Source organism: Pinus tabuliformis, chromosome X (genome assembly GCF_031772625.1).
Source record: "Pinus tabuliformis cultivar Carrire ecotype Pingquan chromosome X, CPIR1, whole genome shotgun sequence".
NCBI classification, from domain to species: domain Eukaryota; kingdom Viridiplantae; phylum Streptophyta; class Pinopsida; order Pinales; family Pinaceae; genus Pinus; species Pinus tabuliformis.
Window position 1 is genome coordinate 645515345 of NC_142308.1, and position 72089 is coordinate 645587433.

The window sequence follows — 72089 nt, forward strand, 5'->3', positions numbered from 1 at the left end:
GGATTTGCGAGGCTGGTCTTGCAAAGGTTTGACTAGTTCAAGCCCTAACTCGTTATATACCGACCTCATTGGGGACATGCAAAGAAAAATAGAGAAAAAGCAGACCGCTCTGATACCACTGATCCGGATTTAAACTGGAATGCAACAAATTACAGAGATAACCATAAACACAAAGATGCAGCAGAAATAATACTTCATTTCATTAATGTAAAATACTGAAATATGCTTACAAACAGAATTGGAAATAAACCAGCTAGGGCGATGGTAGCTTATCTCTGAGAAGAGATGTGGTGCTACATGCCTCTGAAATGTCTTACAATGAGGATGGATGGCCTATTTATTGTTGAGAAATAATGGAAAACCCTTAACATCCCAAAACCTAACCCTAGAAGATGAAACGCCAAATTGTGGGCCCCATTTTGGGTAAGTTGGTACATCAACTTCCCACGGTCGTAACTTTGGCACCTGATCTTCGTTTGACACATTCAATAGCTCATTAGAAAGATCTATTTGAGCACTACAACTTTGGGAAGAGCAAAATCAGTCCATGGACCCATGTTTCTCCCAGATTTCCCAAAAAACGTCATTTAGGGCCTCAAAATGGCTCCAGAAGTGTAGGACCGAAAAACTGCTAAAAATAGTAAATTGTGCTACAATTATGGAAACTAAAAAATTGAAAGAGATAGTTTTGGGGATCCAAATGGGATAGGTGGGTGGCCACCAACATCCACCTGGATCAACTTTCTTCCTTCACCTTTGCTCCAATACCATGTTGAAATTCAGATAGAGAATAGAATTTGTTATGATGGTAATTACTTGTGACTGATATGAAGTTTTTTCTTATTATCTACTTGTTTAGTTATGTCATCAAGAAATTATACATTAGCAAAATATAGGGAACATAATGCACAAGAGACAAGAGACACCAAAATTTAGGTTCCAAGCTAAGGAAAAACCCCATAAGGGGGGAAAATCAACAATCCTTTCGTTATATCATCTTCATCAACGGGATAAGTCCATGTTAGAATAATCATTGATCCAAGTTCCAAGTCATCCCTCCACCAAAACAACAATACACATGAAGTTTTCTATAAGTCTTTCCACTAGATGCCATGATTCTATCCACTAGAGAGTCCACAATAATGTTAAAAAAAAAAATCCAGAACAAAAGCTTGAATTATTTCCTTTATTTTGGCCTATTAACCACAAAGATCATGCCACCGAGCCTTTTTTTGAATATTGCCTCATAATCTTTCTCATATGCCACAAAAATCTTGTTCATGTGCCTCACGAATATTGGATGTATGTTCCTTTGAACTTGAAATATGTGTGCCTTAGAAATTCATACATATGTGCCTAAAAAATTGGACTATGTTACCATAGAAAACCATCAAATTATTTCCAATATATAGTTGTTTCCACGTGTGAGGGGTCACGTCTTTTGGGAAGGCTAACATGAAATCTAGGAAGACCGACTTGGTAACATGGAGGAGAAAATGATGCTTACAAAAAGATCAAATTTTATTCTTTTATAGGGCCATGAAGGACATGCCCTTTGACTTTTTCTTTTGATCGAAACTAAAGCATGAAAAACATGCTTGATAATAAATAATAATAATAAAAATATTTTTTATTTTTACAAGAATTGCATATTGATACAAGTACAATAATTATGAAGACAAAAACTAGTTATAATTTCAACATCAGCTTAGTCAATGGCACCAATAACCGTGAAAATTTACCGAAGGTGGAGAAGGAGAAATAAAATGTATTTGTAGTAGGAAAAGGGAAGCTTAAGAAGGGTTCCAGTAAGGGACAAGGATCAAAGGGAGACAAGAAGAAGAAAGAGCTGAGTAATTTCAAGTGTTTTGGTTGTAGTCAACATGGACACTATGTCAGCCAATGTCGTAATTGAAAGAAGGAAAAGAAGGGGAAGTAGATATCAACTTCATTGGACGTTGAGGATTTGTATTCGAAGCTGGAAGATGAATTCACTCTCATATTTTGCCTCTCTAGCTCCACAATTGTCTAGTACATAGGCAATGGAGCATTAACACATATAATGGGGGTTAGAGACTATTTCTCCAGTTACAAGGAAGAGGTGATAGACTTCTAGATATAGATGGGCGACAAGACAAAGTGTAATCCAGTAAGGAGGGGTACCATCAACACTCAAAGGGAGTCAAGCAAGAGCAATAGTGTTATAGATGTGTTGCATGTGCTAGGTTTGGGTATGAACTTGATTTTAATTTCTACATTATAAGGTAATGGGTATAATGTCTAATTCATGGGGAAGAAAGTGCTCATCAAGCATAAAATTTGGAAGAAGGTTAAACAAATTGGGGTTTGAAGCAACAAGTTGTACAAGTTGCAGTTCAATTCTCTAAGGGCACTAATTCTTAAGAGAAGTACCTATGGGAGAGACAAGGGAGAGCTATGGCATAGGAGGATTGGACACTTGCATCATGCAACACTCAAGCTACTAAGGGAGATTGTGATCAGTGTTCTAGAATTGAGCACAAAACTTGATGACATGTGCAAAGGCTGCATACTTAGGAAATTTGCAAAGAAAACATTCACAAGGACTGATAGTAGATTTAACGGTGTGCTTCAGTTGATACACTCAGATATTTGTGGCCCATTATCTACCATATCTCTTAGGGGTTAATAATATTCTGTAACCTTCATCGATGTCTACTCTAGGAAAACCTGGATCTATTTTTTGAATATGAAGGATGAGTATTCAATCACTTCCAAGAGTTCAAGGCTCATTTGGAGAACATGATAGATAAAAAGATCAAGGTTCTTTGTACAAATAATGGAGGCGATTACATATACAATTCCTTCACAAGATCCTGTGTTGTTAGGTGGACTAATCCTTCTTGCGGACAAGACAGATCTCCCTAAATCTCAAATGAAGTCTAGTAACAAACAAGAAAGAACTGCTACCTTTCCTTAGATTAGGATCAATCGAAACAAATAATATGAGAGAGATCACTTACCATTTTATCAAAATGCTTGTTGAAGTCCTTTTCATTGCTTTCGACAGTTAACTTCCCCTTGATGCTTTAGAGACCATTCCAATGCTTCCCACAACTTCTCCATGATGTCTCGAAGGAGATCTACATAGACAAAAACACATAAAGGATCAAAGCATCTAATATGTATATATATATGAAAGATAAATGAATTACTTAACTAAGCATATATCATATATTGAATCAATAATAAATCATAACCTATGTGGGTGATCAAGAAATCCCACAAATTATATCAAGGAAGACATGATTAGGAAAGAATAGTTACTTTTTATTAAGTAAAATGGATAACAAACTTACAACCTCAAAGCCTTGAGTTACAAGCCTCTTATCACAATCTCCAACCCTCTACTTGGATCAAAAGCCTCTCTAGCCTTATTTCTGCAGCATAAGCCTACCTTCGATGGTCGTCTCTAATCCTCAGACCCGTGTTTCCTTTATGGGCCAAAAGGAGGAATTTTTAGATCCATTTCCTAAGGGATGAGATCCACAAATCACTAGTACAAAATGGCTAATTAGTTACTAAAACAACAACTAAAATTTGCATATAAATTACTATCTTTCAATTGGTGACCAGTGGTAGCTAATTTACAGTATCTTATAACACGACAAACTTTTAGTTGTTTTTAGCTTAGTCATTAATTGATTATCTCAATTTTATCATGTAGCAGTATATTTAGTCATTAATTTGGTCATTAATTTAGTTTTTGATTTAGTCATTAATTGCCACAATTAATGACCAAATATACAACAAAATATATTACTATATGATCATCTCAGAAAACCAATTAATGACCAAAGAAATATGACCAAAATGTTGGTCGTGTTATAAGATACTGTAAAGTAGCTATTAATAGTCATATATATGCAAATTTTATTCATCATTTGAAACCAATTAATGACCAAATAAATATGACTAAATTTTTTTCGTGTTATAAGATACTATAGATTAGCTACTAATAGTTGTATATATGCAAAATTTAGCTGTCATTTGTAATGAAAAATTAATCATTGTACTAGTCATTTATATTTTTTTGGTAGCTTCATATTCATTATATAAACGACTAATTTAGTAGTTTATATTCATTTCATTTATTTTCATTAATAATCATTATAAACGACTAATTTAGTCGTATATTCATTTTATTTGTGTTCATCATTAATCAATATAAACTACTAATTTAGTAGTTTTAGATTGATTTTATGTGTTCATTATTAATCAACATAGATTAATTAGTATGATTTTGTGACTAAATTAAAAAAACATCATACAATGTGAATTGGTTCATCTAATATGAAAATTCAAAATTACATATGTTAGTTAAAATACTAAACAATATCAAGTGCAACTATAAATAATTTCAACCACAGAAATTATATTATATGAAATATTGAGTATTACAATATGAGTTTCCAACTTAACATTGGTTGGACTACAATTTACACATGAAATGTTGTTTCATCACTATAAAACATTATCATTGTGATGTCAAATCATTGCAAGTGAGTTCACCAACTATGAAGACTTGAACATCAGTCTCTATGTGTGTGTCTTATGCGGGATATTGGCTTTAAGGGTACCACTAGACCAGTTCTCTTCTCTCTCTTTTTGCATTTGTCACTCCAGTGTTAGTGTTCTCCTCTTTCTTCAAATCTTGCTTCTTACCATCAATACTAAGTTCCTTTTCTGAAAACAAAATAACCTAGAATGCAGAGTGTAAGACATGAAAGACGATGAACACTAGAATATAAATGAAAGTAGACTATAAAGGATTTGTATTACATATACCTCAACATCAACAATGTTAAAGCGATTCTTCCCCATAAGAGAAAGAAACTCGAACACGTTTTCTTTAGTTGAGTGATAGTGGCCACTATGTGGCCAGATGACCTATATAAACAAATTAAAGTCACCATATAAAATAACACCTTAGTAACTTAGTATTCAACCTTCAGGGAAATCTTAGGCACAATCATGCCAACTAAGTTACATGCTAAAAAGCTCAAGCTATAAATAACTTGTTAAAACAAATAATCTAAGGTGTGATGTCTAATCCTTGTCATTTTATTCACAAAAACAATTTTTTGTCTAATGCATGAACTTGGTCAAGTATATAAAGAACATGTTCTCAAATAACAACATGAAAGTAAACTTTTCTAATAATCATTAAGATTTGGATAATATCTATTGATGCATCCCCTGATGATGGAATCACTTGGTAGTTCGAAAAGTTGGGTTCACAAAACTCTATAACAGGTCATTACTCCTATATCTAAAAACTATCCTCACCTGTATGGATTCATTATTTAACATCATGAAAATATTTCAATACAAAATAGTTAAAAGAATTTCAATCAATATCGTGTAATATTAATTTCATCTTCAAGCTTTGGTTGTTGTTTAAATAGACATAATACCAAGTACTTTCAAATTCATAGTTAAAATACAAAGAAAAATCGAAATAAACGTTCAAAATACAATCAAACAATAAAGAGAGGATATAATGGAATGGACATTGCAATTATAAAAAATTGTTTACCTGCCCATCGATATCTTATCATGCATTCCTAAAATATTTGCTTGCCCAAAATAACCGTGAGGTGAAAGAATCACAATATTAAAAACCATAGGAATACTTACTAGAAACATTTCCAAAGTCGATGGTTGAAGTGAAAAATTAATCATATCCAAGACATGATCTTTATATTGTCTCCCCCCATCCTTTTTCCAATCACATTTCATGTAACCTGCCCACACCAGAGTCAAGTAACAACCAAATGAAGGAATTGACATTTGTTTTTATCTTTTATATGTATAAACTTTGAATATAATTTGTTTTGGTAACGTATTAATTCGTATTTAAATCCTTCTTGTCATGAGAATGTATCAATCAAGTAGAACATCAGAAAAATTGACCTCAAGGAGGTTATCTAACAATTTCTACAATACCAATATTTGTCTTGTTGTGATATCTTGGATAGAAGAAAGAACATATCTGAAAATAAAAAAGCCATATATTACTTATGTTCAAACAATGTATATGGTGTATTCTTAGGTAACTTTTTAAGATGTCCCTCTACCTTTACCAAAGCGGATTGTAGCTTGGTTAAACTCTTTATCCTTCCATTCAACATCATTTTCTGCAAGATAAATGTCACACATTATTCTTTCCCATTTCTCAACGTGCTAGATATGATAAATTGAAAGTCACATAGAAGCAAGAGAAACCCACTTTCTAACCAAAACATATAAACAAACAATGCCTCTAATAAAACTTCACACCTCAGAAATTACTCTACCACGTGCTCAGGCTAAAGGTGATATTCTTTGAATCATATTTAGGTCATATTTAATGGGATATTTGTATTTTTACCATGATTTCAATTTGGTGCTAAAAGAAATATATAAATCCAGGTTATTATCAGTGAACTTCAAGTATAATTCAAAAAAATAATGTCATTATAAGGTATGGAGAGAGAAACATCTTCATAACTAGGATTCTCCGTTTTAGTTTGGTTTGAGTTGAGTTGGTATTTGAATATATAGTTTTCTCTAAAGAAGTGAAATAGAAAGATGAGAATCAAAATAACCCTGTGAATTTTTAATTAATTCATATTATATATCTCTAAAACAGCTAGGTCATCCTTCTCTGCTATTTGATAGATATTTATTGGCATAGAATAATAATGAATTAAATATCAAACACAATGATGCAATATATTAACCAAGGAAAGAAAAATGACATGGATTTGGTATTTTTGTGCTCAAAGGAAATCCAACAATGGTTATGTTCTTTCTTTATCAAGAAATAGTATTGAAGACAAATCTTGGTTTAGAAACTGAACTCTGTTACCAATAGGAGATGGTCATGTTGGGTAAGGAAAGGATGAATTGAAGGGCTCAAGGTCTAGCTCCAATACATAGTTATCCTTGTCACTACAAAATACAAAGTTGTCATCATTTTCTTATCCAGGTAGAAAGAAAAGTGAGTTTGTATTTATGCACTTCTGATAGTATATGAAAAAGAGAGCACTAGTGGAAATAAAAGTGTGTTGTCCCATCATTCAACCTAATAGAAAACTTATATATTCAGTTGTACAGTGGAAATCAAATGTAAAACCCACTCAACTTGATCTTTACATGACATATCCGTAATGAAGTAGTACAATAGAAGCATGCTAACTCATAAACAAGAGATGATAAAAAAGAATATTGGAACATTATTTCCTGCCACATAATTGACATGAATAAAATTTCCATAGAATTCATCCAAAAAATGAGAACTTATGGAAAAAGAACATATCATTAGTGTTTTGTACCCTCTTTAACACATGTAGCCTAGGGAAGTAGACGAGGCCAAATGTGGTAGGATTCCAATTGTGTGGGGTATTAATGCAGAAATGTGGAAAAACACACCTACCAATTCAATAAATCTCACTATAAATAATAGAACATGTTGAGGATAGTAATGATGAAAATAGATCATGTATTAAGATCAAGCCCCTTATTGGTCATCAATTAGCAAGGCAGCTGGTAATTTTTACTTGTAAAAAAAGATATCATAATTAGTGTAATGATTGTGCAGATCTTTTTGTGAATTTTTTTACATTTATATTATGGCATCCTTGCAGGAGAGACTGATGAAAGTTCTCTAGGTTTGGTCAGACTGGTTTCTCCTTTCATATGCTTATGTGAATGGACAGAGAGCTACCTTTCTTTGGTTTGGAAATTCAGGTGTCCCTCCCTTTCATTCAATATGTGGAGATGCCCCACCATTGAAGGACCTTGATAGTTCTGAATCCAATCTTACAGACATAACATATGGATCTGGTCCAAATCAATATGTTTCTATGGTGATTGGAGAGGGAGAAACAACTCGAGAATTGTTTAGTATTCCTCTTGTGGAGCTTGAAAGATGGTGTAGGAAAAATGGTTTATCTATTTGTGGTGGTAGGGACGTAATGTTTTTCTGGTTTCTTAGCTTAGAAGAAGAAGAGAATCATAAGAACCAAGATCAAGATGAGGATTTCAGGTATGGGTATAAATTTGCAATTGGAGGGAAGTTGTTAGGGTCCCACCCTAACCCCCTTATTTATATCATGGGATCACGTCATAGTCAAGAGTCAATAAAGCCCATATTAATATTTGTAAGTGGTTAACCCGCAATTAATGACGGGACCACAGTTAGTTGCAAATGGGCCGTAGTATTAGATAGATGGTATTAATAAAACCCACGGTATTGGCCCGTGGTATTGCATGTATGAGTCACATATAAAGGATAGAGACTCCCTGCGAGGAGCATCGTGTCTTATTTTGTAATCGAGCTCTGCTCTATTGGAGGTTGCCCCCTCGAAGAGGCATGTGAACATTGCTCTTTGAATAATAAAATCATTGCTATTCTGTGTTCTGGGTATCTTTTCCTCGCATATCCTGTGTCCTGGGTATCTCTTATTTGCATATTCTGTATCTGGGTATTATTTTGCGGGTTAAGAGCATAACAAGTGGTATCAGAGCACTTTCCAGGGCTCGGTGGGATCTCCAATTTTTAGCAAAAAAAAAAATTTGGCTAGAGACGTGTTCCGACGTCTTTAAACCACGGGATCTGTCGTTGAGCGCATAAACCTGCGGATTTGGGGAGGCATGCACGCAGGAAATACAAGAGGTGGTCACGTCTGTTGGACTCCCTTGTAACCCCTGTGGGTACCCCTTCGAGTAGTAGAGCATTAGACAGAACCGCGCACGGACTGTCTTCCACGTACCCTCTGGGTATATAGGAAGCCCCCTAGCTCCCTTGAAACCTCGCCATAGATAAACCTTCGGCCGTCTTGTGGCTACAGTACACCGAGAACAGCACTCGAAGAGATTACTCACCCGTACGATAGGGTAGTCGGGTTGTACAGCTAAGGGTACAGTCGATCCTCCTTAGTTAGAGCCCTGAAACATTGGGCCGAGTACTACTGTCAGACCCTTATGTATATTGTGATCTGTAGCACCTGACACTCCTCTAGACCATAGTTCCTTTTTCTATCGGGGATCACACATCAGATCCGTGTGTGCAAAGACGTGTTGCAGCAGCAGACATCAGTCCCGCAGCTCCATCAGATCCGCAGCAGCAGTTGTTCCACCATTCAGATCTCTCAGATCCACCAGATCAGAGTTGTTGTGAAGGGTTCCTGTACCGGGGTATACTTTTCGCAGGACGTTTGGCAGCATTGACATTTTGAGGATTTGGCGACTGCAGTATTGATCAAGAAGGAGTAAAACTCAAGTTGGTGTATGGTAGAAACTAGAGCTCAAGCGATGGCCAATGAAAGGCTAGACAAAATTGAAGAAGATCTGAACAACCTCAACCATCTGATTGGCGGACTAAGTATCCAGGTACAGAAAGTACTCGAGAAGGGCAAGGAGCCAGCCCAAGTGGAGGAGTCTAATGGCCATGAATACCATGAGGGTGAATCTAGCCAATCTCCTCATGTCTGGTACACCCATCCACCACCCAGTTAGCGACCTCCCAAGTTGGATATGCATAAATTTGACGGTTCTCACACATCCGCATGGCTAGCACAAATGGAGCAGTATTTCAAATTGAATCGTGTCCTAGATGATGGGACTAAGCTTATGGTGGGAACCATGTATTTGGACAATGAACGATGGCAATGGGGGAATGGCATCAACGTTGCAATGGACCTTTTCAGCATTGGGCCCAATTTACCAAAGCTCTTCGTGATTGCTTTGAACAGGAAGACTCTTTTTTGGGGCGTCTCACTAAGCTCTGACAGACGGGTATAGTGGATGAATATATTACCGCTTTTGAAGCCTTAGCCTTCCGCACTAAGGGTCTCACAGATGAGTTCTACACGGAATGTTTTATCAGCGGTCTTAAAGAAGCCATCAAAGCTCAAGTTCTACTCCACCACCCTCCCACGTGGACGGAGGCTTTCCAGGTAGCTCGTAAGGTGGAACGTGCAATAGCAGCCCAATACAGCCGCCCCAATTTCCCCGCTAAAGGTCGTTCCCCACAAGCTCACAACACGACTCAGACACTTAAGATCCAAAAGGTGTCACCTGCGGAAATGGCCGAAAGAAGGAAGCAAGGACTATGTTACTAATACGATGAAAAATATTCCCTGGGTCATAAATGCAAGGAGCCCAAGTTTTTTCAAATAGATGCCACTGACTACAGCTCCACTGAGGAAGATCCACCACTTGAGGAACCGAAGGTGATCGAAGAAGACAACCAAAAGGAGATTGTATCTGACGAACCAGTTATTTCGCTAAATGCGTTGGCAGGAATTTCTTCCCCTCAAACTCTCAAAATCAGGGGTTTTCTCAAACATCGCCCAGTAGTAGTCTTGATTGATAGTGGAAGTACCCATAATTTCATCCATCGAAAAATCGCCGAAGCAGCGCATTGTTTTGTACGGGCAGTTTCTAACTTCCAAGTCCAAATTGCAGATGGGGGCACAACGAAATGTGAAGGCCGCTGTGAAAATGTCAAACTTCAAATGGGGGATTATCAGTTGAAAACCCACATGTTTGCCATCCACATGCGGGGTTGCAACATTGTCCTAGGCGCTGAATGGCTCCGCACCCTTGGGCCAATCACAATGGATTTCCAGGAGTTATATATGAGTTTTAAGCAAAACAACTCCACACATACCCTTCGTGGACTCCAGGCGGGAGTCCCCTCTATCATCAGCTTGCATAGGATGGAAAAATTGTTAAAAAAGGGCCATCATGGAGTGGTAGCTCAATTTAATGCCATCCAGGTAGTCGAAACCATGTCTTTGCCAATTCATCTTGAGATGCAGTAGATTTTAAATAACCATCGGACGGTCTTTGGCAAGCCTCATGAGCTTCCACCCTCGCGAGGGGAACATGATCATAGCATCACCTTGGTTCCAGGGGCCCAACCCCCAAATGTGCGGCCATACAGATATCCATTCACCCAAAATAATGAAATAGAAAAAATCATCAAGGAATTATTGGAAGCAGGTGTCATTTGTCCCAGCATTAGTCCTTATTCATCCCCAGTGGTCATGGTCCTCAAGAAAGATGGGGAGTGGCGGATGTGTCTCGACTTCAGGGCCCTCAACAAGTTGACAGTCAAAGATAAATTTCCCATCCCGGTGGTTGACGATTTGCTGGACGAACTCAATGGGGCTCAATTCTTCACTAAGTTGGATCTTCGCTCCGGCTACCACCAAATTCGCATGAAGGAAGTTGACATTCCCAAGACGGCTTTCAGAACTCATGAAGGCCATTGAGTTCCTGGTCATGCCATTTGGTCTCTGTAATGCCCCTTCTACTTTTCAGAGTCTTATGAATCACATCCTCAAACCATATCTCAGAAAATTTGTCCTTGTCTTCTTCGATGACATTCTCATCTATAGTGGCACTTGGGCGGCACATCTTCAGCATGTAGATCTACTCTTACAACTGCTCCGCAAGCATAAATTATTTGTCAAGATGTCTAAGTTTTCGTTTGGCATGGAAGAAGTTGAGTATTTGGGCCACATTGTGGGGCGTGAAGGTGTCAAGGTGGACCCCAAAAAGATCCAGGCAATGCAAGAATGGCCTCAACCTAAGACCTTGAACAGCTTGAGAGGATTTTTGGGTCTCACAGGCTATTATCGTAAATTTTTCTGCAACTATGGCTGCATAGCGAAGCCCCTCACTCAACTCCTAAAGAAAAATTCCTTCTTCTGGAACGAGGAAGCACAATAGGCATTTACCGCTCTCAAAAACGCCATGTGTTCCACTCCAGTCTTAGCACTACCTGACTTCACCAAATCCTTTGTCATTGAATGTGATGCTTCGGGTACAGGTATTGGGGCGGTCTTAATGTAGGAAGGGTGACCATTGGCTTTCACAAGCCAACAACTCAGTGGGAGGAATCTGGGCCAATCTACCTACGAGAAGGAAATGATGGCCATCTTACATGCAGTCGAGACCTAGCGACCTTACTTATTGGGGCGACGTTTCCAAATCCGCACAGATCATCACAGTCTTAAATATTTTTTGGAGCAACGCCTATCATCCCCACAAAAACATAAATGGTTAGCCAAAATGCTGGGATATGATTATGAGATCATTTACAAGAAAGGGAAAGACAATAGTGTAGCAGATGCATTATCGCACCAATTTGAGGAGGAAAGTACTCTGCTCGCAATTTCCCTTCCCATTCCAGACTGGATTGAAGAGGCTCGCAGGGAATGGTTTTCACACCCAGGGCTCTCCCAACTCATTTCTCAATTGCAGGTAGATCCTAATTCCAGCAAGGGCTACTCGTGGCAGAATGATATTCTTCGCTACAAGGACAGAGTCTTAATGTCACCAACATCCACCCTCAAAAGTCGCATTTTGGCAGAATTGCACTCATCTCCCATTGCAGGACATTCGGGCTTTCAAAAGACATATGCTCGCACCAGAAGATCATTCTTTTGGACAGGCATGAAAAAGGACATCCTTACTTTCGTAGCAGAATGTGATGTCTGTCAACGCCACAAAGGGGAAACTGTGAACACACCAGGCACATTACAACCATTGCCCATTCCGGCATCAATTTGGACGGAGGTTTCTATGGATTTCATAACAGGTCTTCCAAAGTCAGGGAACAAGTCAGTCATCATGGTGGTTGTGGACCGACTGTCGAAGTATGCTCATTTCTGTGCCCTACCCCACCCGTTTACACCAACTTTGGTTGCTCAATCTTTCATGGATTAGATCTTCAAATTACATGGCATGCCCACTTCTATAGTGTCCGACCGCGACCCGATCTTCACCAGCAATTTTTGGCAGGAACTCTTCAAAATACAAGGCACTCAACTCAAACTCAGTACTTCATATCATCCGCAAACAGATGGTCAAATCGAAGCTGTCAACAAATGTCTAGAAACTTACCTTAGGTGTTTCACTTCAGAAAAGCAACACCTTTGGGCACCATGGTTACCTCTAGCTGAATGGTGGTATAACACCAACTATCATGCCACCACCAAAATGACTCCCTATGAAGCAGTCTATGGTCAACTTCAGCCTTCCCCTACTTCTTATCTCAAGGGGTGCTCCAAAGTACAAGCAGTGGATCAACTCCTACAACACCGCGTAACCATGCTCGCCCATCTTTGCGAGAATCTTCATCAAACTCAGAACCGCATGAAGCAACAGGCCGACCAACATCGCTCAGAGCGCCAATTTCAAGAAGGGGATCAGGTCTTTTTGAGGCTGCAACCATATAAGCAAACATCACTCAAAGACAAGGGTTGTCAAAAGCTCTCTCCAAAATTCTACGGACCATACCAAGTACTTCAGCGCATTGGAGAAGTGGCTTACAAGTTGGCTTTGCCACCTACGGCAAAAAACCATCCAGTTTTCCATGTATCGTGCCTCAAGAAAGTGATTGGGAACAATTGCCGAGTTCAAACCAGTCTACTTGAATTGGACGAAGAAGGGTCAATCTGGCTTCAACCCGAACAGGTTCTAGACACACGAGACAAGCACCTGCACGGCCACATGATTAAGGAAGTCCTTGTCAAATGGAAAGACACCTCTCCGGAAGATGCAACTTGGGAACCAGCCATTATTCTTCAGCAGTTTCCGCAGCTTCAGCCTTGAGGACAAGGCTAGTCTTAAGGGGGAGGGCATGTTAGGGTCCCACCCTAACCCCCTTATTTATATCATGGGATCACGTCATAGTCAAGAGTCAATAAAGCCCATATTAATATTTGTAAGTGGTTAACCCGCAATTAATGACGGGACCACAGTTAGTTGCAAATGGGCCGTAGTATTAGATAGATGGTATTAATAAAACCCACGGTATTGGCCCGTGGTATTGCATGTATGAGTCATATATAAAGGATAGAGACTCCCTGCGAGGAGCATCGTGTCTTATTTTGTAATCGAGCTCTGCTCCATTGGAGGTTGCCCCCTCGAAGAGGCATGTGAACATTGCTCTTTGAATAATAAAATCATTGCTATTCTGTGTTCTGGGTATCTTTTCTTCGCATATTCTGTGTTCTGGGTATCTCTTCTTCGCATATTCTATATCTGGGTATTATTTTGTGGGTTAAGAGCATAACAGAAGCATGCAAGAGAAACTGATGCTTATATACAATTGGGAGGGTGAAGGTGGAGCATAGGTGAAGAAAGAAAATCCATACTTTATGATGATAAGGACTGTATATCATTATCATCATCTAGGAAAAATGTTCAGGAAGAATCATCTTTACGGTCACGGGATGAGGAACGTGAATTAGTGGATGCCTCTTGCAATGGAACTTTACCAAAAAATGTTTCATGATGGTAGTGTCATATGATGTGCCCCCAAAAGTTCAAAATATTCTAGGCAATGTCAAGAAAACTTTCTTTCTTTAGTCCTTAACTCATATTTTGCCCCATCCACGTTTTGATAGACCAATTATCAAGATCATAGAATGATCTTTTCTTTAATGAAGGAGTCCAAGGGCTAACAATTTAAGGATATGATCAATTTTTTAAAAAAATGGACAGTCTTGTCTGACTTACAAGGACTTGGGTGTCAAACTTGCTACCAAGCCAATGTTATTAACATGTCAAAATTTTGAGTATGACTTGGGGTTGAGTTTGAATGAGATGATTTTACTTAATACTGTTTAGTCAAGGAAAAGAACCAAATTTAGAGTCCATTTGAATTATGATTCATGAAGCATAGTAACATAGTTGGTGAGCTTAATAGGGCTCATCCTTGTCGTGATGTGTTACATTCGAATGGCATGAATGTGTGAATTTAAAAAGGCTGAAATATGATATAAATCTTGGGAAATTTTGACCAAATAAATAACCCAAATGTGACACTTTAGATATGATATAAATCTTGGGAAATTTCAACCAAATACATAACCCAAACCTTAAACCTAGTAGTGTGAAATCCATTTTTTGAAGTATGGCTACTGAAGACAAATTTCTTAAATACTTTTAAAATTAACATACAAATAATTTATAAAAGCATGGAATTTAGTTGTCCATCAAATTTCAAACTCGATAACAATTAAAGCGATAACCCGCAATGACAATCCATAATCCACAAGGCATATTGGACAAATGTTCAAAACTCATTGGGAACATCCTAATCCTACAGGTTTCTCATCTAAAGCAACTGAAAATGTTACCTTTCCTGGGAAACATGGAATGTTAATGATATAAATGACAAAAAGATAAATAATTAAAACTGACTATTAGAACTAGCGCAAACAACAAATGATAAAAAAAATGAAAATGGGGCAAAATGTCGCATACCCAATCCATGAGACTGCCATCCGCTTCCATACTCGATGTTGCCCAAGACTAAGCAGGCCATTCCACTAGTGTCCACATCCTCATATCCATAGTATAATTCATCCTCATATCCACATATAACCTGCATTGGTCATACCCTTCCATAAAGAAAAAAATAAAAGAAAATGAATCCTGAAAGCCTTTTTACTGGTCAACGGTTTAAATATTTTGAAGCGTGTATTTAAAAAGAAGATTCTCATACCAATATCCTTGCTTGCTTTGAAACTCTATTCAAATACATCACTTCCTCCAAAAACTTTACATATCATGGATCGTCATAATTCAAGTCATCAATTAAATGAAGTTCTATCATCTCTAGAGCAGGGGTGCTATGAAGAAAGCAACCTAATACACTGATTTCCCTATCATGAAATTCAGTTATGTCTACATAAACCTGTATATACAGAGATGAGAGAGTGGGGATCTGAGACATCAAGGTATGGGATATTTTTAAAGTTCTTGAATTGCATTTCAAAACCAGAATAAGCCAAATCTTCACTCATTTAGAAGGTACAATACATAAATATTCATTATGAACATCATGGAAAAAAACCATGGAAGAATTTTATGGTCTTTTCACATCTTATAGCAAGTTAACTTTTTTAATTTAGGTAGTGTAGATTTTCATTAAGGAATAGATATGAAACAAATTCCTTACTTGGTTTCGTTTCATATCTATTGGATAGATTGAATCTACAAATAGGACATAATAATGAACTAAAACATAATAGTCAACCTAAGCTACATCAATATATGCATTGTATAATTTTTTTGTATGCTATACTTGACAACTAAGTAGAAAATGCAAACATTTTTAAACATTGAAACATGTCGTTCATTTCACATGTAAAATAAAAGAAGAAATTTTGTTTTTACCAAGATAAAGTTGTTAGCCATTAACAAACATTCGAGATTAGGAAGCCTCTTGAACAAAAAATTGAGAAGACACATATTTCTTTAAGAAAAGGCACAACACATATGACCATCTCCTTTAATGATTTAAAGCTCCCCATCATCCCAATCAACATGTCCACAAAGAAATTGTATGCATTATTGGGTTATGAGTACATTTACAGTACAGTCAAATTACTTCCACATTGCATATTGAGTCTCAAGATAGAGCATGAAAGCTCTTGAAATAGTATCCCATTCACTCTAAAATATTTTATCATGTATGCCCCTAAATACACATACAAGACAACCTGCATTTACAGTGGTTTATATTTTATCCGCATACAACCTGCATTTACATTGGTTTCATTGTAAAGCATTGAAATTAATAGTAAAATCCATACTTACATGGTAGTAGTTTGAAGCAATGCGATTGAAGAGGTTTTGTTCATATCTAGTGGCTACTTGACGAAAATTCAGTGATTCCTCTACTGAGGGCCACAAACGTAGGGAGTGCACATAAGGTCGAATATTGATGATCAAATATTCTTTATGGTTTGGCTAGTCGAGTGGGGCGTCTGATCAAATTGGATGAGCATACTGCTAAGATTCAAAATGGATCATATGCAAGTGATTTTAAATGATATCCCTTTGAAGCTTCAACATAGTACTCAGTATCATCATACAAAAGACGACCTACAAACACACCATATGATCCTGTAGAATTTTGAAGAAGAAAGTCACCCTTTTTCAGAAGACCATTACTACTGTCATTTTGAGCAATTATTTTAATGTCAACACTAGGGATTTCTAGCAGCACTGACCCTGAGTGTACTTTCGTAGGCACCCCACAAAAGAAGGAATAGCAGGTTGGCACCCGTTAGTTTTAACAACAACGTGTCGACTTCTTGGATAAAACAAGACCTTTTCAAAACTATTTTTCTCACTAGCATTCCTTTTATTTCTCAGAAAAAAGACCATTTCATCTTCAAGATTGGCTCAGTGAGTGTACTGATATACAACAATGTTTCTTGGCCTATTAGCACTTGAAACAAGTTTGAAATTATTGATCATATCTATAAATTCACCCTCCTTTTTCCATATGTCTACACTAATGCTTCAAGACAACTCGTTTGCTTTGGGATACGAACTTGAATCAACATGTATTTCACCACTCAGTAGATATTTTTCACCATTCAGATATATAGGCTTATGGTTAAATACATTGAGTTCTGATGAAGACATTCCAAAGAAAATGCACGAGTTCAAGAAATGAAGCATGTGCACACGAGAAGCTTCTAAGTAGATTTGCTACCATCCTTTTTGAATCAAAAAATTCATTGGTTCTTTGTTTGGTTGTACGATGTAAGAAGCCACAAGATGAGTAGACATAATATGCAACTAATAGCATTTTTGGATAAACACTATCTCTGAATGATAAAAAACACCAACATTGACATGAATAACCTTTCTCTCCCAACACCAGTCATCATCCTAATCTAACAAATCAGATGAAGGTCCATGTTTTACCTCAAGACGCAATGCACCAGGTAGGACTTTCTCAAATATCAAGTCACTGCTCTCATTTTTTAAACTTAAACAGTTAAGCATCTCTAAACCTAGAGTTCAACAACCATAGAAGTAAGTGATATAGAAACTGAGGAGTCACATCCTTCCTTACATATCACCAATCCATGGATATCAACAAGGGCCTTTATAAATTCAATGCCAAACATTGGTCTAGTTACTATCACATCAGTATGTGATGGTGAAACCTGAAGACCAAAATCACATTCAGTTGTTGTGGTCAGTGGGGATATTTGATATTAACATGGTTGAGCCTTGAAGCAGAAGTTTCCCCTATCATCAATCCTATTTAGTTGAGGCTTAACATTATCTGGCCCATGTGTCAAGCCAACTTGACGCTTGCCATAATAGCCATTTGTCACTAATTTTAGGGAACCACAAATATTATAATGTGTTGCTTCTATCTTTGGGATTTAAGCCATGTTTCGCACAACCATGAAATTCTCCAAATTGTTAAACTCGATGTGATCCTTCTCAGCCTTGATTTTGTAGCGTGTTTATATTACATGATCAAATTTGTAATATCCATGGACATATGTTGTATCTCTTTCTCATCCATCAACTAATGTCTTAACACCTTCAAGACAGACTCCTTTAGAAGTCACCACAAGTCCTCCAACTGAGAAACCTGTGACCTGAAATGACTGAGATATATTAACATGATTGTGTTCAACAATAACCTCTATAGATGGAATTGAAACATCAAATATTTTATTCTCACCCTTGTAGACTGGAAACAACCTTTATTTTCCACATGGAATAAAATTAAAAGCAAATTTCCCATATGCATCAGATATTGCATGATAAAGCGCTTGATTTGGCCAAGGAGCTTCTTTGAGGGCACTTCACCTCATGGAAATCATCTGAATAAAGGTATATATGAAGACCTAAAATAGGGTTACCCTGAGAAACAACTAAACCTCAATCATTGTACCTCATGTGTAGCGCCATCCTAGCTAGGATCGACATTAGGCATGACCTTGTATCTTCTTCCTCTGTTTAACAATTGGCTCACAGAGCCCGCTCTTTCCACTTCTTCACATTTGATTTCATGGAGGGATACTGTGTCCTCTGGACACTCATCCTTAAGGAATCTCCAAAATTATTCTGCATATCAAACAAAGGCAAAGAGAGAAAAAAATCATGGCCTTTCCTTTTTGAAAAAAAATGTAGTGGGATTTGATATGACTTGATATTTGTATACTGCTCGAGGATTGATGAAGTTTATGTATTCATGATGGGAAGAAAATAGCCTATATTTCCTTTGAGTAATATTTGTAAATGTGTAACTGCCTCCCTACGACATAAACACATCATTAATGAGATCATTGCTGGTGGAAATGAGTTCAATGTTCACATTGGCACGACCTCCATTTATATCTGGACAACTTTCTTCTCCAACCACCCCCATCACTCTCCCAGAAATAGTGAACCCAGTGAAGTGAAAATTGATGTCTTCATGGCCATTGCAACCATTGTGATCCACTCATACATATTCACCCATTTAAGATATATTCACCAAGTCAGGGAATATGAATATTCCAATGTAATTTTTCCACTCAATAATCTTAAATTGTCTTGTCCATCTTCACATCAAATCCGAAATTGTCGCGTTCATCTTCAGAGAGCTCTTGAAACAATTTTTCAGAATTGTATTGAATCTACACAAATATATTAAAAAAATTATTAATGTATGCTACTTGATTACCAATCAAAATGTTTAAAACAATACAACACCAATAAATTTGTATTTCATCTCCATTGCACATAATTCACCTTCCTTCGTAGAATGCATATGGCTCGTAGATCTTTTCCAGGTGCTTCAATTACTGTAACATATATTTTGTAGATGATCTTGATAACCCCGCTATCTGCAATATGACTATCAGTTTGCAATGATTAATTTTATGTTATTTTTTTTTATAATTATGGTGAAACAATCATTCTTTAGATTAAATAATGAATCTACTCCTTGAACAAAGATTATATGTAGAAATTATATGCAAAGTAAAATTTATATGAGTAAATTTTTAACTTTTCAAATTCCACTTATATTCATCAAAATTTTGAGTAAGAAACACAGATTATCGTTACAATGTATATCAAAATTTTGAGTAAGAAAGACAGAGTATCGTTACAACTAACTTGTTTGGTGAACTAACCACTGTGTCCAGAGCCTGCCCATAATTCTCCATAGTATTAATGCAGGTCAAAGGCTTCAACAATTTTATTGGGTTTCCTTTGCGATCAATGTAGGGATTACATTTAAAATGTTCAAATATTATTTTCTTAAATTCTTGAATTTTTATGGGATTTACAACCGAAGAAGCAACCTAATAAACCTTTACGCCATGCTTTCCTTCTTGTTTGGCCATGGCTGCTAAAGTTGCATTCACAACAATGTCTGCCGATATCTACAATTTGAATCCAACCAAAAAAAAATAACACGTTTAAGAGAAAAAGGATAATGGTTTTTTGGGTCGAATTTTTGAATACGTATATGAAATATATGACCTCCCAAGAGAAATAAATAATGTAGAGAAGCTCCAGAAAATCAAATAAATATGATTTAAATAATTGAAAAATGTCAAATATAAGTTTGGATCCATCCACTGTCATATACATGAAAAACGTAATCTAATAATAAAAAAATTAATATGAAATATTCCAGAAAATCTAAAATTAATTACTAAATGCTTTTTCAAACTTTGTTAAGATTTACTCACCAGATCTAGCACAGTATCTAAATCGGCCAAGAAGCAAGATAGTTGACCTTTGCCATAGTGCATAACAATTGGATCAATTATTCTGCAAGCTGAATAATCGATTTAACTCAACAACAATGTGATAGCAATCTAGCACCGGATCTGAAGGTTTCCTCAACTTTGTCAAAGACCGACTTTCGATGAAACCTCAGCATCCATTGATCAGTCCATAGCAATTCGAACTGCCAGACATGTAACCAACATCTAAAGCACCCACCATGTCTCCATTACAAGGAACTTCGAATCTAAAAACCTACTAGTTTTTTTCCAGGTTTCAACAGCTCACTACATCTCTCTTTCTCTAGTTCCCAACTAGTTGTAGCTAGTTCAATGCCGATAGAATCTGAAATCACTCTGATGGTTGAGATGTCAGTTTTCAGGGGCACCAAACACATGTATCCATTGAAAATTCAGCCGCATGATCTAGATCAGTTTTATCCTCGAAGAGACTTGGATAGGTGTTACCCTAGTATAAATAGTGCCAAATGTAAAACAATGTCTTTACATTGCCAAGGCAAGATGATCTATAGCCCCTACAGTTTAGGGAAAAATCACCCAAAACCCCAAATTTAAGGCAATTTAAATTATTAAATTATTAAATTTTTTATAAGTCAAAGTTTAAATAAAATAATTACAAATCTCTTTACTCTCTTTGAAAATATAAAGAAACTTTTCATTCAAATAATATTATTTTAACTTTCAATTAATTGAAATTTATTTTATTTTAATTAATATAATTTTTTTTTGGTTATTTATATGTATTTTTCAAAGTTATTTGTAATTTAAGATTAAAAATAAAATAATTATTGTGCCCATGGGGTAAATCTCGCGTAAAAATGGAAACATGTAAACTTAAATGTAAACGTTAATATTTAACATTTAACATTATTAATCTAATGTCGGTCATATTTAAAAATCAATCTAATTATTATTATGTATAAACACAACATAAAGTTTAAATATAAAGAGGTTTACGAATAGTAAAAAAAAAGAGCTATGGTAAATAAATAAAAATATAAATAAACCAAAAGTATGGTAAATAAATAAGGTTTTTTTTTATATATTTACTCCAAAGGTATGGTAAATAAATAAAACCTCTTTTTATCTTTACTCCATTAACCTCTTTATATTTATGAAAACTCAAAAAATAGGTTTTATTTAGGTGGATTTGCGCGACACTTAATTATTAATACCATGGGTCAATTACCATATTTATAAAAGAGATATGATAAATAAATAAATATAAAAGAGGTATAAAGATGTATGGTAAATAAATAAAAACATATCAAATAAGATTAGAAATCAACATTTAATTATATACCAAGCCTATGGGCCAAATACCATTGTAAATAAAAGAAATATGACAAATAAATAAAAATATAAATAAACAAGAGGTATGGTAAATAAATAAAACCTCTTTCTATATTTGCTCCATAAACCTCTTTACACTTACTAACACTCAAAAAATGGGTTTTATTTAGGTGAAGCCTATGAGTAAAATACCATAGGCCAAATTATTATTAATACCATGAAAAAAATACTATTAACCATAATATTAATATTAATATTAAAAGATTATTATTATTATTATTATTATTATTATTATTATTATTATTAAATCTAGTATTCATATTAATATATCATAATATTGATATTATTAAATATAATAACTTTGTTTTAATCCAATATTAAATTTGTTATATTATAATATATATTAATATATCATGATATATATTAACTCTATATATATGGGAGAGGTAAGAACAAAGACATAAAGTTATAGAGGTGGAGAGATAGGGGGAGTGAAAGGGAGAGATGGAGATAAACTGAAGGAGAGGGGATATGAGGAATGAAAATAGAGAGAGGTAGAGAAGGGTAAATGAGGGAGAAGGAGATACAAATATGGAGGGGTAAGAGAGAGGAGAGTGGGAGGGAGAGAGTGAGAGGATTGGAGGGTAGAGAGAGAGAGAGAAAGATTGGGGAAGAGAGATAAAAATAGGAGAGAAAGGGTGAACGAGGAAGGATGAGAGAGAGGAGGAGAGAGGGAGGGATAGAGATATGGAGTTGGAGGGGGATAGAGGGAGGGAAGAAGAAAGACATAGAGAGTGAGAAGTGGAGAGGGAGAGGGACTGACAAGGGAGAGATGGAGAGAAATAATGCATGTTTAGGGTGAGATAAAGAGATAAATAAGGAGAGATAGACAGAAGGGGGGAGAGAAGGAGACAGAAGGAAAGAGGGCAGGATATAGTAACATAGAGAGAGAGAGAGAGAGAGAGAGAGAGAGAGAGAGAGAGAGAGAGAGAGAGAGGGTAGAGAGACATAGAGAGAGTGAGAGAGAGGAAGAATGAGATTTAATAATTGAGAGAGAGAGAAGGAGAGTGATGGGGTAAGAGAGAGTATTAGAGGGAAAAGAGAGATAGAGAGAGAGAGAGAGAGAGACGGAGGTAGGAGAGAAAGGGAGAAAGAGGAAGTACGAGAGAGAAGATTTGAGAGAGAAGAGGAGAGAGTGATGGATAGGGAGATGGAGTTGGAGGGGGAGAGAGGGAGGGAAGAAGAAATACATAGAGAGTGAGTAACAATGGAGAGATGGATAGAGATTGTGTATGTTTGGGGTCGAGATAAAGACAAAGAAGGAGAGATGGAGAGAATGGGGGAGAGAAGGAGAGAGGGAGGGATATAGTAATTGAGTTGGAGGCTGAAAAGTAAGAGAGAGAGAGAGAGAGAGAGAGAGAGAGAGAGAGGAAGGAAGAGAGAGAGGATGTGAGAGAGCGGAGTGAGGAAGGGAAAGAGAGATGGAGTTGGAGGGGGAGGAGAGAGAGGTAAGAAGAAATAAATATAGAGAGAAAGGTGGAGAGAGAGAGAGAGGGAGTGATAAAGAGGATGGAGAGAGAGGGAGAGAGGAAAGAAGTAGGGAAGAAATATAGAAGCAAGGGAGAGGGGGAGAAGGGGAAGATAGGGATATAGAGAGAGGGAGGGAGAGGAGGAGGGAGGGATAGGTAAATAGATTGAATAAATAGAGTTTATGTGTTGGCGGTGACATAGAGAGGAAAATGGAGATAGAGATATAGATGGAAAGTGAAGAGAGGAAAGAAGAGAGAGATGCAGAGAGGGAGGGAGGGACAAAGAGATTGATATATATGAAGTGGAATAGAATGTGTGTTTGGGGGTTGAGATAGAGTGGAAAATAAAGAGAGATGGAGGGAGATATACATATATATGGGGGGGAGAGGGAAGAATATTTCTTGAACTAGATACATTGATTTTAGTGTACATGATGATTTCTAATCCAATTTGATTTCTTGCACTTGATGCATTGATTTTAGTGTAGATGTTGATTTCTAATGGCCACTAGATGCATTAATTTCAATGTAGATGATTTATGATACTATTTGGTTGCTTGCACTAAATGCATTGATTTCAATTTAGATGGTGATTTCTATTCCTATTTGATTGCTCGCACTAGACGCATTGATTTCAATGTAGATGTTGATTTCTAATAATGTTTGATTGCTTTCACTAGATGCATTGATTTCAATGTCGATGGTGGTTTTTAATCTTATTTGATTGCTTGCACTAAATGAATTGATTTCAATGTAGATGGTGATTTCTAATCCTATTTGATTGCTTGCACTAGATGCATTGATTTCAGCGTAGATGTTGCTTTATAATCCTATTTTCTTACTTGTACTAGGTGCATTAATTTCAATGTAGATGTTGGTTTATAATCCAATTTTCTTATGTGTACTAGATGACTTGATTTGAGTGTAAATTTTGATTTCTAATCTTATTTGATTGCTTTCATTAGATGCAGTGATTTTAGTGTAAATTTTGTTTTCTAATATTATTTAATTGCTTGATTAGATTCATTAATTTCAGTGTAAATGTTGATTTTTGTTTTGATGTAATTGGATGTGTGATGGTACATTCATTTGAAAGTGATTGGATTAACATTGTGCATTGATTTCAATGTAAAAACAGAACATTATTGACAATGTACATTGATTTTTGTGTTATAGTAAATCAACCTATTAATATTGGAGAGAAGGAGAGACAAGGAATGATGTTTACTGCAATAGATTGAGATAAATATTTAAATGGCTTATGGTTTAACCTATCCTTTTCATATAATCGATATGAAAATATGACTATCAATATGGAAAGATGACAAAATTAAAAAGGGTGACAATAATAATAATAGAAGAAAATAATTTTAGATTAACCACAATGAATACTATTTGTAATTGACTATATTATTATTATTCACATTTTCTATCATTCAACACTATTACATTGTCCCTTCACATTCAAAATTTATATTTCATCATTTTTCATCATTAAAGTTATTATCATCACAACAAACTGAGGCAATTAAGAAAATTTAAAATTAAAATATACAGATTAATCTGAGACATATTAGCATATTTAAAATGATTATATTAATATTAGATGAATTTACGTATTATTGAAAAATTAATCATATGTTTGTTAGATTTTATTTGGCCACACATGATTGAAACCAACCTAGTTCCATCCTACTCTGGATCTATCCAACACCGAGAGGGATCAAATCTCTCGAGGTACAAACCTTTCCTCAAGTTTTGCACTGAAAAAATAGGTTTGCACCTCAAGAGATGTGATCCCTCTCGTCGCTTGATATATTTGGAGTTAAGATGGAACTAGGCTGGCTTTATTTTAAAATTGAAGAGATTACAAATATTTCTGAAAGTAACTTTTCATTAAAATAATAATTCTTTACTTTCAATTACATAAATTGATATAAAACTAGCTTGGATATATCATAATTTTAGATCTTAATGTTGGATTTACCAAGGCTAGAGGGGTCAAATCTATTTTCACTTAAAAAAAAGTTTGTATATGAAGAAATTTTATACCTCTAACACTTGGTAAATTAGGAGTAATATAATTGAATTATTAATTATAATTATAATTATTAATTTTATATTTCACTTTACTTATTTTTATTTTTATAATTTACCTGAAATTTATTTTGCTTAACATTTTTCACATTAAATTTTATTTTACGAAGTTTCCTCAAATTAGATGTTAAAATTGATTTTCAAATAAAATAAATTGGCTATATTTTTTAATATTAAAAGTTATTTTTAATTGGCCCCATGGTGTAGATTAGTTGATTATAGAATGGGTTGTTAAGGCATTTCTTATGATGTTATTGGTTTAAACTTCAATTAGCTCAGTGTGCCACGTGTGAGGCAATGTGGGTACACTTGGAGGTGATTGTGTTAGTGGATAGAATCGATCTTAAGTACAAACATGCTATAGTTGTCTATTCTCTCATATAAAAAAAAAATAACAATAACAATAATAATTGTATTTTTATTTTATTTTATTGAATTAATTATTTATCTAAATTAAATCACATGATTTTATTGGAAATAGTTTAGGTGATGGAAATAAAGGAAAGTAATTTTCTTGTAAGCATTTTCTAAATTGTATCTCCACTCAAACACACAAAAAAAAATAAAAAATAAAAATAAAATAAAAATAAAATAAAATAAAAATAAAAATAAAATAAAAATAAAAATAAATAAATAAAAATAAAAGTAATAAATAAAATAATAATAATAAATAAATAAATAAAATAAAAATAAATAAATAAATAAAATAAAAATAAAAATAAGATAAAATAAACAAAATCTTGACCCCACCCATCAAACAAGCCACCCAATGTCACCTTGGTGGCCTTCTCTCACTTTTTAGACTGCAAGAAGGATATCCTTATCTAGGGGGAATCCTTAAATATCGAGCTAAGCTAAGTCATTAAGTAATGAAAGGAAGTTCCTTAACGAAGACTAGTGATTTGACACTACTCACTCTCAAAGTAGAAGGTCAGGGATAAGTGTGCGAATAGTCAAACAAACCATGAATTATTAAAAAAAAATGAATGATTTTAATTACACAACTATGCTTATTCATGCAACCAAATTATACTTGAAAAATGAAAGATAAAGCTTGCTCAATTAACCATATAGCATGAGATGCTAGTGAAGCATATATATAATGGCACAATAAAAATAGAAAATGAATCATAAATTTCCTATACAAGTAAGGCATTAGATCATTCATTCATCGTATTCATGATCATTGGAGATTGAGAGTTCGTTATCATCATCAAGAGACTATTCCACAATTAAGAGATCATACATCAACAATATTAACTATGTTTGGGACAAGAAAGAGTTATGTGTTTGCGATAATAAATAAAGGAAATATTCAAACTTGTCATTGTTACCAAGGAAAATAAAGACAACAAAGTTTAATGTGGACTACTTACACATTTGTAACATTCAAATGTCATCCATTTATAATCATGCAAGTTGCATGAAGGAAATTTGGTAGTGGTACTAAGTGACCATTCTTTGATCAAAGTTCATACCCTCTCCTTAGCACTACCACTTTGCAAGACGAAGAAGAAATGTGAAATATATGTGCAGCCAAATAAATAAGTTGGAAAGATTGTTGCAACATATATAGGTGGTCATGTCTTATTTCAAAAGGAGGTGTTGGCCCACTCCCCTTTTCGATAATTTGTCAACCTTTGAATTTGATTCCCTGTGAATGTGATCAAATGATATGACCCTAAAGATTCTAAGCTCCATAATTTTAATCATCCTTTGATCCAATAAAGAAGTATACAAGGAAGTATAACCTTTCACCCAATATAAAACAACCTTTGAATCCCCTATGACTTGTAAGTTTAGATTGTTGAAGTGACGCAATTAAAACGATTAACATAAATGACTAATTCATATTATTGTATTTTTTGTTAGGTAGTCATATTTTTTTTTCCTAGACTAAATTAGTCATTTATGTTAGTCATTTTTAGTAGTATTACTTATTATCTAGTTGTATATTTTAATTGGTGATTAAAATAGTCATTTAGGTTATTCGTTTTTAATTGTGTCTCTTAATATTGCTAATTTTTGGTAGTATTTCACTTCAAAAAGTTGTGGTGACTAACTTTTTTAGTCACCTAGTCACTAATTTCACCATTTTCTACTAGTGAATGTTCGGATAATTTGGGTTCCAGCCTTATAGAGGGATGCTTTGGAACACTTTGATGGATAGAGACAGATCCAAATTTATGATCATTTGCCTAATGCAACAAAATAACGTGTAACAGACTTCCCCCTAAAGTGAAAAGTCAGAAAAAATGTCTGATGACTATGTCGCTTAATCATGCCAGGGTTTGGGTTAGAGAATGAAGTCAGAGACCTAAAACAATCAATAAAATGTTATAATGCAATATATAATCATAACTGAGGCAGTCATTCCCATACTCATAACATAAATGTATTAAATAACTAGTACATAAATACATTTGAAGATCCATGTCAATAAATGATAGTATAGATGCAACCATCAATGGATATATGTTTACAATCATGAATATTTAATAACTCCACACACCCTGGATGGATGAAACTAGATCCTGGGTCTTAATCTCCATATCTCGATCCATAGTATGAATCTAACCATGCTAGTGAATGTCTCATAGTCAAACATGGTAGAGACAACTTGATTACTGGTCAATAATGTCAACCATTAACAAGCGTGAGAGAATCCACCAATAATGAAAATGGTTCTCAAGGTACTTCCAGTACAATCTATGAAGTGTGAATAGATGTGTTGATGTAAAACACTCATGGAATCATTAGATCAGAGCTCAATGATGAGAACCTATCATCGAAGGTGAGAAACCTGCCAATAACGCATGTAGGCCTCAAGATACTGAAGGTTTCTAGATCATCTTCCTAGATAACGAGTTGAAGTCTATAGGAAGCGACATGTCACAAGAGGGCATACAACACAAAAATCATGTCAAGTTTTGAAGAATAGTAGTTTGGAGTAATCCAGGACTGACTCAGGGATGGTTGATATGACTGAAGACTATGAATGGCAAAGTAATTTGAATTGAGGTTGGACCTCTCCTGAACATATTAACAAAACATCATTTTGACTTGGCAGCATTTGACTAAAAAATAATACCCAAATGAACTGAAGAGTTGCAATGAAGTATGGTGAACTGAGAGGAAAATGAATTTCCCAACCCAAACAAAAAAGTGATAGAGTGTCATGTTAAAGAGCGGCATACTACCTTTTACAATAAAAAAACAAAGGTTCTTTCCAAATTGCCCCCCACCATGACTAGCAGGTACCTCTTTATATTTTGCAATATTGAGGAGGATAACGTATGCTTGTCCTATAATATCATCCTCTTGATGAGTCCTTTGAAATATTTTTAACAAACCCTAGGAAGGAGTGGTTCGGTCTTGTCATAATTGACGATTCCTGCATTGTTTAATTTTTATGAGTCTAGTGAAGGGATAAATCGATGTCATTTTCAGGTTTAAAGAGTTTGAAAAGACATGATAAGAAAACTCATTTAGTTCTTTCAATGTAAAATTTTAACAGGCCTGGAGAAAGTAAAGCGTGATGCTTTTCATTTTTAAAGAGTCAAGAGAAAAACATAAGTAGAGTCTGAAATGTCCTTTTTCGTATATTTAGTCCCTCAAGCCCAAAAAAGGTTAAAATAATGTAGGAGACAATTCTATTGTCCATGATTAGTCAACATATAGCTTTTTTGTAAATAGTTTAGTTCAGTCCATAAAAGGGGTAAACTTATATTGAATAGGCGACTGTTCTTTTACTTTTACGAGTTCAAATAGTCAAGTACTCGATGATATTTCCATGTTTAGGGAGTCTGAAAAGGGTGTAAAGATAACTCCATGTTTCAATTTTTCCATAAGTTCTTAATGAGTTCAAAAAAGTGACAAAAATATACTCAACACCAAAATTCTTCATTTTCGTAATAACCTGTGTTCTGCACATTTAAACTCAAAAATTATCATCACCAATCAAAACTATAGTCAAAAACATTAAAAATTTAGATTTCATAGGCTAATAGGGAAAAAAATAATTTAATGGGCCTAAAAAATTATAAAAATCCAAAAAAGTAAAAACTTTTTACCATTTGAGAGTGATAGAGTGCATTTTTCACCAAGAACTTTAGAGGCAGATTTTAGGAAAACTGTTGGACGAAATCACAAGCCGTCTTCTCCAGGTAAATCATCTCTCCAATATCTTCATTTTTTTTTTTTTTCATTTTCCATTTGACTGTGTATTTGGGATTTTTTGGGGGGTTTATCAAATGAAAAATCGCCCTCGGTGTGTGTAGTTCATCCTCATCAGGTTTGCGCACACCGACTGAGTTTTTTACATAGAAAAATAGGATGTGTGTAGTTTCTAGGGATAGAACTGCACAAATCCACATTGGTTTCCACATGCAGATGCACACAGCGCCGAGGGAATTGAAAAATTAATTGAAAACACCCAAATATTTTGCAAAAATCTACCATAATTTCTTCTAATGATCCTCCATGTTTATTTCCAAGGTTTTGAGATACAAACATGGAGTGGAGAGAGAGTGAACATGAAGAGCAATATATAGCTACTTTGAACCATCCAGAGACAATACAAGCACTAAGAAGCTATGGCCTGTATAAAATTTTCACAATTCTAGGCATGAGGCTTAACTAGACTTGCTGGAATGGATAGTGAGAACGTGGAATGTAGAGGAAGTATGCTTATTGATTGGAGACCATAAAATCACTATTGATGCTGACGAAATTTATTTCTTGTTTAGGCTCCCATGCTCTGGGGTGGACATTTCTCTATATGGACATAGACGAGGTGGTGAAATAATTGTCGCCTATCTAGTGCAACATTGCTTCCGAGCAGCCACTTTCAAAGATGGTAGAATTGATGTCAAGTCAAAAGAGAAGCTTCCCTTGTGAACTATCGGTTTCACTATTGTATGACTATGAAGAAGTGAAGCTCTTCACTTGGTTACCAAGGCCTAGATGCAAATCATCATAGAGTGCATGCAACCCACAATATTCAACTCGAGTGAAGGGGTAGTTGCAAACCTGATAGGGCAACTAACTAGAATAAAAAATGACAAACTCAAGAATTTTGGGTATGGTTCCTTTGTCATCTCATTTACTCTAGAGAGGAACCCCCTTCTCACTCCACAAGTAGTTGTAGATGGAGGAGGACCACGAGATCCTTGCATGTTGAAGTGGGTTACATTGATGGCACACCATGGAGGTGGTGAAGGGCCAACAATTCGATATACTTCTGATTTATTTGGATGGTTGGAACGTTAGATAATTATGATTGATGACTTTCCATATGAAGGCATGGATTTCACAGGTGATCCAGATATTCCACTACCAGCCATAATACAATGGAGTGATCTAGGTAAAAAAATCACATTTTAATGGTTGTTTTGTTATTTTTATTTATAATTTTTTGACATGCAAAACTAACTTTTCGAAATGATCATGCAAATGTGGGCTCGGTGAGACCAACAGGACTATGCATATATGATAAGAAAAGTGAGAAGCCAATAGCTCCCATAATACATAACCCCAACATAGTAGAGGCATTGACTGAGCTGGAGCACAACCTAGAGAGGTTTACTCAATACATCCTAGATGTCAGGATTAATGACCTACCTCTCTGCTACCAGAGGTACACTATGGGCGTTCCTAGACTGATAAGTGACTTCCTACGACGAGTTGCTCATGCTATTTTGTGCTACCATGAGCATCATGCGTAGCATCTAATCTTAAGGCTAGATTTTTCTTTTTGATGATGTATCAGCATGTTCAGGTAATAAATGCCACAAGGCCTCATGTCTTTGGATGACATTTTTGTAAAACACATACTTTTTACAAACATTTTACTTAATGAATACTACTACTTGTATCTCAATATATCTTGAACAATATATGGATGAATATTGTTTTTACTTTTTTAACAGATGTTTACAAATGCAAATGCATCAGTAATCAAATGTAATGCAAGATAAATAGGAAAAATAATATAAAATCATAAAAAGATGCTCAAAATATTTATGCACACAAAATGTAATTACAATGTACCGATGGAGAGGCACATTCCCACCGATCTTTGTTTGATCTGGTTAAGTAAACGTTAAATTACTATTAGGCAGATGAAATAAAGGTTTATTGATAAAATCACATAAAAGACTTAGTTTAAAAAGGGACTTGTTTCATTTTTTAACGAGCTTGAAATAGAACTATGCTCATGAATTTCATAAAGTGGTTTCATTTTTATGTGAGCTTGAAACAAAAATAACTATGCTCAAAGATTGTTTCATTTTTTAGTGAGGTTGACATAACAAAAGAACCATCCTCTAAATAACTGTATTTCATTTTTTAATGAGGTTGACATAGTAAAAGAACTATCCTCACAACCACTTGTTTCATTTTTTAAACGAGGTTGACACAGTAACAAAAGCATCCTCTCAGGCACTTGTTTCATTTTTAACAAGGTTGACACAGTAGAAGAACCATCCTCACAAGTATTTGTTTCATTTTTTTAACGAGGTTGACACAATAAAATAACTTTCCTCAGAGGTATTTGTTTAATTTTTTAACGAGATTGACATAGTAAAAGAACTATCCTCATGGGTATATGTTTCATTTTTTAATGAGGATGACACATTAAAAGAACCACCCTCATGGGTTGTTTCTGTTAGAGTCGGTCTGGTCAGTTCTCCGTCAGAGATCAAAAACTCTTTTTGCATTTCATCTTTATATGTCTCGTTCATTTCACTCAATTGCATTTCGCTAGGGAGCGTGCCATTGACTGATGGAAGGGCTTGGTTTCCCTCATGTTTGTACCTACCGGGTTGGTCAAACAAGAATCATAGGTCTAGGGTGTCGAATAATGTCCACAGGCCATGAGGATGTCTTCAGTAAGTAGTTATTTTAGGATTGTCATTGTCAATAATACGAGATTGATTCTTCTTCAAAACCCTGGTTTTGAAGAAGAAATCATCAAATGTGTTTTTGTAATAAATATGTCAAAATGTTTCAGGTTCTACAGCTCTTCAATGGTAGCCCTGTTTCGGCTTCAGTAGCTCTATATCCTGTAAGAAAAACAGAAATCCATCATTCAGTTAATTAGAAAAATGATGATATAAAATTCCCAAAGCAGAGTTGAGAGAATAAGCCACAAACTCTGGATTATAGAGTTTTCTTCTTTTGAGAACACTGGGAAGAATATATCACCTTGGCATGATATTTCATTGCAATTAGGAGATGGGGTTATCAATTTTGTGGCTAAAATACCAAAAAGGGCAAACTTCGATATTACCCATATAACATGAATTGGAACTATGGATTGCTTCCACAAACATGGGAAGACCCATCTCTTGCAAATGCAGAAGTTGAAGGAGCATTTGGCGACAATGATCCAGTTGATGTGGTTTATATTGGGGAAATCAAATAAGGAGTATGCACTCAAGATAATGGCGAAGAGAAATGAATCTGGAGTAAAATCAGTAATTAGAGGTAAACTGGGAAAAAAATGTGCTTGAGTTTGCCTGTGCAGCGCATTGGGCAGTGTCGCGGCACATTGAACAGGCGCGGTGCATTGGGCGCTTTCACACAGTGCAAATATACACTGGCGCGACGCACTCACCAGGGGTGGCGCACTGGGTAGAGCGCGTGGCACGCAGAACTGGAACAATAAATTTTCACCTCTGCTCTCTAAAAACACAAATTCCTTGCTCCAAATGGATTTGTAAGGCTGAGAATCGCCTTTTGGACAGTGTTTAGTGTGATTGCAGATTGTTTCATTAGAATTTTTGTTTGATTTGGTTTATATGCATTTATGGTTGCCATAATCAATGTTTCCCAAGGGGATCGTCGATACATTGGAACGGCCTACAAGAATTCAATTTGATGCTTCTATGAGCAGGAGGACCATCAGAAATGTCCTTTCAAAGGAAATAGCTGAAGGCCATTGTCAATTCATTGTTGCCTGCATGTACTGAACCAGATATTGACATAGGTGCTCCATTCAGAGCTCAAGCAATAATTTTGAATCCTCTTGCATATGGACATGTACATATCGTAGAGTCTCTCCGCGTGCCTTTGCATATCTTCTTTACAATGCCTTGGACGCCCACAAATGAATTTCCTCATCCTTTAGCACGAGTATTACGGAGTGCTGGTTATTGGCTATCAAAACTGGTTGTGGACATATTAATATGGTGGGGGATAAGAAGTATCATAAATGATTTCAGAAGAAAGAAACTGAAGCTTCCTCCTATTCGATACTTAAGTGCATACCATGGATCTATTTCAGACTTGCCAACAGGATACATATGGAGTCCACATCTTGTACCGAAGCCAAATGACTGGGGACATTTAGTGGATGTGGTTGGTTACTGTTTCTTGAACTTGGGAATTAATTACAGCCCCCGTCAGGAATTTCTTCAGTGGTTTCAGGCTCACCCAGCACCTGTGTATGTGGGTTTTGGGAGCATGCCTCTTAAAGATCCGGTAAAGACTACTACCATTATCCTTGAAACATTAGAATCAACGGGATAGAGAGGAATTATTGACAAAGGATGGGGAATCGTGGGAATCATCATCAGATTCCTGACTATGTATTCCTTCTTGAGGATTGTCCACATGATTGGTTGTTTCCTCAATGCCGTGTTGTGGTTCATCATGGTGGAGCTGGCACAACAGATGCAAGTTTAAGAGGAGGTTGCAAAAACATGGTGTGGGAAATAGCATCTTTGTTATAAAGGTAAAACCGTTTCTTCAATTGAAAGCACGTGGAGCTTGTCATTATTACAAAAAGACAGGTATTTTCGGCAAATAGATATGTGTTCGCTGGTAGTGAAGGAGGTATTGTCGAGCTTAGCAAATTTACAGCTGAGATCATTCATTTTTCCCTTTACTAAAGGCGAAATTTTAGTTTAAAAAAGCTATTTTTATTAAGAAAATGGTTTGTTTTTCAAACGGAAAATGTAAAGTGAAAGTCAAAGACCAAAACTTAAAATAGAGCGAAGATGTCTATCACAGCAGAGCAATCGGATTGGATGGTCTATTTTTGTCTTCAGTTGCAATTCAAAAGGTCTACGCCACAAGTTCCGCATTCCTATTGGTTATTAACAAACAATATGTAACGCTGATTTTCTTTAGAATAGGTACCTGCCTCTTCAATTTCCGTTTTGTTAGTGATGATTAAATGATTCCTTATTCTAGGTCGATCCATTTTCTCATAGAAGGCTTATTTATTGTATTAAAAAAGCATTTGTAGAGGTTGGAATTTCTGGGAAATGTGTAGAAGAAACGCTCAGCACTTCACTGTGCAACTTTGACAGAGATGAAAGGTCGCAGCTCTGGTTTATGAGATTCTTGTGGTATATGTTTAGCATATGTTTCTTCTACTATTTCATTTGTATCTTGTCATGTTTTACCATTCATTTACAATCATTTCTATTTGAATGCTTTTAAGTGAGAGAGGCAGAATCCAGTTATATTGCTCTGCCTTGGGAAAGTGTTCAAGTTTCTGTGTGTTTTCTTCTTTTGATAAGGATTCATTATATATGCCCTATTCAAACATCTCAAACAGTGTTTCCGCTCCATATTATTTTAATTTGAATGCTAAACTTTTTTCCTATCTTGCCTCATGAAATAATCTGCGTCTTTGATTTAATCTCTCCGCTCATGCTATTCTTCATCCCATACATCCCTTAAACCCAGTCATTCAATCAATTACCTCTCTTTCATATCTATTTACTAGCCTAAAATCAGTTCTCATGTTAAGTCATCTCAGACCCCATTGAGTATTTTTATTGAGTTGACCCGGAGAGAGCCCTCTCCTGGCCTTGTAGGGCTAGCTACAAGGTTGAGTGTGGTATGGTGTTATCTTGAATCCTGCTTTGCTTCAGCCTAAGGCAGATTTGAGCTTTAACATAGTGGCAACCATACTGGGGAGAACATGGTTTGCTTGTAGATTGTCTTGCCTCAGTACATGTATCAAGTGCAGATCTGATGGTTGATGGTGGACAACGATCAGACATAAGAAGGCTGAAATCATTCACCTGGTGACTTCATTCACTGCAAAATCCAGAAATCAATGCTTCATGGTGACTCCACAGCAGAGAAATCAGTAGCTTTGAGATTTTCAAGATGGAACGGGTTGCAAGAAGATACGCTCCCATGAGCCGAGATCACATTCCAGGGTTCCCAAATAATATTCCGAAGGTAGATTGGTCAAAGAATTTGCCTACATGTAAAGATGATAGTATGATGGATGTTGCTTTACATCTGATCAGATCTCACATGCATATTCACAAGTTGAAGGTTCATTTTCTTGAAGATTGCTTGATGAAGATATTCCTGGCCACTCTAGAAGGTGAAGCCCAATCTTGGTATGAAAGTTTGCCGCCTTCTTATATTTACTGTTTAAAGGATTTTCATGCCATATTCATTGAAAGATATAAAGAATCTTATCAATCATTAAATTTAGTTCAGGACTGTTGCAAGCATGCTTATAGTTTTATTGAAAGCCTTGAGAAATATTATGAAGATGATAATTTCATGGATGATGAGATCATGGAAGTCTTGTATGAAAATCCGTTTCAGTAGCACACAGAACTCTTAGAGGAAACTTTGCAGCAGGATCAAAATCAGTAGGTTGAAGATTTCCATATGGCTAAAAATGATGAAAGAAGAAGTTTTATTTCAGATCTGGTTGAAATAAAAGAGGATACACAGGAAAATGATGTTCCAATCTCAGAAAATGATGATGATAAATTAGATCGAGAGACAGATTGTGATGAGGAAAAACATGTTGTTCCGAATCTCATAGAAGAGAATTGCATTATTGAGGCTGTCTCAAATGAAGAAGATAGAGTTACCGACCTAACTGCCCTCATCTCATCAGAACACAGTCTTCATAACGAGGTAATTTAGCCAGTTCATGAACAACAAGATGAGATCTTCGCTCAAGTAAGTAAAGAGATTTCTCTGGATGAATTTATGGTAGATCATAGAAATGTTAGTGTTGGGTTTCACGAAACATTTGAAGTTTCTTTTCTCATGATTGATGAATGTAATGAGAATCTAGTTGTCATACCATATGAAGATGACCTACAACATATTCAAACTACCGAAGATCAAACCATTCAGGATTCCATTTCACCTTTTTCTTCCTATGTTTCATGTTTTGAAATGTTCTTTGAAAAGGAAATCTGCTCCTCTACTTGTTCAGAATATTTTCAGGACCAGGAACATACTCTTATTGAAGTACATCATGAAGAATGATCAGAATCAGAAGAAAAAGACACCTTGCTCTTTCGGCAGGAGGAAAGACTTCATGTTTTTCAGGATCCAATGGCAAATCTGTTGCTGCCAGCAGTAAAAGTGATTATTGCAGTATTCAATGATGAAGGAGATCATGGTCAATTATGTTTCTGGATGCCCAGTTACCAGTATCCGTTGTTGACCAGAAGATCTGATCAGGAGAATCAATCAAGAAGGCATATGCTTGATTGGTTACATTGGAATTTTATTATAGTTTGATGGTATATTGTCTTGTAAGAAACACGAGTGGTCATGTACTGCCCTCAAGCTTTAAGTTTTAAGTTCAGGTTTTGGTATTTTGAGTTAGTTTTTTAGAGTCAAGTTTTTTCAGTCATTTTAATTTTATCATCGAGTTGTTTGAGTCGAATTTCCAGTCAATAAATTGAGTCATGTTGTTGGTCGAAATAATGACTCCCTAGCCCAATGGATGAAGGCACTCTCTAGCTCTTCCAGAGATCTGCCATTCTTGGCACCTCCAAGGAGCTACCATCCCCATTGGAGCCAATGTTAGAGTCAGTCTGGTCAGTCCTCCATCAGAGATCAAAAACTCTTTTTGCATTTCATCTTTATGTGTCTCGCTCGTTTCACTCAATTGCATTTCGCTAGGGAGCATGCCATTGACTGACGAAAGGGCTTGGTTTCCCTCATGTTTGTACCTGCTGGGTTGGTCAAACAAGAATCATAGGTCTAAGGTGTCGAATAATGCCCACAGGCCATGAGGATGTCTTCAGTAAGTAGTTATTTTAGGATTGTCATTGTCAATAATGCGAGATTGATTCTTCTTCAAAACCCTGGTTTTGAAGAAGAAATCATCAAATGTGTTTTTGTAATAAATATGTCAAAATGTTTCAAGTTCTACAGCTCTTCAATGGTAGCCCTGTTTCGGCTTCAGCAGCTCTATATCCTATAAGACAAACAGAAATCCATCATTCAGTTAATCAGAAAAACGATGATATAAAATGCCCAAAGCAGAGTTGAGAGAATAAGCCACAAACTCTGGATTACAGAGTTTTCTTCTTTTGAGAACACTGGGAAGAAGATATCACCTTGGCATGATATTTCATTGCAATTAGGAGATGGGGTTATCAATTTTGTGGCTAAAATACCAAAAAGGGAAAACTTCAATATTACCCATATAACATGAATTGGAACTATGGATTGCTTCCACAAACATGGGAAGACCCATCTCTTGCAAATGCAGAAGTTGAAGGAGCATTTGGTGACAATGATCCAGTTGATGTGGTTTAGATTAGGGAAAGAAAATAAGGAGTATGCACTCAAGATAATGGTGGAGACAAATGAATCTGGAGCAAAATCAGTAATTAGAGGTAAACTGGGCAAAAAATGTGCTTGAGTTTTCCTGCGCGGCGCATTGGGCAGTGTCGCGGCGCACTGAACAGGTGCGGCGCATTGGGTGCTTTCACACAGTGCAAATATACATTGGCGTAGTGCACTCACCAGGCACGGCGCACTAGGCAGAGAGCGCGGCGCGCAGAACTAGAACAATAAATTTTCGCCTCTGCTCTCTAAAAACACAAATTCCTTGCTCCAAATGGATTTGTAAGGCTGAGAATTGCCTTTTGGAGAGTGTTTAGTGTGATTGCAGATTGTTTCATTAGAATTTTTGTTTGATTTGGTTTATATGTATTTATGGTTGCCGCAATCGATGTTTCCCAAGGGGGTCATCGATACATTGGAACCGCCTACAGGAATTCAATTTGATGCTTCTATGAGCAGGAGGATCATCAGAAATGTCCTTTCAAAGGAAATAGCTGAAGGCCATTGTCAATTCATTGTTGCCTGCATGTACTGAACCAGATATTGACACAGGTGCTCCATTCAGAGCTCAAGCAATAATTTCGAATCCTCCTACATATGGACATGTACATATTGCAGAGTCTCTCTACGTGCCTTTGCATATCTTCTTTACAATGCCTTGGATGCCCACAAATGAATTTCCTCATCCTTTAGCACGAGTATCATGGAGTGCTGGTTATTGGCTATCGAAACTGGTTGTGGACATATTAATATGGTGGGGGATAAGAAGTATCATAAATGATTTCAGAAGAAAGAAACTGAAGCTTCCTCCTATTCGATACTTAAGTGCATACCATGGATATATTTAAGACTTGCCAACATGATACATATGGAGTCCACATCTTGTACCGAAGCCAAATGATTGGGGACATTTAGTGGATGTGGTTGGTTACTGTTTCTTGAACTTGGGAATTAATTATAGCCCCCGTCAGGAATTTCTTTAGTGGTTTCAGGCTGGTCCAGCACCCGTGTATGTGGGTTTTGGGAGCATGCCTCTTGAAGATCCGGTAAAGACTACTACCATTATCCTTGAAACATTAGAATCAACAGGACAGAGAGGAATTATTGACAAAGGATGGGGCAACCGTGGGAATGATCATCAGATTCCTGACTATGTATTCCTTCTTGAGGATTGTCCACATGATTAGTTGTTTCCTTAATGCCGTGATGTGGTTCATCATGGTGGAGCTGGCACAACAGCTGCAGGTTTAAGAGCAGGTTGCAAAAACATGGTGTGGGAAATAGCGTCTTTGTTATAAAGGTAAAACCATTTCTTCAATTGAAAGCACGTGAATATTGTCATTATTACAGAAAGACAGGTATTTTCGGCAAATAGACATGTGTTCGCTGGTAGTGAAGGTTGTATTGTCGAGCTTAGAAAATTTACAGTTGAGATCATTCATTTTTCCCTTTACTAAAGGCGAAATATTAGTTTAAAAAAGCTATTTTTATTAAGAAAATGGTTTGTTTTTCAAACGGCAAATGTAAATTGAAAGTCAAAGACCAAAACATAAAATAGAGCGAAGATGTCTATCAGAGCAGAGCAAGCAGATTGGATGGTCTATTTTCGTCTTCAGTTGCAATTCAAAAGGTCTACGCCACAGGTTCCGCATTCTTATTGGTTATTAACAAACAACATGTAACGTTTCTTTTCTTTAGAACAGGTGGTTGCCTCTTCAGTTTCTGTTTTGTTAGAGATGATTAAATGATTCCTTATTCTAGGTCGATCCATTTTCTCATAGAAGTCTTATTTATTGTATTAAAAAATCGTTTGTAGAGGTTGGAATTTATGGGAAACGTGTGGGAGAAACGCTCAGCACTTCACTGTGCAACTTTGACAGAGAATTAATGAAAGGTCACAGCTCTGGTTTATGAGATTCTTGTGGTATATGTTTAGCATATGTTTCTTCTACTATTTCATTTGTATCTTGTCATGTTTTACCGTTCATTTATAGTCATTTCTATTTGAATGCTTTTAAGTGAGAGAGGCAGAATCCAGTTATATTGCTCTGCCTTGGGAAAGTGTTCAGGTTTCTGTGTGTTTTCTTCTTTTGATAAGGATTCATTATATATGCCCTATTCAAACATCTCAAACAGTGTTTCCGCTCCATATTATTTTAATTTGAATGCTAAACTTTTTGCCTATCTTTCCTCATGAAATAATCTGCATCTTTGATTTAATCTCTCCGCTCATGCTGTTCTTCATCCAATACATCCCTCAAACCTAGTCATTCAATCAATTACCTCTCTTTCATATCTATTTACTAGCCTAAAATCAATTCTCATGTTAAGTCATCTCAGACCCTATTGAGTATTTTTACTGAGTTGACTCGTAGAGAGCCCTCTCCTGTCCTCGTAGGGCTAGCTACGAGGCTGAGCGTGGTATGGTGTTATCTTGAATCCTACCTTCCTTTAGCCTAAGGCAGATTTGAGCTCTAACATAGTGGCAACCATACTGGGGAGAACATGGTTTGCTTGTAGATTGTCTTGCCCCAATACATGTATCAAGTGCAGATCTGATGGTTGATGGTGGACAACGATCAGACATAAGAAGGCTGAAATCATTCACCTGGTGACTTCATTCACTGCAAAATCCAAAAATCAATGCTTCATGGTGACTCCACTACAGAGAAATCAGTAGCTTTGAGATTTTCAAGATGGAATGGGTTGTAAGAATATACACTCCCATGAGCCGAGATCACATTCCAGGCTTCCCAAATAAAATTATGAAGGTCGATTGGTCAAAGAATTTGCCTACGTTTAAAGATGACGGTAGGACGGATGCTGCTTTACATCTGATCAGATTTCACATGCATATTCTCAAGTTGAAGGTTCATTTTCCTGAAGATTGCTTGATGAAGATATTCCTGGCCACTCTGGAAGGTGAAGCCCAATCTTGGTATGAAAGTTTGCCGCCTGCTTGTATTTATTGTTTAAAGGATTTTCATGCCATATTCATTGAAAGGTATAAAGAATCTTATCAATCATTAAATTTAGTTCAGGACTGTTGCAAGCATGCTTATAGTTTTATTGAAAGCCTTGAGAAATATTATGAAGATGATAATTTCATGGATGATGAGATCATGGAAACCTTGTATGAAAATGTGTTTCTGCAGCACACAGAACTCTTAGAGGAAACTTTGCAGCAGGATCAAAATCAGCAGGTTGAAGATTTCCATATGGCTGAAAATGATGAAAGAAGAAGTTTTATTTCAGATCTGGTTGAAATAAAAGAGGACATGCAGGAAAATGATGTTCCAATCTCAGAAAATGATGATGATAAATCAGATCGAGAGACAGATTGTGATGAGGAAAAACATGTTGTTCCAGATCTCATAGAAGAGAATTGCATTGTTGAGGCTGCCTCAAATGAAGAAGACAGAGTTACAGACCTAACTGCCCTCATCTCATCAGAACACAGCCTTCATAACGAGGTAATCCAGCCAGTTCATGAACAACAAGATGAGATCTTCGCTCAAGTAAGTAAAGAGGTTTCTCTGGATGAATTTATGGTAGATGATAGAAATGTTAGTGTTGGGTTTCACGAAACATTTGAAGTTTATTTTCTCATGATTGATGAATGTAATGAGAATCTGGCTGTCATACCATATGAAGATGACCTACAATATATTCAGACTACCAAAGATCAGACCATTCAGGATTCCATTTCAGATTCTTCTTCCTATGTTTCATGTTTTGAAATGTTCTTTGAAAAGGAAATCTGCTCCTCTACTTGTTCAGAATCTTTTCAGGACCAGGAACATACTCTTATTGAAGTACATCGTGAAGAAAGATCAGAATCAGAAGAAAAGGACACCTTGCTCTTTCGGCAGGAGGAAAGACTTCATGCTTTTCAGGATCCAATGGAAAATCTGTTGCAGCCAGCAATAAAAGTGATTATTGTAGTATTCGGTGATGAAGGAGATCATGGTCAATTATGTTTTTGGATGCCCAGCTACCAGTATCCGTTGTTGACCAGAAGATCTAATCAAAGGAATCAATCAAGAAGGCATCTGCTTGATTGGTTACATTGGCATTTTATTATAGTTTGATGGTATATTGTCTTGTAAGAAACACGGGTGGTCATGTACTACCCTCAAGCTTTAAGTTTTAAGTTCAGGTTTTGGTATTTTGAGTTAGTTTGTTAGAGTCAAGTTTTTTCAGTCATTTTAATTTTATCATCGAGTCGTTTGAGTCGAATTTCTAGTCAATAAATTGAGTCATGTTCTTGGTTGAAATAATGACTCCCTAGCCCAATGGATGAAGGCACTGTCTAGCTCTTCCAGAGATCTGCCGTTCTTGGCACCTCCAAGGAGCTACCATCCCCATTGGAGCCAATCTTAGAGTCGGTCTAGTCAGTCCTCCGTCAGAGATCAAAAACTCTTTTTGCATTTCATCTTTATGTGTCTCGCTCGTTTCACTCAATTGCATTTTGATAGGGAGCATGCCATTGACTGACGGAAGGGCTTGGTTTCCCTCATGTTTGTACCTACCAGGTTGGTCAAACAAGAATCATAGGTCTAGGGTTTCGAATAATGCTCGCAGGCCATAAGGATGCCTTCAGTAAGTAGTTATTTCAGGATTGTCATTGTCAATAATGCGAGATTGATACTTCTTCAAAACCCTAGTTTTGAAGAAGAAATCATCAAATGTGTTTTTGTAATAAATATATCAAAATGTTTCAGGTCCTATAGCTCTTCAATGGTAGCCCAGTTTCGGCTTCAGCAGCTCTATATACTGTAAGAGAAACAAAAATCCATTATTCAATTAATTAGAAAAACGATGATATAAAATGCCCAAAGCAGAGTTGATTGAATAAGCCACAAACTCTGGATTATAGACTTTTCTTCTTTTGAGAACACTGGGAAGAAGATATCACCTTGGCATGATATTTCATTGCAATTAGGAGATGGGGTTATCAATTTTGTGGCTAAAATACCAAAAAGGGAAAACTTCGATATTACCCATATAACATGAATTGGAACTATGGATTGCTTCCACAAACATGGGAAGACCCATCTCTTGCAAATGCAGAAGTTGAAGGAGCATTTGGTGACAATGATCCAGTTGATGTGGTTTAGATTGGGGAAATAAAAAAAGGAGTATGCACTCAAGATAATGGCGGAGACAAATGAATCTGGAGCAAAATCAGTAATTAGAGTTAAACTGGGCAAAAAATGTGCTTCATTTTGCTGCGCGGCACATTGGGTAGTATCACGGCGCACTGAACAGGCGCGGCGCATTGGGCACTTTCACACAGTGCAAATATACACTCGCGCGGCACACTCACCAGGTGCGGTGCACTGGGAAGAGCACGCGGCACGCAGAACTAGAACAATAAATTTTCGCCTCTACTCTCTAAAAACACAAATTCCTTGCTCCAAATGGATTTGTAAGGCTAAGAATCACCTTTTGGACAGTGTTTTATGCGATTACAGATTGTTTCATTAGAATTTTTGTTTGATTTGGTTTATATGCATTTATGGTTTCCGCAATCAATGTTTCCCAAGGGGGCCGTTGATACATTGGAACCGCCTACAGGAATTCAATTTGATGCTTCTATGAGCAGGAGGACCATCAGAAATGTCCTTTCAAAGGAAATAGCTGACGGCCATTGTCAATTCATTGCTGCCTGCATGTACTGAACTAGATATTGACACAGGTGCTCCATTCAGAGCTCAAGCAATAATTTCGAATCCTCCTGCATATGGACATGTACATATGCAGAGTCTCTCCGCGTGCCTTTGCATATATTCTTTATAATGCCTTGGACGCCCACAAATAAATTTCCTCATCCTTTAGCACGAGTATCACGAAGTGCTGGTTATTGTCTATCGAAATTGGTTGTGTACATATTAATATGGTGGGCGATAAGAAGTATCATAAATGATTTTAGAAGAAAGAAACTGAAGCTTCCTCCTATTCGATACTTAAGTGCATACCATGGATCTATTTCAAACTTGCCAACAGGATACATATGGAGTCCACATCTTGTACCGAAGCCAAATGACTGGGGACATTTAGTGGATGTGGTTGGTTACTGTTTCATGAACTTGGGAATTAATTATAGCCCCCGTCAGGAATTTCTTTAGTGGTTTCAGGCTGGCCCAGCGCCCGTGTATGTGGGTTTTGGGAGCATGCCTCTTGAAGATCCAGTAAAGACTACTACCATTATCCTTGAAACATTAGAATCAACAGGATAGAAAGGAATTATTGACAAAGGATGGGGCAGCCGTGGGAATCATCATCAGATTCCTGACTATGTATTCCTTCTTGAGGATTTTCCACAAGATTAGTTGTTTCCTCAATGTCGTGATGTGGTTCATCATGGTGGAGCTGACACAACAACTGCAGGTTTAAGAGCAGGTTGCAAAAACATGGTGTGGGAAATATCGTCTTTGTTATAAAGGTAAAACTGTTTCTTCAATTGAAAGCATGTGAAGCTTGTCATTATTACAGAAAGACAGGTATTTTCAGCAAATAGACATGTGTTCGCTGGTAGTGAAGGAGGTATTGTCGAGCTTAGCAAATTTATAGCTGAGATCATTCATTTTTCCCTTTACTAAAGGCGAAATTTTAGTTTAAAAAAGCTATTTTTATTAAGAAAATGGTTTGTTTTTCAAACGGCAAATGTAAAGTGAAAGTCAAAGGACAAAACTTAAAATACAGCGAAGATGTCTATCACAGTAGAGAAATCAGATTGGATGGTCTATTTTTGTCTTCAATTGCAATTCAAAAGGTCTACGCCACAGGTTCCGCATTCTTATTGGTTATTAACAAACAACATGTAACACTACTTATATTTAGAACAGGTGGCTGCCTCTTCAGTTTCTGTTTTTTTAGTGATGATTAAATGATTCCTTATTCTAGGTCGATCCATTTTCTCATAGAAGGCTTATTTATTGTATTAAAAAAGCATTTGTAGAGGTTGGAATTTCTGGGAAACGTGTGGGAGAAACGCTCATCACTTCACTATGCAACTTTGACAGAGAATTAATGAAAGGTCGCAGCTCTAGTTTATGAGATTCTTGTGGTATATGTTTAGCATATGTTTCTTCTATTGTTTCATTTGTATCTTGTCATGTTTTACCGTTCATTTACAATCATTTCTATTTGAATGCTTTTAAGTGAGAGAGGCAGAATCCAGTTATATTGCTCTGCCTTGGGAAAGTGTTCAGGTTTCTGTGTGTTTTCTTCTTTTGATAAGGATTCATTATATATGCCCTGTTCAAACATCTCAAACAGTGTTTCCGCTCCATATTATTTTAATTTGAATGCTAAACTTTTTGCCTATCTTGCCTCATGAAATAATCTACGTCTTTGATTTAATCTCTTCGCTCATGTTGTTCTTCATCCCATACATCCCTCAAACCCAGTCATTCAATCAATTACCTCTCTTTCATATCTATTTACTAGCCTAAAATCAATTCTCATGTTAAGTCATCTCAAACCCTATTGAGTATTTTTACTGAGTTGACCCGGAGAGAGCCCTCTCCTGTCCTCGTAGGGCTAGCTACAAGGCTGAGCGTGGTATGGTGTTATCTTGAATCCTGCCTTCCTTCATCCTAAGGTAGATTTGAGCTCTAACAGTTTCATCTTTATGTGAGCTTGAAGTGAAAATAACTATGCTCATAAGAACCTGTTTCATTTTTTTAATGTGGTTGACACAGTAAAAGAACTATGTTCATGGGTATTTGTTTCATTTTTTAACGAGGTTGAAATAGTAAAAGGACCATCCTCATGGGTATTTGTTTCATTTTTTAATGAGGTTGACACAATAAAAAAACCATCATCATAGTCACTTAGCTCATGGCTTCCAAGATATATTCATCAGAAGTAAGAATACTTCTCTGGAAGGAAGACATGTGAAGAGAATCAAAAGGGTTAAGAAAATCCATTTCAAATTCCCCCATAAGGTTCCCTATGTCAATTACTAGATCTAAGTCATAATAAGTCGAGCAAATAGTGAGAGGCTTTCTTGCATTAGTAACTGAAAACATGGGACTAGTTGCCACATAATTAACTCATGGTGAGGTGGATACCACTTGCACATAAGGTACATTCAGGTATGTCAGATGGTTGGTATTTGAACCAAGATCAACGAATGAAATCTGGTCAATAGTCACAATGTTTCCATTGTGAGGAAAAGACATCACATGAAAGACTGTTGATATGATAACTTTCATGGCATAGACATAGTCTCGCCCAAGGCGAATATTGAAATCCAAGGGGCCTTACACTACCATAAGATCAATAGAGACAGTTTTACCTTCCAGAGTAATAGGTAACTTAGGAAGGATCCCTAAAGGCATACTAATGGTTCTATTAAAAGCCAAAATATTATGTGTAATAGGCACAAGCTAAGGAGAACCCAAAGCTTTCCAAGTAGATGAGGATAAAATACTTGACATAAGAACCTTCATTTACATTTTTGGGTCGTACATTATTACCATACACTTTCACAATTATTTGGAAAAGGGTAGAAGAAGGAAGACAAGGTCCTGTCAGCCTACTCAGATCAAAGTAAATAGGCTCATTACTTGGAGGGATCAACAGAAACAGGTGACATGTCCCCATGTTTAGAAGAATATGAAGTAACAAGAACATGAGTGGTAATAATTTCACTCTATAAAGGGAGAGCGACATCAACTGAATATGTATTGAGTTTACCACTTGATAAACCCATGATTCATCAACCTGAGTGATATGTGTTTCACTCTCCAATTGAAGAGTGGAATTGATTGTACTTGAAATTAGATCAATCACTTCATCAACTGATGGTAGGTTGGGAGAAATTTTAAGGTAACCAGATGGAAATTGTTGTTGTAGAATAGTAATTTTTTCCAACAATTTTGAGGCTTCATCCATATGAGGGAAAAAGTGAATATGATGAATCCCTTTGCATAACCTATAAGGAAACCTAACTTTACCTTTTTTCCCGGAACGTCACAATCATTGGTTGATGGATCAACAATAGGTTGGTAAGAATTTTTTGATAATATTTCCAAGACCTTAGGAATACCAAGACAATCAATAAGGAATTGGTCACCCTTACAAATATTGCAATGGTATCTGGGCTTGCAATGCATGTTGGAAGTTTCCTCAAAATTACCATCAACTACAGCCATAGTTGGTTGGTTGACATATTTCTTGTATTTCTTCTTTGTCTTCTTCTTCCCTTTCTTCTTCTTCTTAGTCACCTGGTTACTAGCATCAAGGATTTTACCAAGCGAAGAAGAAGAAGGAGAAGAGGACATGTTGGGTGAAGAAGGTAAAGGGTCAACATGAGGTTGGTGATGTTGAGATGATGAACTCGGTTGAGGTGGAATAGTTTGGGTATTTGGGATCAAAGAAGTTGAAAACAACCACACTGGTAAACCTATCGTGAATCCAGGAGGTGAATACATAGCCATATATGGAGGACCAAAATTTTGAAAATCAGGGAGAAGATTAGGGTTCCTATTAAAAGGGGATTCATTATCGGTAACTTTTGTCATTGTTTCCATTAGATTCAACTTAGATAAATTTACTATCAATATTAACAATTGAAAATCATAATCCACACCTAAGGTCTGTAAAAAGTAAAATAATCAAATAACATGCACTAGTAAATCTAAGGAATCAAACCATGCAAATAAACGTTTCACAACAAAATCAATAGTTGGTGATGAAACCCAATGTCGCACAAATCAAAGTGAAAAGTGGCTATAGATAGAGCGGGTGGAACCAGTGACACTGACAACTTTCTTAATGTACATGATCTCATGCAAGTAAACTTCATTTATGCCATCTCAATGGAAGAATACCCTCCAAAAAGGTCCAAGTGAGTCTAGCCATTGTCTGTTCTAGGTATAGTAGAGACTTCTCCTCCACCATCACCTCGAGTAATAGCCCTAACATTATAGTATATAAGGTTACCACTTAAAAAATTTAAACTGGGGGGATAGTCGCAGATCAGACATACACGCAAGGGAAGAGTAACAAAGCTCAATCCCCTTGAAAGTTCCTCAACATGGTTAATCCGAGGTTTACTTACAATTGACTCTCAACTACCATTCGACACCATTTTAAATACGTGTAAATAAATCTACCATAACCAATGAAGTGGGGTTGATCACTCCACTAGGTCTGATATGATCTCGTGCTTAACTCCTTGATAAGGGGAGATTTCTAGAGCCAAATTACAGTAAAGGGATTTACTCCCTATCGCAAGATGCTAATATTTTTTTGCATATTTGGAAAGTTAACTCACTTCCCTGCTCCAAATCCATACAACCTGATTTAATGTAGGTGGAAAAGAGCCCTAAAATGATAAAAAATTCTAGATTGATTTTATTAGTTTTGATTTTAAGAGTTGTTATTTACTCAAAGGCAATGGACGTGAAACTGATGGGATTATGACTTGACACAAATCCTGATGTATTCAAACATGAAATTGTAATCTTTTGTTTTTGATGAATTGTAACTAAAACAAGGGAAGAGGTTTCATTAAGTTTCTAAAATACAAGGATCAATGAAACATTTTCAAGATACATATCGGAGAGAATGTAAAATACACAATTCTTGGCTCTTCTTCGAGAAATTCAACCTAAATTCCTAAAAATATAAGTTACAAGAAGCAAAATTTTGATCTTGGCAACTTCTTACATACCCAAAAACAAACAATGAATTCTTCGTTCAACATACACAAACCATAATTTCAATTGATGTAATGAGTTGCAAACCATTGTAAATAAGAAGATTATGCTGTCTTATAGGAGGAAATAATGAGTAATCACTTTGGCAAACCAACAAACTTCCAACCACAAGTACTCTCTTGAGAAACCCTAAATTTTCCTAATACTAATAACACTTTGCAATTAAGAAGACAAAGTACTTAGTCTAATGCTTTAACATAAAAAGGGACAAACTCAAACTATCGGGCAATGACTAGTCCTTTCCTTCATTAATTAGAAATTCACCAAATCAAACTTCAAACCCTAATTTGAAAAGGTAAAGAATTCTTCAAAAATAAACCCAGACTATCAAATCAAAATAAGGAGGATATTTCCAAAAGGTAAACAAGTGTAATTAAATAGGAAGAGCTAAAATATCTGGAATTGATGAAGAGAAAACTAAAATTTTCAAAAATTCTAGGAATATGCGCAGGTCATAAAACAACCCTTTGTGAATACGCACTCTTATAAAGGACAAAATGTGTATAAATATGCTCTGTGCATAAAGATAAAGCGCACACAATGGGAAATTTTTAGAAAAAATAAAAACAAGCCAAATAAATCACAAAATCTAGAGTTTTAATATTTCCAAACACTTAGAGAGGGCCACAAAATCAAGATCAAAGGTTAAAAAAAATATAATTATGGAGAGTGATATAATCCCCAGCGTAGTCGCCAATTTGTTAAGCGAACTAATCCCTATTCTGGACAAGACAACTCTCCCTAAATGTCAAATGAAATCCAATAAAAAACAAGAAAGAATTTCTACCTTTCCTTAGCTTACGATTGATGGAAACAAACAATATGAGAGAGATCACTTACCATTTTATCAAAATTCTTGTTTAAGTCCCTTTCAGTTCTTGCGAAAGTTAACTTCCCCTTGATGCTTTAGAGACCATTCCAGTGCTTCCCACAATTTCTCCATGATGTCTTGAAGGAGGTTTGAATAGACAAAAACACAAAGGATCAAAGCATCTAATATATAGAAAGAAAGATAAATTAACTACTTAACTCATAATATATAATAAATTGAATCAATAATAAATCATAACCTATGTGGGTGATCAAGGGAAGCCACAAAATATATCAAAGAAGACATTATTAGGAAAGAAAAATTAATTTTTATTAACTAAAATGGAGAACAAACTTGCAACCTCAAAGCCTTGATGTTACAAGCCTCTTGTCACAATATCCAACCCTCTCCTTGGATGAAAAGCCTCTCTAGCCTTATTTCTGCTAAGCCTACCTTCCATGGTCCTCTCCAATTGTCAGGCTTGTGTTGCTTTATAGGCCAAAAGGAGGAAGTTGGATCCATTTCCTAAGGGATGAGATCCACAAATGTTGGGATAGTTTGGGTTCTAGCCTTGCAGAGGGATGCTTTGGAACACTTTTATGGATAGTGAAAGATCCAAATTGATTATCTTTTTCATAATGCGACAAAATTACATGTGAAATGTGCGAAGGAGGGCATCAGAAGGGAGTGGAAAACTCCATGAAAGCAACAACAAAATGCGGTCATAGAGTGGAAGAATAGGAAAAATTATTGGAGTAGCGAGGGAAATTTTATATGACCAGGATGTGCCTAAGTTTCCATGGGTAGATGCATGTAGCACAATAGTTTACATACAGAAAAAGGTTCCTGATAGAGCATTGGGGAAGGTGACACCAAAAGAGGTCTTCACAAGGAAGAAGCGAGAGGTCGGGAAATTCATGATCTTTCATAGTATAACTTATTGTAAGTTGTTGGATGATAAATTCACCAAATTAGATCATATTGCAGAGAAGGGATATTTTGTTGGCTACAACGAAATTTCCAAGGCATACAAGATCTATATTTGTGGTAGCAGGAGGATCATTGTGAGATGAGATGTGAAGTTTCAAGATGAGAAAGCCTTAGGGAGATATTGTGAGTTCCAAAGATGATAAAAGTGGGCCAACAAAAGCTATAAAGGTTGATAAATAATGGAAGGGACAACTACAAGAACAATATAGTACTAGTAAAACTAATAATACAAGCACTAGCTCAGGTGCAGGAGGTCCTGTGATTTCTCAATAGATGGAGCGTTAGGGGAAATATGAGGTCTAGTTGGGACTTCATACTAGGGATCTCCCCTAAATGTTTGCAGGTTTAGCATAGTCAACATTTCTAGTGCTAGAAGGAGGGCCACCACTATTTTATGGTTGAATGTCCTCTCAACCTCACATATCCATCATATAGTTAAGGTAGTAACACGAACTCCTACTCTCCCATGCGAAACTCTGAACTTGGTTACTCCTCAACTTCTAGAACTGAACAAGAAATTTCATATCATCAACTTCACATTGTTCATCCCATCACCCATCGGTTTGCCAAAGTTGTTGCACTGATTCTAGGAGTACAAAATCTTCCCTCTTCGCAGAGGAAGCAAAAGACTACACCCACTAGAGTGGTAGTTTCATATGTTGAAGAAGTAATCCTCGCCACTCTTGAAGAGCTAGCACAAGTTGTTGAGAACCAAGAGGAACCTATTTTTTTCTTAGAAGGAGAATAAATTAACAACATACTTTTAGGCTCAGGTTCCAGCAGAGGCAGCGGAGGGGAAGGCATCGGAGGTGGAGACAAACCAATAGATTCAGAGGTTAAACCGTCTAATTCAAAAGAAGAAGACAATATGGCTAATGAAAATATAGAATGGATGACAGAGGGCCCGTTGGCACTCCTAGGTGCCTTGCACAAGATGCCAGGAGAGATAGAGAAGTTGTTAACGAAGTATGACCCTAATAGAGCAGTGAAGGTAAAAGACATGTAGACACATTCTATCTACATCTGCAGACACTCGAGGTATGTTACGATGATGTTGCATGTAGACTATTTTTGTGTACCTTGGATGGTAGAGCAGCTGTATTGTATCATATCCTTGCTATCAACTCCATTCAAAACTAGGGTATGTTCAAGAGAATTTTCCTTGAGAATTTTGTTGAGGACAAAACCCCTGCCACGTTTTTAAAAGCATTGGGTAGTTTTAAGATGGAGCAGAAACAAAAAGTGAAATATTTTAACCAGAGGTTTAACCGCGTCCTGAAAATTTTCATTATAGACACTAAACCTCATGACTCCATCACGGTCGACTACTACACGTCCGCGTTCCCGACCAGCATTGCGCAGTTTGTCAAGCGAGTTATGAAACCAACACTTTCAGAAAATTTCCAAGAAGAAATTGATGTGGAGAAATACCTGCACATGATTGGAGTCGTTGTAGATGATGAACTAGCTAAGGAATCCAAATACATGGGTAGGAGGTCTCAAACCACTATGAGTGAGGTAAAGGAAAAAGAAACAAGTGAAATTGAGACCCCTTACTCGTCTCCACAAGTCCTTGACAACTGAAGTTTTAGAACTGAAGAAACGGACAACCGATATAGCATTGATAATCAGACCTCCCAATTTTGTGTGGAGGAAGAATGTGGCATCAGGTAGCAGCAGTAGTCACCCGACTAAATCTGTGTAGAGCTCCATTGTTGTGTTCCAAGTGGATGAGATTTTAAAGGATAAGTTCTGCACGATCCACAAAGAATGAAATTCAGAGAAGTCATGTCCATAATGGAACCGAATTATGGGCACTATGGCTTCAAGGATGAATGATCATTTTAAATCCAGTGAGTAGGTTCCGCCGGACGATGAAGATGATGAAGAGGATGTTGCATTTGATGAAGCTCCAAGTTATGGGCATGTAGTTAACATGTACCAATGTCTTAATGTTTCCTAGAAGAAAACAACCACCAAGAATGAGCCCCCAAAGTAGAACAGTCAATACAAATTTAGAATTCAAGGGGCTCCTGCTATGATTGAGATATTGAAAGAAAAATTCAAACAACTACTCAGACCAGTTGATCCACCGACATCCTCAACACAGAAAAAATAAAGAAAATCCGGAAAAACATCGACAATGAAGGGTACATCCATGAGCAGCAAACTGAAAAACTCTCCACCTGACAGTACAAACACAAGTCTTCCCCTGGATAACTCAGTGAGTCTTCCCGCTTTGGATTACAATATTGTTGAAAGTATAAACAAGACTCATGCAAACATTTCTCAGTACGAGCTTACCAAACTCACGGTTCAGCGTGATATTCTTTTGCACAAAATTGGGCAAGCCTCCACAGACAGTGTTGCCTCTTCGAAAGGGACCAAGCAAGTCTTTTGGATCACTCGCATCTATGCTCAAAGTGATTCACATGGAAGAAGCAAACTCACTCTTCCCACCATTTTTTTTATCATTAGAAATATTCAACTTCATTGTCCACAACTGTTTGGTTGAATATGGTGCATCAATCAATGTCATGCCACTCTTAATTGCTAAGAAGTTAAATGCAAAATGGAGCATTACAACTACGCAGATCATCCAACTTGAGCAAACATGTATACCATCCATTGGTGAACTTCGGGATGTGATCATTTGATTATCGTCCGACGGAAGACTTCACTAGTGCATTAAAATTGTGATCATGGACATCCTAGAAGCATATGGTCTATTGCTAAGCAGAGACTAGTCTAGTAAGTTGCAAGGATATTTTGCTACAGACTGGTCACACTTGTGGCTTCCGTACTAGGGAAAAAACGATCTGATCCGGGTGTTTTTGAAGAGATATATGAAACACAACGTTACTCCCTTGAATTGTTAGAATGAATCGTTGGATTTCACAGAACTTCTGTTCGACAATTTATTTCTGGAAACGCACCCGAGGTGTTATCTTGCATAGTCAAGCTCCACCCCACTAGATACACAGTTGGGTCTCCTTCCTTTCCCAACTGGTGGAAATGAAACTTGTATAATTCTTTGTAATAGTAGTAGCATTAGTGTTAGCAGTACTAGCGCGGAAAATGGTCCTTGTACACATGACTTGTGGACCTTGTATTTTGATGGATCCAAAACATAGGATGGATCCAGAGCCAGGTGTGTCTTGATTGATCCAAGGCAAAGAAAACAATTAGTCTCGAGATGCTTGGAGTTCGAGTTCACAAACAATACTGCCAAATATTAAGTACTCATCTTGGGTTTACAGAAAGCCCTCATCCTCAACGTTGCTATTCTGAAAGTGGTAGGTGATTCAGAGATTGTGGTATGGTAGGTAAGTCACACCATACAATATGTCTCACCTTGTCTTAAGAGTTACAAACAAGAGATATGGTGGATTATATCTAATTTCCAAGATTTTAATATCATCTCTATACCAAGAATGTGCAATGCAACTACAGATGCTTTGGAAAATGTAGTTGTTAGGATGACACCGCTTAGTGATAGATTTACTATTGAAATTTTGTATAAACCATCTATCATTGAAAACATCAATAATTTGTTTATTTTTATGATGATGAAGAGATATTTCATTTCATGGCCAAAACTGACATCTTTAAAGACGTAGCAAAAGATGAAGACGTGCACAAGTAGTCTCTATAGGACACAACTGATGACAGTAAAGGCAACCTCATCCCCAAGGGTGTGGTTTCACTTGAAAAGCTATATGACTTGTAGAACCGCTTCAAAGGGCCAAAGAACACTAAAATCCATAGTTCTACATTGATGCACGAACAAATTAACTTGGGAGCATATAGAGATCCGAATTTCATGAATCTTGGTACATGTTGTAGACCGAAAGAGCAACAAGCCTTTGTCCACCTATTTAGAGAATACTGTGATGTATTCGCGTGGACATATGATGAATTGAAAAAATATGACACACGAATAATCCAACACACCATTCTAATCATAGAAGGGGTCAAGTCATTTCAGTAGAAGCTCATAAAAGTCCATCCATCACTTGAACCCCTCATACATAAATAATTGACTAAGTTGTTGGATTCTTGGATCATTTACAACATTCGTCATTCTACTTGGGTTTCAAACTTAGTTCATGTAAGGAAGAAGTCCAAGAAAATCCCCCTATGCATAGATTTCCAAAATCTGAATCGGGCCTCGGACAAAGACAACTACTTTGTGTCATTTATGGAGCACATCTTGCTGACAGTATCTGGAGCATAAATGTTTTATGTCCTTGACGATTTTTCCGGATATAGCCAGGTTCTGGTAGCAAAACCTAACAAACTTAAAACTACATTTCGTACCAAGTGGGGTATGTTCTCTTACTGAAGAATTCCATTTGGGTTGGTAAACATAGGTGCAACCTTTGAGTGCACTATGGACATCACCTTTCGTGGGCTCATCAGATAGAGAACCTATGCCATCTTAAGAAGATCTTTGAGTGATGTCGAAAGTATGATATATCCTTGAATCCCAAGAAGAGCGTATTTGCAGTGTCTGAGGGGAACCTCCTTGGGCATATCATCGCCAACAGTGGGATCAATGTTGATCCAAGCCGAGTTCGGACTATCACACAGATTCCTCACCCAGTCAACAAGAAATCTATGCAGTCCTTCTTGGTGAAGATCAACTTCCTCCAAAACTTCATCTCAAATTATGTGCACATTGTTAAACCTATCCAAGACATGATCAAGAAGGATGAAATTTACAACTGGGGGGAGAAGGAAAAGGATGCATTCACCCGTATTAAGCAAGAAATAATAGAAGCACCCACGTTGTACAGCCCAAATTTCAACAAATATTTCTCGCTTTATACTTTTGCTTCCGAAAATTTGTACTCACACAGAATGATGACCTGAAAAACAAACATCCCATCTCCTTCATGAGAATGAGCATGCAGGGACCCGAGATCAGCTATCCCACCTTCGATAAACAATAATATGTTGTATACAAGGTGGTGAAACATTTTAGACCCTATCTGCTAAAAAAACATTGCATAGTCTTTGTGGCACACCAAGGAGTCAAATCACTGCTTGTTCAACAAGAGCTGGGTGAAAGATGTGAACTAGATGAAAGGACTACAAGAGTATGACCTTAATATCAAGCCAGTTCACACTGTCAAGGGTCACAATCTTTGCAGACTTATAGAAGTGGTACACGCCCAAGAGGAAGAAGAAGAGCTCACTGGTTGGGAGTAAGAAATCGACATGTAAAATGTAGAGAGAGAACCATCCAATTCTCACAACAACTCTTGGTACAAAGAAGTGTGCTTGTACCTTGAGCATGAAACCATGCCCTCTCACTTTTCCATGTGATAAAAGAGGTCACTTCGACTCAAAGCCTTACCTTACCAGTTGGTGAACAAAGTGCCTTACAAAAATCACAACAATGGAATTTTTCTCAAATGCCTAGAGGCACACGATTCAGAGAGAGTGTTACACGATTTGCATGATGGACTTGTCGGGGCTCACTTCACAGGCAACAAAACTATGCATAAATTCATGAGAGCAAATTTCTACTGGCCCACATTGTTTAAATATGCACATGCTTATGCTCGCAAGTTCCTAGTCTGTCAGCGATGCGCCGATAAAAATCAAAGGCCAGTAGCCCTGCTGCAGCCTATTGCACTGGATGAACCATTCCAATAGTGGGACTTAGACATCATTGGTGAAATATTCCCACATTCATCAAATCATCACTGCTACATCCTTACTGCTACATATTACTTCACACGGTGGACAGAAGCAATTCCACTCAAACAAGTGAACAACCAGGAAGTCATCAGCTTCCTTCAGTAGAACATCATTTAGAGGTTAGTCATTCCTGTATCACTTGTTTTTTACAATGAAACTTACTTCTCTTCATTGAAAATCTATGATTTTTCATTCCAATATGGTATTGTGCTTAAACATTTATCTCACTACTACCCGCAGGGAAATGGTCTTGTCGAATCTACAAACAAGAATATCATTCACATCATAAAAAGGACCATTTACTTTGAGCGGCGAAACTGGCATTCCACTCTGGTGAATTCACTTTGGGCTAACCGAGTTACACCTAAGACCTCTCTAAACACATATCCATACTTCCTTTTATACGGAAAAGAAGCCATCCTTCCACCAAATATATACTTGCCTGCTCTCCAACTATCCCAAGAATCCTGAGGCAAGTCGTGTCTATTGGTTCAGGATAGGATGGACATATTACACAAGTTATAGGAAGAACAAAGGAAAGCAAAAGAAAAAATTTAACTCTACCAAAACCGTATCAAGAGATGGTTCGATCAAAATTCTGTAGGGAACACGAGTTTTGTTATGGTTGACTTAGCCTTGAAGTGGGATATGTTGGAAATACTAAGAGGGGGTTGAATCAATATTCCTTAGCAATTAGCACTTTTAAATATTTTTAGAGCATCAGTTAATCTTCAATTATTATTAATTTTTATGCAATGATAACAGTAAATAAAAGAAGTTACACAGTAGGCACAATAATTTTAGGTGGAAAACCTCCTCCGAGTCAAAAATCACCGAACGCTTTTCTAATAAATTCTTTAATATTTAGTGCCAACTGAAATTAAAGCAACAACTCTCTTGAATTCTAGAAAAGCATTCTTCTCCATCTCCCACTAGAAGGACACCCCAACACTCTCGTTCCTTTATAATCAACTGAATGGATGCCCCAACACCCTAGCGAGCCAACTCGCCCTAGCACCACCCTACCACCCTGAAGTGTTCACAGACCCCAACCAGTAGGTGTCTTCATACACCTTCCTAGCAACTATGTACCACCCTATAATGAATGAAACAAGACAAGACTATGGATTCCCAAACCAGTGACAACAATCCACGATATAATAAGATGTACAATGATTTTCGTGTACTTGAACAAATACCCAATCACTCTATGACCTACAACCCAACCATGACATCGTCCCAACAGTGACTCCTAAAGCTCCCAACAATGCCTTTCTGACTCTAGGAAAATTGACTCTTTGAAAATAATGACTCTTCCAATGATGACACTTTTACAAATGACTCTTTTACAACTTTACAATGACGACTCTTGGCCTTGACACTTCTTCACAATATATGGATGGTTGTCATGTCTTCAAAGATGTCCCACTGCAATGCTTCCTTTGATTTGATGCTTCTTCTCTTGAATTCTTACTTGAAGTTGTACTTGAATATTCTTCTACCTGCATGAAAAATTTTCCCAGTGAAACCAATCCCAAAACAAAACAAAACACCCTTCAACTTACCTCTGCCTGCAAAACACATGTAAGTTCATAATAATGAATAAATACAAATTATAATTATAATGCATACCTGAAGAGTGCTTGTAACCTTTTTGTTGACTTGTTGCAGCAGTAGACAAAGACTCCCACTCTTGATATAGGCCTAGACTCTATGCAAGACTATATCCAAAATTGACCTAAAGATATATACAATAAAAACTGATGACAAATCATAGACTTGTGATGGACCAAGTTATAATTAAAACAATAGAGACCATTATCTCAACTATGACACGACAAGCAACATGAACATACAACATCATATAGATTTAGCAGACTTGGTGTAGCATCAAGAATATGTAGCATCAAATGTGTAGTATCAAGAATAGGACATCTGAAATGTGGTATTAAAACTAACTGTGACATATAGAGACATAGACTCAGATATAACCGAGACCCTCTATGTACTAATGATAATCATATTTCAAATGTAAACACTAATCATACATACCTTGTTTTAGGATACTTACCCTTGACTGTTGATGTGTGGTCCTTACTGTAGTGATCTTTTTCTTTCCTTCTAGGAGCTCTATATCGAATCTGTTATATCATGCACTTTCAGATCTACAAGGTCTGAAATTTATTCCTATGGTAGCCCTCTGAGTCCTCTTTCCAACCCCACAGGTCTGATCAAGATTGGATTCTTCAATAAAGAGTTATGCCCAATCTCCCACGATGACCTGATTATAAACTAGTTCAGTAGAGCGAACTTGTACCAAGTGCCACGTGTCACTATTGTGACCTTCAACACTCAAAACGCTACTCAATAAAATGCATTCCATCTATTTCTATGACTATTTACAAAATTTTAATCCAATTCTCAGAGAGAATTATGACTATTTTCCCAATGTCACCTATTTGACATGGATTTCGGGACCCTGCAAAAACCCTAACTTCCTCACATCATATATCTGAAAATATAGCGAACCAAGATCTAAAATTTGGTCACGAGGTTCATTAAGATTTCATCTCAAATGGGTGTTAATGTCAGCTTCTAAAGCTTCGTATAAGAAAAACTATAGCAAAAATTCCACGATGACATGTTTGAAACCACAAAATGCCTACTAGAGGAGGATATGAGGGTCATTATTTATATGAATGTCTTGAGTTGAGAGGGTCATCAACAAGTGAACGTCAGAGGCATTTGAGGAGACAATTTTTATTTATTAATTATTGACTATTCAATGACCACAACCAATTATGAGTGCCATGCCACAACCCCATTGGGTTTTAGCCCACTAAGGGGGGTTACTAAATTCAAACGTGAATATCCCTCAAACTGCGAGGAATTACATGGCATCCATATATCAATGGAAACATATAGATGGGTAGAATCCATCTAGAAGATCCTTGACCCAGAATAGATTAATTTTCTATGTCAAAATTCCCATGCAAGATCAGGGTAGCCCCTGGTGCTGCTTGGGTTGACATGAATGACAACCACTGATCAAAAATATCCCCCTTTTGCATTGATGGCAACACAAGTACTCCCCTGCAATCATGACACCTCTTCCTATTTCCTTCTCTCCCCCTTTTTCATCAATGGAAAAGGGTAACTCCCTTGACAAACAACCATCCTGCAGACCTGTACACACCTCCACTCCCCCTTTCTACTCGAGTAGATAAGAGAAAGAGTCTAATGAAAAATTGGGAGAATCCCATTCTTTTGGCAAAGATACTCAAATGCTTCACGAGGTAATGGTTTGGTAAATATGTACGCAATTTGTTCCCTTGTGCCAACATATTCAAGCTTAATATTCTTCTCAATGACCTACTTTCTAACGAAATGATATTTAATCAGAATGTGCTTCATTTTGGAATGAATCAAAGAATTCTTGGAGATATTGATGGTGCTAGTGTTATAGCAAAAGATGGGAATAGGCTCATCGAACTTGACTTGAATATCTTGCAAAGTTTGCTTCATCCAAATAACTTGACTACAACAAGCTTTTTCCGCGACATATTTTGCTTCTGTTGTGGATAACGAGATTGGAGATTGCTTTTTACTTAACCATGAAACAAGACAACCACCTAGATAGAATGTTACTCCACTGGTACTCTTACGATCATCAACAATTCCTGCCCAATCTGCATCTGTATAAGCTTGAATGACCAAATCATTTCCTTTGCGATAGCATAGACCATATTCTGTTGTGCCCTTAAGATACCGAAGAATTCTTTTGACATCAATAATATGATATTATTTTTGTGCTGCTTGGAATATTGCTACTTGTCCAACTTCCAGCATCACATCTGGTCAGGAGGTTGTCACATGTAGGAGACTACTAATCATGGATCTATACAACCTTTGGTCCACATCCTTTGATGAGTCTTCTAATATTAACTTGCGACCTGTTACCATGGGGGTAAGGACTGTCTTACAATCTTGAATATGGAATTTCTTGAGCATTTCCTTGATGTACTTGATTTGAAATATGAATATTCCTTTATCCTGTTGAGATATCTCGATAATTGTTAGATTGTCTTGATCCACTTTCACATAGAGATTACTTTTTAGTGCTTCCTTTCTTGAATCTGTAATACTTCAACTACTCTTCTCCTGTAATGAAACTTCCATCTTGTTCAAACTACGAGTCTGTCAATCGTAGACTTGTGTCATATATTGTTGCATAGACTCCTCCTCTACAAACATTAAGGAATCAACAAGCCATATTGTTGAAAATAGTGAGTCACTTAATGGGTCGTCTTGACCCAAGTCATTAACCAAAGCAGCTCCTGATTCCTCACATCTGTTACGAATCATGAAAACATAATTGTCGGGAAGTTATTGCCTTCTTGATTTTTTTTCTCATCTTGTACTTGTTTATCGTGTACATGTCTTCCTTTCCAAACCTTCTTATTCTCGTCGTCAAGCCTTTCACTCATGGTTGAATCCATCTTGTACCTACATCTACTAGTTATATGTCCATAGTTATGACATTTGTAACATTCGATGTTATTCATAGAACATTTTGTTTGGTGCCTATCTCATGATCCTACAAATTTTCTTCTAGGGTTTTGCCGATAATAGTTGTACTTTTCTAGAACTTCACAATACCTATACTTATGTCCAAAATTGTTACATTTGTAACATTTTACATTATCTCTCAAATGATCAAATCTATTGATAATAGGTTGAGTTCTGGAATATCCATTTCTGAAGGATCTCCTGGAATTATATTTATTCCAAACATACAAGCGACATTTTGCAGCTCTGTTTCAAAACCTTCAACATGAATAACAATGACCATAAAAGATACGTTGGTACCTGGGAGGAAATCTTCTTCGAGGAATTGTCTTCCAAGGTTCTTCGTGCGAGCCTTGATCTCTTGATTTAGCTGAGAGATATCCCTACTTGGTAGATTTTTCATATCCATCTTCTTTAATTCTCATAGAAGGGCTCGACTTTTTTTCAAATATTTCTTTATAACCAAGACTAGTCTTGTCACTGTATGATCGTTAGTTGCTGATGAGTTTGTCCAAAGTCTTCGAACTGTTGGTGTAGTTTTGAAAGTTTTTCCATTTTTTACTCCCTTTCATAGAGCAACTATTTCAGCTTCCAATGATTCTCTTTCCTTGTTGTTTTCCTTTAATTATTTCCTAAGTGATTCTTCAATTCACTTGTATTCTTCAACCTTGATTTTAAGGTATAGGACATGTTCTCTTTCTGTCTTCAATTAATCTTCAAGAGTGTTGACATGCTTCTTCTCGACTTTGATCTCTTTGATAACCCTAATCACTTCATTTTGAAATTCAACCTTAGTCATTTCTTCTTCATCATCTCCTTCTTTTTCAGGTGCCTCTTTCTTATTGTGCTTGGCCATAAACAATACTCTTTCATTGAATTCTTCTTCATTATCATTATCTTCTTCGAACAAGGAACTATATTCTTAGGTGAAGAAACTTTCCTTAAACCATTTCTTGTTGGGTATACGACCAAAGTCCCACATCGACTAGAAGTGGGGAGGATCATGGGTATATAAGGATGGACAAATATCTCCATTGGTATGAGGCCTCTTGGGGTAAAGCCCAAAAACAAATCCATGAGGGCTTAGGCCCAAAGTGGACAATATCATACCATTGTGGAGATATGTGGTGTCCAGAGTCCTTACAAGTGGTATCAGAGCCATGCCCCGAAGTTAGCCAAGTGGATGAATCCTCGGAATGCCGAACGAAGGTGGTGGGCCCTATTAATATCATGATGGGATCCGTGGATGAGCTCGGTTAGACAGGCGGTGTGCTCCGGATTCTTCATGGACGTGTCATGGTCCCAACACAGTGAAGAGGAGTTGACCTTGGATAGAGAAAGCTCTCGAGGCAGGTGGTGCTTCCATGTAAGGTGTGTGCTTCCAATGCATTGGAGCGGAGAATCTTGGTTGGTAGAGAGTGGACGATGGATAATCGTTTGAGGGGAGGCTCGATGGTCCTTTGTTCGAGGGGAGGATTGTTGGGTATACGACCAAAGTACCACATTGACTAGAAGTGGGGAGGATCATGGGTATATAAGAATGGACAAATATCTCCATTGGTATGAGGCCTTTTGGGGTAAAGCCCAAAAACAAATCCATGAGGGCTTAGGCCCAAAGTGGACAATATCATACCATTGTGGAGATATGTGGTGTCTAGAGTCCTTACATTTCTTCATTCCTTGCTTGTTGAACTTCCTAGGACTTTTCTTTCCATTCGTAACCTCATTTTTGTGAGGACATTTGGCTGCAAAATGACCAACCTCACCATAATCAAAACATATTAATGGAAGTTTACCTTTGAATTTCCCGTACCTGTTCTCATTTTCTGTGTGAAGTAGGTGAATTATTTATCTGAGAGTTCTTCTTCCTCTTCTTCACCCTTACAACTACAAGTTTTTTCTTTCTGAGTCCGCTTGTCCTTACTCTTCTTATTGGATGCAGAAAATGTTGTTTCTGAGTGAGATATGCCATCCTCTTCTTCAATCCTCATTTCATATGCCATAAAAATTCCATGCAATTAATCTATGTTGAGATTGGTCAAATTCGATCTATCTTCCAAGACAAATACCTTAAGGTTAAATCTTGTTGGCAAGGTTCTGAGGATATTTCGGACAACAATTTTCATTTCAACAGGTTCTCCCAAACCTTCCAGTGTATTTTTTGTTTCATCAACATGCTAAAAGTATGCAACAATATATTTATCTTCCCTCATTTTGAGTTTCTCAAATTTTGCCCTGAAAATTTGAAGCTTTGCTTCTTTCACCTTTGAGTCACCTTCATATATACTTTCAAGCTTTTATGTCTTTAGAAATTTTGACACTAAATACCTTAAGGTTAATATATTCGATAAGCCCACTGATAATAATATCTTTAGCCTTTGCATCATATACCATATTTTTCTTACCCTGTTCCTCCTGGGCCAGTGTGAATCCTTTGTCAGCGATTTCCCATACTTCATATCCTTGAGCCAACAAATGAACAAAAATTCTTCCACTCCAAAGTGCATAGTTATTTCCATTGAGAAGAGAAACTCTATTCTTAGTATACTCCATGATATCCTTCCGGTTGTTAGACTGTTATTGAAGGAATCTACTATGATACCAATTGTTGGAAATACTGAGAGGGGGTGAATCAGTATTCCTTAGCAATTAGGAATTTTAAATATTTTCAGAGCATTAGTTAATCTTCAATTATTATTAATGTTTATGCAATGATAACATTAAATAAAAGAACAAAGTAGGCACAATAATTTTAGGTAGAAAACCTCCTCTAGGTCAAAAGCCACCTAACATTTTTCTAATAAATTATTTAATCTTTATCCCCAACTGAAATGAAAGCAACAACTCTCTATAATTCTAGAAAAACATTCTTCTCCAACTCTCACTGGAAGGACCCCCCAATGCCCTGGTTTCTTCAATAATCAACTGAATGGATGCCCCAACACCCTAGCAAGCCACAACTTTCCCTAGCACCACCCTACCACCCTAAAGTGTTCACAGGCCCCAACCTATAGAGGACTTCATACACCTTCCTAGCACCTCCCTGCCACCCTATAATGACTGAAATAAGACAGGACTACAGATTCCCAAACCACGGACGACAATCCACAATAAAATAATATGTACAATTATTTTCATGTACTTGACCAAATAACCAATCACTCTATGACCTGCAACCCAACCATGACATCATCCCAACAGTGACTCCTATACCTCCTAACAATGCCTTTTCAACTCTAGGCAGGTTGACTCTTTTACAATAATGACTCTTCCAATGATGACACTTTTACAAGTGACTTTTTTACAACTTTACAATGATGACTCTTGGCCTTGACACTTCTTCACAAGATACGGATGGTTGTCATGTCTTCAAAGGATGTCCCACTACAATTCTTCCTTTGATTTGATACTCCTGCTCTTGAATTCTTGCTTGAATTTGTACTTGAATCTTCTTCTACCTGCATGCAAAAATTTCCTGGCAAAACCAATCCCAAAACAAAACAAAATACCCTTCAACTTACCTCTACCTGAAAAACACGTGTAAGTGCATAATAATGAATAAATACAAATTAAAATTACAATGTGTACCTGAAGTGTGCTTGTCACTTTTTCTGTTGACATTTTGCAGCAGTAGACAAAGACTCCCACTTTTGATATAGGCCTGTACTCTATGCAATACTATATCCAAAACTGACCTAAAGATATATACAATAAAAAATGATGACAAACCCTAGACTTCTGATGGGCCAAGTTCTAAGTACAATAACAGAGACCATTCTATAAACTATGACAAGACAAGTAACATGAACTTAAAGAATCATATATATTTATCATACTTGGTGTAGCGTCAAGAATATGTAGCATCAAATGTGTAGTATCAAGAATAGGACATCTGAAATGTGGTATCAAAACTAACTGTGACATATAGAGACATAGAGATATAACTGAGACCCTGTATGTACTTACGTTGTCATGCCAAAACTGATGTTAGAGATGACACTCATATTTCAAATGTAAACACTAATCATACATACCTTGCTGTAGGAGACTTACCCTTGACTATTGATGTGTGTTCCTTACTGTAGTGATCCTTGAATGCATGTTTTTTCTTGCCTTCTAGGAGATCAATATTGAATCTATTTTATCTACGTAATTTTAGATCTACATGGTCTGAAATTACATTTTGTGGTATCCCTCTGAGTCCTCTTTCCAACCCCATAGGTCTGATCAATATTGGATTCTTTAAGAAAGAGTTATGCCCAATCTACCATGATGACCTGATTATAGAATAGTTCAGTAGAGAGAACTTGTACGAAGTTCCACGTGTTACTGTTACAACCTTCAGCCCCGAAAATGCTACTCAACAAACTAAACTCTATCATATTTCTGTGACTATTTATGAAATTTCAATCCAATTCTCAGAGAGATAGTTATGATGATTTTCCCAATGTCACTTGTTTGACATGGATTTCAGAAGCTTACAAAAGCCCTCACTTCCTCATATCATATCTCTGACAATATAGCGAACCAAGATCTGAAATTCTGTCAAGAGTTTCATCGAGATTGCGGGTCAAATGGGTTTTAATTTCAGCTTCTGAAGATTCACATAAAAAAAATTATAGCGAACATTCCAAGATGACCAGTTTGAAGCCACAAAATCCATAGTGAAGGAGGATATGAGGATCATTATTTATATGAATGCCTTGAGTTGAGAGGGTCCTCAGAAATTGAACGTGGGAGGGATTTTAGGAGAAAATTTTTATATTATTAACTATCGAATATTCAATTACCACAACCAATTATGAGTTCCATGCCACAACCCCATAGGGTTTTAGCCCAATAACTAGGGTTACTAACTTCAAACATGAATATCTCTCAAACCGTGAAGAATTACTTGGCGTGCCATATATCAATGAAACATCTCGACGAGTAGAATCATTCTAGAATATTCTTGACTCAGAATAGAGTAACTTTTAAAGTCAAAATTCCCATGCAATATCGGGGTATCCCTTAGTGTTGCTTGGGTTGACATCAATGACAACCACTGATCACCAATCTCCCCATTTTGCATTGGTGGCAACACAAGTGCTCCCCCTGCGATCATGACACTTCTTCCTATTTCATTCTCTCCCCCTTTGTCATCAATGATAAATGGTTACTCCCCTTGAAAAACAACCATCTTGTGGACTTGTACACACCTCCACTTCCCCTTCTACTTGAGTAGATAAGAGAAAGAGTTTAATGAAAACTTGGGAGAATCCAAAGCTTTTGGCGAAGATACTCAAATGCTTCACGAAGTAATGGTTTGGTAAAGATGTCAGTAATTTGTTCCTTTGTGCCAACCTATCCAAGCTTGATATTCTTTTCAGCAACATGCTCTCTAACAAAATGATATTTAATCGAAATGTGCTTCATTTTGGAATGCATCACAGGATTCTTGGAGATATTGATGGCGTCGGTGTTATCACAAAATATGGGAATAGGCTTATCGAACTTGACTTGAATATCTTGCAAAGTTTTCTTCATCCAAATAACTTGAGTACAACAAGCTGCTGCCACGACACACTTTGCTTCTATTGTCAATAACGAGATTAAAGACTGCTTTTTACTTAATCATGAAACAAGACAACCGCCTAGATAAAATGTTGCTCCACTGGTACTCTTATGATCATCAACACTTCTTGCCCAATCTACATCTGTATAAGCTTGGATGACCAAATCATTTCCTTTGGGATACCATAGACCATATTCTCTTGTGCCCTTAAGATACCAAAGAATTCCTTTGGCAGCAATAATATGAGATTATTTTGGTGCTACTTGGAATCTTGACACTTGTCCAACTGCGTGCATCACATTTGTTCAGGAGGATGTCACATATAGGAGACTACCAATCATTGATCTATACAACCTTTGGTCCACATCCTTTGATGATTCTTCTAAGTTTAACTTGCAACATGTTACCATGGGGGTAAGGATTGTCTTACAATCTTCCATCTAGAATTTCTTGAGCATTTCCTTGATGTACTTGATTTCAAATATGAATATTCTTTTACCCTGCTGAGATATCTCGATAATCGTTAGATTGTATCAATCCACTTTCACATAGGGATTGCTTTCAGTGAATCCTTTCTTGAATCTGTAATACTACAACTATTCTTCTCCTATAATGAAGCTGCCATCTTCTTCATACTACCTGTCGGTCAATCGTAGACTTGTGCCATATACTGCTGCATAGACTCCTCTACAAATATTAAGAAGTCAACAAGCCATATTGTTCAAAATAGTGAGTCACCTAACGGTTCGTCTTGACTCGAGTCATTAACCGAAGCAATTGTTGATTCCTCACAATCCGTTATGAATCATGAAAGCATAATTGTTGGGACCTTATTGCCTTCTTGCTTTTCTTGCTCATATTATACTTGTTCATCGTGTACCTATTTGCCTTTCCAAACCTTCTTATTCTCGTCGTCAAGCCTTTCATTCATGGTTGATTCCATATTGTACCTGCAGTTATGAGCTATGTGTCCATAGTTATGACATTTCTAACATTTGATGTTATTCATAGAAAATTTCATTTGGTGTCTATCTCGTGATCCTACAAATTTGCTTCTAGGGTTTTTCCAATAATAGTTGTACCTGTCTAGAACTTCTCAATCCCTAGCCTTATGTCCAAAATTGCTACATTTGTAACATTTGACATCATCTCTCAAATGATCAAATTTTTTGACATTATGTCGACTTCTGGAATATCCATTTTTGAAGGATCTCATGGAATTATATTCATTCCAAACATACATGTGACATTCTCGAGCTATATGTCCAAACCTTCCACATGAATAATAATGACCATAAAAGATAGGTTGGTACCTGGGAGGAAACCTTCTTCGAGGAATTGTCTTCCAAGGTTCTTCCTGTGAGCCTTGATCTCTTGATTTAGCTGAGAGATCTATTTGCTTGGTAGATTTTGCATATGCATCTTCTTTAATTGTCATAGAAGGACTCGACTTCTTTTCAAATTTTCTTTGTAACCAAGGCCAGTCTTGTCGTTTTATGATCGTTGGTTGTTGATGAGTTCGTCCAAAGTCTTTCAATTATAGGTGTAGTCCCGAAACGTTTTTCCATTTTTTACTTCCTTCCGTAGGGCAACTGTTTCAGCTTCCAATGCTTCTCTTTCCTTGTTTTTTTCCTTTAATTATTTCCTCGGAGATTCTTCAATTCGCTTGTATTCTTCAGCCTTGATTTTAAATTTGAGGACATGTTCTCTTTATGTCTTATATTCATCTTCAAGAGTGTTGACATGCTTCTTCTCGACTTTGAGCTCTTTGATAACCCTGATCACTTCATTTTGAAATTCAAACTCAGTAGTTTCTTCTTCTCCATCTCCTTCTTCGTCAGGTGCCTCTTTCTTATTGTTCTTGGCCATAAACAAAACTCTTCTGTTGAATTTGTCCTGGTTATCATTGTCTTCTTCGGATGTGGAGCTATATTCTTTGGTGAAGAAACTTTTCTTAAACCATTTATTCTTGCCTTTCTTGTTGAACTTCCTAGGACCTTTCTTTCCATTCGTAACAACCTCATTTTTGTGAGGACATTTGGCTACAAAATTCCAAACCTCACCACAATCAAAACATATTAATGGAAGTTTGCCTTTGAATTTTCTCGTACCTATTCTCATTTTCCGCGTGAAGTAGGCGAATTCTTTATCTAAGAGGTCTTCTTCCTCCTTCTTTTTCTTCATCCTTACAACTGCAAGTTTTTTATTTATGAGTCTGCTTGTCCTTACTATTCTTCTTGGATGTAGAAAATGTTGTTTCTAAGTGAGATGTGCCATCATATTCTTCAATCCTCCTTTAATATGCCTTAAGAATTCCATGCAATTCATCTATGCTAAGATTGGTCAGATTTGATCTATCTTCCAAGACAGACACCTTAGGGTTAAATCTTGTTTCCAATGTTTTGAGGATCTTTCGGACAACAATTTTCGTTTCAACAGGTTCTCCCAAACCTTCCAATGTATTTTTTGTTGCATCAACACGCTGAAATCATGCAACAATATCTTCATCTTCCCTCATTTTGAGTTTCTCAAATTTTTCCCTGAAAATTTGAAACTTTACTTCTTTCACCTTTGAGTCCCCTACATATATATTTTCAAGCTTGCCCCATACCTCTTTAGTAGTTTTTCAACTCAATACCTTAAGATAAATAGATTCGATAAGCCCACTATTAATAATATCTTTAGCATTTGCATCATATACCATATTTTTATTACCCTATTCATCTTGGGTCGGTGTGAAACCTTTGTCTATGATTTCCAATACTTTGTATCCTTGCGCCAACAAATGAACCTGCATTCTTCCACTCCAAAGTGCATAGTTATTTATATTACACAAAGGAGCTCTATTCTTAGTATAATCCATGATCTCCTCCCAATTGTTAGACTGTTATTGAAGGAACCTGCTCTGCTACCAATTGTTGGAAATAATGAGAAGGGGGTGAATAAGTATTCCTTAGCAATTAACACTTTTAAATATTTTCAGAGCATTAGCTAATCTTCAATTATTATTAATTTTTATGCAACGATAAGAGTAAATAAAAGAACACAGTAGGCACAAGAATTTTAAGTGGAAAACCTCCTTCGGGTCAAAAACCACCTAACACTTTTCTAATAAGTTCTTTAATCTTCAGCCCCAACTGAAATGAAAGCAACAACTCTCTATAATTCTAGAAAAGCATTCTTCTCCACCTCTCGGTGAAGGATGCCCCAATGTTATGAAACCAGCTCAAGAAAATATAGAAAAGATATATCAACGCCTTAGAATTCAGCCTCTTCGAGGGGGCAACATCCTTTACATTACATAAATGAACAATTCTTGGATGATACAAATGAAAAGACCTCCTTTCTATATATAGGAGTCTAAGGGGTCATAACATAATCAGAGCCGACATAAAAATAATAATGTAAGGGCACAATAATAACAATAGTGGGCTTCTATGGGGCACATTAGTAACAATATGGGCACTACATGGGTACATCAATATAATAATTGAGTTGTACTAATAACAATAAGGGGTTACACTAGTAGTATAGGGGCCTAACATGCCCCTCTCCTTCAAAAAGCATTGTCCTCAATGCTTGAGTAGTTCTTGATGCTTCTGTATAAAATTCTTGTCCTCCCATGTGGAATCTTCAACGTGTAAGTTCTTCCACTTGATGAGATACTCTGAAATTGATCGATTTTGTAGCTGTTGGGTTCTTGTTTCTATGACTGCTCCAGGTTCCAATATGATTTTTCCTTCCTTTTCAATATCTGGCAATATTGTTTGAATTAGGATCTTTTGCAACTTTTGAATAAGTGGCCATACTTCTTTTTCCTTCTTCCATTCATCCCTTGCTTCGTTTATCCAATCTAGTTGGATAATAGAAATAGCACAAAACAATGCTTCCACATCCTCATCCTTGAAGAGTCTTCCCATTCGGTATTGTCGCCATTTTTTAAGTGCATGTAGTATTGCGAACATTTCCTTCTCATAAATAGCTTTCTTTAGATGTAGCAGTAAAAATACCCAATCGCCTACATCAAAAAAAAATTCACTATGATGTTGATCTACCTGTTGTTTCATTTGATTTTGCACCGAAGTGGCGTTATCCTTTAAAAGTTGGAGAACTTGTTGTTGATGCTCGATGTGATCTTTCACTGCTTGAACCTTTTTCTTCTTGATATGTCCTTCTATCTTTAGAGTTATAGGAGTGGTAATTTCTTCCAATCTTTTACAAGATATGGTCAGATTCATTTCTTGATGCTCGATGTGATCTTTCACTTCTTGAACATTTTTCTTCTTGATATGTCCTTCTATCTTGATAATTTGAGGAGTGGTAATTCCGACCAGTGAATTACAAGATATGGTTGGATTCATTTCTTCTTTCTTGATGTGATCTTTCACTTCTTGCACCTTTTTCTTCTTGATATGTCCTTCTATCTTGAGAGTTTGAGGAGTGGTCATTCTTGCCAATAGTTTACAAGATATGTTCTAATTCATTTCTTCCTTCTCTGGGGTCGTGTCCTGGCATATATCCTCTTCTTTTTATGTTTCTTGATCCTTTTCTTCCTCCTCTTCATACTCTATGTAAAATAATTTCTTCTCATCACACTTATGACATTTAGTGCATTTGCTATCACAATTGTAACTGTTAGCGTTCGAATTCGCCTCAGGCTGAGGAAGGCAAAACTCGAGGCAACATCAAACCAAGCTCAGCCTCGTAGCTAGCCCTACGAGGACAGGAGAGGGCTATCTCCGGTCAATCTCGGCAAAAGGTAATCAAAGAGGCTCGAGATGACTGAAATTGATGACCAATTTTAGGCTAGGTATGAAGTACAAGGATTATGGAAGTTATTTTTTGAAGTTTTGTTGAATTCAAGGGAAAGGCAATTTTGGGTGCGGGGATGAGGCACAGCTTTTGCAGAGGTCTACTTGGGGATAGATAGGCGATTGTTTTGATGCCTTTAAAGTGAGTGAATGAATAGTCCTGACAGGTGAGGAGCTAAGGAGAGCAAGGAAGTCTCAAGGATTCTCCTTAAACTGAAGAAAACATGGAAAATTAAACAAACTTAAAGGCAGAGCATAGCGAATTTATGTATTCTACCTTAATACTTCATTCGTTTAATTGCAGAAGATTAAATAAGGAAAATGGTACACATACACAACTTACAAGTACTGAGAGAAACACACCATCAACACATAAGGCCACATGAATCCCAAATAGTGTTGCAAAACCCTGGTCTATCCATTGCCAAAATTGCAGAGAAAATATGTACAATAGTGTATCAAGATATTCCCAAGATTCCAACCATGAAAATGACTAAGAAAATACATAATATAGGCAATACAACCCATTCCCTTGCCTCTAGGGGTCGAGCTCATCATCCTAGGAGCTGTTTCAACCAATTCTAAACAAAGCACTACAATCTAGGCAGTCAAAACAACTTGCCTCTATAAGCTAGGAAACCAATTCATTCATTAATTTTTTGCTATTTTATGAATGAATCATATAGAATAGGTAAATAAGTGTCAAGTCAACATAAAGTTCCATTAATTACATCAAGGAGGGTGAAAAATCCCATCACAAGTCAAAACTGGTCAAACTAGCTTCGTTTCCTGAGCT

At 36.6% G+C, this 72089-nt stretch overlaps 3 pseudogenes; all 3 read left to right on the forward strand.

Annotated features, from left to right (window-relative positions):
* Window positions 1-33609: 33609 nt before the first annotated feature.
* Window positions 33610-34266, forward strand: LOC149141652 (sterol 3-beta-glucosyltransferase UGT80B1 pseudogene; annotated as a pseudogene).
* Window positions 34267-38766: 4500 nt separating this feature from the next.
* LOC149141653 (sterol 3-beta-glucosyltransferase UGT80B1 pseudogene) lies at window positions 38767-39411 on the forward strand (annotated as a pseudogene).
* A 4503-nt stretch (window positions 39412-43914) lies between these two features.
* Window positions 43915-44559, forward strand: LOC149141654 (sterol 3-beta-glucosyltransferase UGT80B1 pseudogene; annotated as a pseudogene).
* Window positions 44560-72089: the final 27530 nt, after the last annotated feature.